This window comes from Adiantum capillus-veneris, chromosome 17, assembly GCF_014529385.1.
Source record: "Adiantum capillus-veneris isolate H3 chromosome 17, ASM1452938v2, whole genome shotgun sequence".
NCBI lineage: Eukaryota > Viridiplantae > Streptophyta > Polypodiopsida > Polypodiales > Pteridaceae > Adiantum > Adiantum capillus-veneris.
In genome coordinates this window covers 41,665,503-41,731,497 of record NC_140947.1, presented here as the reverse complement: position 1 = coordinate 41,731,497, position 65,995 = coordinate 41,665,503, and the positions used below count along the sequence as shown (strand labels likewise).

The 65,995-nt window shown below is 41.8% G+C and overlaps 1 protein-coding gene across 1 annotated transcript; it reads right to left on the bottom strand.

Annotated features, from left to right (window-relative positions):
• Positions 1-5,982: 5,982 nt before the first annotated feature.
• LOC147437114 (uncharacterized) lies at positions 5,983-43,066 on the bottom strand. Its single transcript, XM_086486517.1, has 3 exons — positions 42,688-43,066; positions 40,843-40,938; positions 5,983-6,986 (listed from the first exon to the last, which is right to left on the bottom strand). The coding sequence occupies exons 1-3, from the start codon at positions 43,064-43,066 to the stop codon at positions 5,986-5,988; spliced, it is 1,476 nt and encodes a 491-aa protein (XP_086342643.1). The 3' UTR covers positions 5,983-5,985.
• Positions 43,067-65,995: the final 22,929 nt, after the last annotated feature.

The window sequence follows — 65,995 nt, the reverse complement described above, 5'->3', positions numbered from 1 at the left end:
TAAAGTGAGTTCCCTGATCTGAAATAATATCGATTGGGCATCCATATCTACATATAAGTTTTTTATACAAAAAGGTGGTTTTTGATTTGGTAGTGTTGTTTGGTAAGGCCTTGCCTTTAACCTATTTGCTGACATAATATATGCCGTAACAATATGCCTGTTCCTTTTGGAAGTGACTTTCTTGAATGGCCCTATGATTTCTAGATCCCATTTCATAAATATTCCTAGGGGATTTACTAGAGTTAATGGTGTCATATAAGTTGTTGTTGGCCTTCCCATCCTTTGGCAAATATCAAAAGTCTTACAAAAAGCTCTCACATTGGCCATCATAGTCTTCCACCATAATCCTACCTGGAGGATCTTCTTACAAAAAGCTCTCACATTGGCCATCATAGTCAGTCACCACAATACTACCTGGAGGATCTTCTTATATGTAATGTCACTTGAGAAGTGTCCTATTGCATCCCCATTGTGAGCTTCAGTAATTACTAGCATTCATCCTCTCATTGGCACACATCTATGAGGTACACCATTAGTTTCTAATCTGTAAAGTGCTCCAGTAAATGATGGTAAACTTCAAACTTCTTTTGATTAGTGCCTTCTTCTTATTCTAAGACCGGTATTGTGGAAAAATTCCCAGCTGAAGGAAGTCATATACACCTTGCCACTTTGAGTCTGGTTCCTCCTCAGCTATATTTTGAAATAACTTAGCATCTACTGGCTTGTCTCTTAACGATGTTTCTGAACAACCCTCTGTGCTTCTGGAAAGGAAGTCTGCTCCATAGTGTGTTTTCCCTAGCTTATGGAAAATCTTAAATTAAAAATCCATTAAGAATATCATCCATCTGATTAACCTTCCTTAGATAATGACCTTATTGATCAGAAACGACAGAGCCTGGTGATCAACATAAAAGAGAAATGATTAGTTATCCTATAGCTATAAGAGGTACCACCTAACATAAGTGCAGCTAGGACGCAGACATAGATGACCTAATTTGGTAGGAATGAGATGCCATCTAGGTAATCAACATAAAATGATGATATAGCAAATGTCAGGATATAAATTTTTTTTTCCTAGTCAACAGTCAGGAGTGTGTGTACGAGAGAGTTATGTGACAAGGTCATAATGCAGCATGACTGACTAGTGAAGGCACACATGATGAAACACAAGCCGAGTGATATACAAGAGGAGGATCATTCCATGGATATGGGGAGAACAAAGCTAAAGATAGGAGAGAGAATGGACTCAAAGATCATGACAAAATTGCACACTTTTATTGATGATGATGATACTTACAAAATAGTGGTCTTGGGTGTTACCAACCTTGCTCCTGGAACTAGGGATGAATGATGGAATGCGAGCGCCGTATGGTGGATTTACCCAGTAGATAGTTTTTGAAATTTTGTTAACTCAGATGAAGTCAATTAACAGAAGCTACTAAAGGCCCGAGCCTTATGAAGCACGTCGAAGATGAATACGAAGAAGTAGTGAAGATTGGGCTATACATTTTTTACATTTTCCAAAATAGCTATGTATTGTAATTTTTTGATTTATTTCAAGCCATTGTAATATTTGTAACGTGTTACGAGCTCAATGGGAGTTCTAAGCTATAAAAAACAACTTAATTAATGTGCTTAGGTTGAAGATTCAGTAAGTTGTGGATCCCTAAAGGCCTTGGGTGCTTGAACATTGCATATTTTTACACTAGGTATATAAGGCAATGTGTAAAGGAAATGAGGGTCCTTAGTCTCATTTGTTGAGACTACGCTTTTGTGAGAGCTCATGAGGTGTGTGGCTATGGAGTCCTCAAGATTTTCCTTGCTCATGTGACTTGATTAACACTAATCAATGCTTAATTATTTTTCACTATGCCTCTCTTTTACTTTCTATGATTGCTAATGCCGACTTGATTAGCTATATCGTGACTAATTAGTGGTTAATCTTGCTCTAATCTTGTGTGATTGTCCTTTATTCTTTGTGTGTGTATGTAGGTTTGATTGGAGTGTGGATTCTCAATAGATCTATATGTGTGCACTTGTGATTTGTGTGTTGCATGATAAGATTATGATGTGTGTGTCTTTGAAATCATTAGTGTGTGTGATTGTGAAGCGTGGAGATTGCCAAACACCATGGCTTAGCTCCTCCATAGGCGGAGAAGATAAGTTCATAGAGTTTCTATTTGTGTTGCCATGATTAGCTCACTAATCGGTGAGTGTTTCCATGCCCTAGTCGGGTAGCTCATCACTCCGGATTGACAATTATTGTTGGTCATTGGAGCTATGCTACAATGGTACCCCAAACATTTGGTGCCGTTTTCGAGGAGAGATGGCCTATGCTAGTGTAATTATGGCATAATCAAATTGGTTTCCTCACTATTTCACTTGTGTGTTTATGGTTTTGTGGATTTTGGATGTGTGTGTATGAGGCATTGTGTTTAATTTTCCCTAATTTGTTATTAAATCTTACTAGTCGTGTGTCTACACACTCTAATTTCTCACTAACCCCTTGCTAATTTCAGTAATTTTTTATAGATTACACACTAATTTTCTACTAATTGGACTAAAATTTTGGGCTTATGCTTTGATATTTGCCTAATTAGAGGCTTGGATTGCATTCTAACAATGTTGGTTTGTGCTAATCATTTAAGGGTTTGTTGATTTTGGAATGCAAGATTATGGCTTTGGAGCATCGACAAAATTCGCCTACACATTGTGTCCTCGGCGGTTGGATAGGAACATTGGACTCAAATCTTGTGCGGTATGCTTAGCCGTTGTCAGTTTATGATTTTGGAACTTTTGATTTTGCACGTTTGCGTGCCATCGTAATACTGAATTTTTTCTAGAATCTAATGTGCAAATTGATAGTTTTATGTGCTAATTAGCATTGTGAATCTGCCTTATTTCTCTCTTGAATAGTCAATTGCAATTGTGTGCATCAAAATAAACTGTGTGTGCATTCTAATTGAGTGTGTATACGCTTAATTTTAGGTGTTGTACACTACTTTGCCCTTGTGTGTGCACCTAAAAATCAATGTTTGCATAATGATTTGGCAAATGTGATGATTCATTTGTGTTATGGACATGCCCAATTAGACATTTGTGAATTCAATTTGCAAATTCGACATGATTGATGCTTGTGTGTGTGCACCTAAAAGTTGGTTAAAAATACCAATTTTTAGCGTGCGCACGCGTGTGTGTGTACCTAAAAAGTGCTTAATGTGCATAATTAATTCAATGTTCGACTGCAAATTTGATGTGTGTAATGGTTACTTGTTGAAATTTTTAGCTCAAAACAGGGATTACAGACTCTGTTTGTGCCAATTTTTGACCTCATTTTGCCAGTTTAATTGCTTAGTTTTGGTTTTTATTGGCAAAATTAATTGGCAATTGAATCGATGTGCTAATTGAGTTTTGATTTGGCTGCACCATTCCTCTATGTGTGGAGAATTTTTAGAAAATTTTCGGATAATCTTTGTAAATTTTTGGCATTTTTGGGCTAAATTTAGCATTAATTTTCACTTAATTCGGTAAAAATTTGATATCTTGCGATCTTAAGGAGATTTTTTGTGTGTGTATTTATGGCATCATTTTGAGCGCTTATGTGTCCTCATTGGTCGAGTTTTGTGCGTTCCACTATTTCCGAGGGTTGGGTTGTTGATTTTGTCGTAATAGGCGTTTAAAAACAAATGCTATTTTTGGTATGTTTGTGTGTGTCAAAAGTGTTCAAGTGTGATTGCCAATGATTTTATAAGATTTATAGAATTTTCTAGGGATTTTTTGGATTTTTTTGAAAATATTTTGGATTTTCGGATGATTTTTAGTGTTTTTGACCAATTTTCGGGCAAATTTGGTATTTTCGGGTTTTTGAAAAATTAAAATAGAAAAAGCACTTGCTTCAACATGAGTGTCGAATTTTTTTTAGGAGTTCTTGGTGTGCGCTTTGACAAGGTGTCGACGTTCGTAGCGAATTCGATGGTGAAAGTTGGGTCTCGATGCGAAAAAATCAACTTTGATGTATTTTGGTGAGAATTCATTGTTGTGCCTATTAGGTCTCCCCAATCTTAGAAAAATAGAAATTCTTTCAAAACATATTTAGTGTATAAGTGAAGGGTGAGTTTAGGAAATGAAAAGATAGTTAAAAATTCGAGCTGAACCCTAGCTCGCTCTGTTCTCTGACAGCTATGGCACTCGCTGCATGAGCTTGAGGGGGCTCTGGGCAGGTCGTCCAGGGGATGGGGAGTCATTGGCGAGTCCGAGCGTGGCGGATCGACGCATGTGGGGTCGGGATCTGGGAAGCAGATGAGTCGGAGGCTGCCCCGAGTGGGGGTTCCTGCCGACTCTTGCCCGTCCTTGCAGGGTAGAGGCTCCCTTAACCTTTTTTTTGCTGCGGGGCTGGGTGGCGGCCCCCCTCATTAGTTCGAAGAGAAAAATGCTCGCCTAGTTTTATGGTTCGGTTGGTGCTGTGGCTCGGACCTCTGTTGGATGATGTGGGCACCTGCCTTGGGTGACAACAGAAGCAGGTGGTGGCTTCCCTTTTTTCTCCTGTTGGTCTGACGGTTTGTGAGTCTCTCGGTATGGGCATGGCCCCCTTCAACGGCCTGTGGTTTTGGTGGTGGATGATGGCTGTGGTTCAACTGGGTTTGGTTGCTTGTTCGGGATCTTTTCAAAGCATGCGGGTGGCAGTGTGACAGGGCCATTTCCATGGTGGCACCTCCGATCGAGCCCCTGGTGATGGGGACTATGGGCCCCGTCCGATCGGCAATTATGGTATGTACTGAGGGGTTGCTGGTATTTGGATTCCTTTTCTACAGGGTGGCTCCCTTAATAGCCGATGTTACTTTGTGGGTTATAGCTGTTTGCTAGTCTGTTGATGCCCTGTCTCGAGGGTGAGCAGGGTTTGTAATGTATTTTTTTTGGGATTATTATCAATATATCACTCACTATTGTGAGTTTTGCTATTTTAAAAAAAAAAGGAAATGAAAAGATAGATGAAAATGGAAAGTCCAAAGACATATGAAGGTGAAAAGTCAAAAGGCATATGAAGGTGGAAAGTCAAAAGACCTTTTGTGTCCATATAAAGAGGTGTTTCTCTTCTCCTTTATTTTCTTTTTAGCAATTTCTTCTCTTCAAAGTGTCCTCTCTCTCTCTCTCTCTCTCTCACACACACACACACACACACACACACACACACACACAATGTTGTATCTGTCCTCAATTAGTACTGTTGCAAATCTACGTGTTTTAACATTGCCCGTTGCTACGTGCTATAGACTAGGGCATCTGTTTTGTTGTTGTAGAGAGAATCTTTGAATTAGAAATGCCTATTAAGGTTTAAACTAAGTTTTAAAAAATTCTCCAAAATCACGATTAATAGCTCTCTCTCTCTCTCTCTCTCTCTCTCTCTCTCTCCCCTCTATCTCTCTCTCTCTCTCTCTCTCTCTCTCTCTAACCCCTTCTTTCTCTCTCTTCCTCTGAAAAAAACGCTTAATAGGTGGAGTCCACCTCCTCTCTCCCACATTCTCTCTCTCCCTTCTCCCCAGCGTGACCACACACACGCACGCCCTCTCTCTCTCTCTCTCACACACTTCATTCGATGGCAGCCATGTGATATAGTGATGAGGCTAGCCCATGGACGACGCTGACCATTCTAAACATCTCTCTCTCACTTCATTCGCTAGCATCCAATAGCCCACCGATGATGCCAACATTCTCTCTCTCTCTCTCTCTCTCTCAACGCGCTGGGCTAGCCTACCCCTGGATTGGCTTACTCTCACTTTCATGCCCGGCTGCCCGTTGCCCCGCTATCAATGCCACCACACACACATAACACTCTCTCACTCTCAGCCTACTGCCCTTTGTTGATGGCTCTTGACTCTCTTGACTCTCTCTCTCTCTCTCTCTCTCTCTCTCTCTCTCTCTCTCTCTCTTTTGGGAACCTTTGTATTTATATTACAATATCATGATACAATATGCTATGGTTTCTCCTCAAGCTATGAGCTTGTTGAGAATATACAACACCCTTTCTTTGACATCTGCCTCCTTCAGAACCATTGCATCCTCTATCATTCTGTCTTTGATAACCTTCAGTGGAACAATATGATTGAACAGTCGATGTTTCTCAAAAACCTCCAGATTTCTCATAGACCAGATAAACCAGTGAAACCAAATTCTAAATGATTGCAAGGCAAAGTGCATAGCAGTGTCATGCTGTGTGATCCCTTTATCAAATGTCACTCTATATTTAGTGATCTGAACCCCCCAAGCTGTGTACCACATGTATTCAACCCATTTCCACCATTCTGCTACAACTTTACAATGCCAGAAAACATGCCTCACTATTTCCAGTTTGTTACATCTTGCACAGGTTCCAGTTGTGAAGCCTTTTTTGTTCAAGTTCGTAGTAATGGCCAGAGTGCCAGTATAGACTCTCCACATAAAGAATTTGAACTTAAATTGATTAGGGACAATCCATATGTTGCTGAATACATTATTCCACCATAATACATTCCTATTTAGACCCCATTGTTTATTGCATCTCAGATACATATTATTTTCAGGTAAGAGCACATAGTAAAATACATTTGTAGGGGATTTCCACCAGTTAGCTGAATGTCTTGGCAAAGTCCAATCTTTGAATCTGTCATCTTCATTCACTGAGTTGAACACTGGCAAACTGTGTACATGAGCTCCAAGCTGATGCCAATCTCTCCTGCATCTGTATCCCAGTCCATATTGTCTCCTTGCCACTGCAAAAATTTTCAACTGCAGATTAGAGTCCAACAATTGCCTAATTTGAACAATTCCCTTCCTAGACATTGACAAAGCAGATGTTCCAAGTAGTTTAGCAGGGGGATTTTTAAAGACAAAGCTCCAGAATACATTTTCAGATCCTCGGGAGTTGCCAGTATATCTCATTCTCCCTTTCCAAATAAGAGCAGAGCAAACTTTTTTCCAGGATTTGACAAGCATTGAAGAGACTTCAAAACCTGTTTTCAATGGGGCAGCAGATGAGTGCCTGGGACAAATTGTTTACTGCTGCCCTCTCTCTCTCTCTCTCCCTCTCTCTCTCTCTCTCTCTCTCTCTCTCTCTCTCTCTCTCTCTCTCTCTCTCTCTCTCTCTCTCTCTCTCTCTCTCCCTCTCTCCTTTGCGGTAGGCCACGCCTTGCACGATCCCTTTCTCTGTCGTGCGCCATCCACGCTGCCAACTCCTCACAGGTCGTCGTCCCCGGGGAGGTCACCTAATAAAAATGTAACATATCACGTGAGTTCAACAAAAGGGTATTTAAAGTTCTTGAAACTTACAGAAATATATATACAGAAGGTCATTATTTTTTCAAATTTGAAAAAAAATTGCAGATTTTAAAAGAAAAGGGTACATTATATTCCTAACAAAACTCACAGATAAGGGGTTTTACAAACATGTTTTGAACGCACGTGATATGGTAGTTCTACACATAGTGAACCCCCCGAGCATCATCGCCATCAAAGTCAACGCACATAAGCCTAGGTTAAAGCTGTAGTATACTTTAGTTTAATTTCTACTTTTAATATTATTATTATTATTATTACTTTTATTTAATAAAACTCAAAAAAGAAAAAGAATATTCATTAAAATTAACCAAAAAATAAAAAATAGATAGAAAAATCCAAAGAAATGAAAAACCTAAAAAAAGAAAAACCAAGAAAAGCCACACACAAAATTTAGAAAAAGATACTTTTAAAATTCACAAAAAAATAAATAAATTTGTAAGAAAACACAAAAAACAATAAAAAAGACAAAAAATCCATTAAAAAATCAGAAAAAAGGTTTTAAAATTCACAAAAAATAGAAAAGTCGCCAAAAAAATCATAAAAGATCACAAAAGTTGCCAAAAAATCATAACAAAATTATAAAAAGTCACAAAAATTAATAAAAACACTCAAAAAAATCCATAAGATTTATAAAATTCATTAAAAAATCCTTAAAAATAAAAAATTCCCCAAAAAATTATTAAAGATTATAAAAATACCAAGCAATGTATAAAACTTAAATTTTTATTAAAAAATAAAAAATAACAAGGAGAAAAAGGTGCCAAAAAATCCAAAAAACCGCATGGAGGTGATTACAACACGAGAAGCCAAGCAGAAGAAGCCAGAACCACGTAAGAAAAAAAGCGAGAAAATAGTCGAATCGAGCAGAGACAATCCAAGCTATGAGTCAGTCGGAAAAAGATCAAAATTTATCGAAAAAGAGAAGGAAACGGAGCTACTTAAAATTTGAGCAACCGAAAACCGTTGAAAGCTGATCGATTAGGAAACGACCACACAAAAAAATGTTGGGAATGGGATCGAGCTAGCTATGGTGGATGAAAGAGAAACATAGCTTCAATGTGTGAGTGTGTGTGTAAGCAAGGTTATCACTCAAGTGAATTAGGTTCCAAGATAGAATTAGCTTGGACTCATAAACACAATCTTGAGTATTGACTTAGATTAGCACAAGCTCACCATAGACAAGCATGCAGTGCAAAATAGAGTTGTGTTTATTCATTCTTGAAATGAGCTTTAAGTAGCTCTACAACCTTGCTCCACAACATGTGGGATAATTCCACTCTTCTCTCCTGACTTACACTTTAGGACAAAGCTCACACTTTACAATCCTCCCCTTGAGGTTTGGACTATGAAAAAATACTGAAGATGCATGATCCACACAGGACGATAAGCTGGTATCCACACAGGATGGTAAAATCCACACAAGATGATAGAATCCACACAGGATGATAATATCCACAAAGGAAAATAAAAATCCTCCCCTACAAGTAGAGAGGTTGCATCTTCAAAGTACGTCGACAAGGTTGGTCTCTCCTTTGTCTTTTTCGTCTTCTACTATGTGAGCTGATCCTTTGTTAGGTCTCTTGCCTTCGTAGCTTCTACTGTTGCTTCTGCTACTGCTGCTTTCTCCACTTTTACTGCCTCCATTTGAGTAGCATCGAGAAGGTGGGTGTCCCTTCTTACCACATTTGTTGCAAGGATTGTTTGTGTAGCAATCTTTTGCTATGTGTCCCATTTTCCCACATTCATAACACTTTCTTCCGGTTGATGATGTTGATGGAGAATGTCTTCCCCTTGAAGATGTTTTGACATCCTCAAGAGCTCTAGTCAAGCTCACCTTCCCGCGGCCAACATCCAACTCCCTCAAGGGGGCAGTCTCGAGCTTGCTGCCTCAAGCCTTCGAGACCCCTTTAAGGGCTTGCTCCCACCAAAGCTACAGCAAGGCACCCTAAAGATTTCAAAGCCTCAAAGGCATCAAAGAACTCGACCCAAGGATGCCAAGATACACCATACAAAGCATTAAAGAGAAGGACGTGCATACTTTCCAAAGAGTCATTAAGCCCTCAAAAGGGAACCTTCCAAAAGGCATTCAAAGGCGGACCTCAAGATATCATCGAGCTTCAAAAGGACTTCTCCAAGCACAAATTTCAAACACCTCAAAGAGCACTACCTATTGTGAAGAGGGGCTTCACTCTAGTGAAGAGGAGCTTCACAAAAAGGGGATCTCTCTCTCTCTCTCTCTCTTTCTCTCTCTTACAATGAACCCTTAAAATTTGCATCCAAGCACACAAATTTACAAACAAATTTTCTATCATCAATTGTGCTAGTGTAAAGAGGTAGACATTGGCTAGGAGAGTCTCCTAAGGTAAGACCCCTCTATTAGTACAAATGGAGGACAAGGGAATAGAAAAATTCAACGGGGAAGGGTTTCACACCTGGCAAATGAAATTGAGAGGTTACCTTATGAAAAAATGTTTGTGGTCTGTCATCAACACTGCCTTAGAGAAACAAGCCGAACTCGATGGAGTGCACACTATGGCATCTACACTCATAGCAAGTGCACAAAATTTGGCCAAAGACGAACAAGCATTAGGAATCATCATCACCTCCTTGCATGACAATTATGTGCACTTCATAGACAAATGTACACATGCACATGATGCCTGGCATGTCCTAGAAAGTAATTTTGGAGCCAGGGCCAAAAGAAGCAAAGTTAGTCTTAAAAGACAACTTTACAAAATTACTATGATTGAAGGGGAGGACATTGCTAGCCTGGTAAATAGGCTTAAGAGAATTGTCACGTAGCTCACTTACATCAAGGTCGAAGTACCAGAAGAAGACAAAGTGGCCATACTATTAAGTGCACTTCCACCTTCTTATGACCACTTAGTCACAATTCTTGAAGAAAAAGAACCAGCTCCACCTTTTCAAGATGTCGTGGGGGGCAGGCGCTTGTGGCCGGTTGCTAGTGAGCAGTCAACAAGGACCGTCAGACGAACGCGTGTAGCCAATCGGGTTTAGGCTTTGCAGCCGGCCGATGGCGGACCTGCCTTCAAAAAGAAAATTGGAATTTACTGTCTGCCATTAGGAAAAAAATGGACTCTCCATGGGCCTTGTAAGAATCCCTAATTTAAAGGAAGCCTGCCAAGATTAAGGGGGACAAAGGCTTTGAATGGGGCTATTTTGGTAGGGTCTCCTCCACCTTTGACCCCTAAAAAGGTAGGGGGAAGGGGGGGGGGGGGGGGGGTAACCATTTAAAAAGTAGGGAAGGGGGGGGTAAACCATTTGAAAAGTAGGGGGTAGGGGGTCTTCTCTCTCTAGATTTTTGGCCAACTTGTAAGTGGCCTCTTAACTCTCCTATGCCACCTAAGCAAATCCGTGGGTCAAAGAGGTCAAAAAAATGACTTTTTTCAAAAACTTTCAAAAAAACTATATTCCCCCCTAAAAAGTACCCCCAACATATACACATAATACAAAAAAGATTTTTAAGTTAAATTACTCATAATTCAACATTTTTTGACTCCCTCCAAAACTTTTAGGAAATTCCCCCCAAAATTGAAAACTTTCCCTCTTAATCTAAGCTCCTCTCCTACACCCATCCCCCTTGCACCTGCACCTGCTGCTGCACCTACACACCCATCTCTCCATCCTTCAAGCTCCATCTCTCCATCCTACAAGCTCTATCTCTCCATCCTTCAAGCTCCATCTCTCCATCCTACAATGCCTCTTGACGACGTGACCAATGTCCCAGCAAGCTCTTCACGCGGTAGGTCTCTAGGGCTTTTCTTACGCCTACCTCAAGAGTATGTTCCGACAAAGAAAACATGCTTTGGTACATTACCTTCAGCCAACGAACGCCGTGCTCAAGGGGAGAAGAATGTGGATCTCTGGGCAGACGGATGCTTATATCCAAAGGATCCTTCTCTCAATGTTCATCCGTCTTTTACAAACATTCCATCACTATTGCAATACATTGGAAATGGAGAGCAAGGTTTGTTGGGCTACTGCAAGAGACTCAACAAACACGAGATTGCGTAGTCCGAGATCTACTTGCGTCATTGGCAGTTGCTCAATGGAAGTTTCCACAATCTTCAAGATCAGATGCAAACAGCTACTAGTACGCTTGAGGAGGCAAAGAGCACCATCACAACCAAGGAAAATGTAATTAAAAAGCTTGAGGATACTCTTTCACACATGAAGAAGACTGCCATGGGAGGTAGGGTGAGGAAACGAGAGTTGTTCGAAATTCAGACTCTTGCACCACGTGGAGGTGCAAGAAAATGATGGGTGACAGCTATGAGGTAACATGTTCTGTCCCTCATGTTGTTTAAGTCTAATATGGCTCATCATTGTTGTTTTGGGCAATAAGAACTTCGTCCAAGAAACGTGCGGCGGCGAGAATGCGTCAGCTAGGGCTACTTTACTTCGTTCTTGTTTCAACAAAGAGGATTTTATTGGGATGCTTGATGCTCCAAAGGCAAAACACTTGAAAGATGCAATCACTAAGAGAGTTCTTAGTGATTTTTCTAATATTGTCACCGATCTAGATGTTCAGGATATTTGTGATGCTGTTGGGATTAGTACCAAGGGCTATCAAGCAATACATCAAGTGTTAAAAGATGCATTAAGAAGTCGAGGAGTCACGGAAAACCTATTCCCACTTCCTCACAGAGTGCAGATTGCCAAGAAGGTGTCAAATGAAGATGTTGTTCACCGATTAGGGGACTACTTGTATATTGAAGACACGATGCCTCTTCAGCCGCTCCGTAGCAAATCACAAGGAAGGAAGGGCTGCGGGAAGGGAAGCGATGCTGTTTCTAACAGTGTGTTGCGGACCGAAGGGTTTGTTTACACCAAATTCAACAATATCTTTGTGGACTTGATACGATTGCAGCAATCCATGGCTGTTTTCTACAATTTGAGTGATGCAGGTTAGTTTAGAGTTGCCTACATGCTCTATGATGTGTCATAACATGCATTTTGAGGCTTTATATTGTTGGCAGTTCTTGAAGGCAAGCTTGTGTTCGTGCTGAAGTTGGATGAGTGTGTAATTGTTAAAGGGAGAAAGTTGGAGAGAATGAGTATCACGCTTATGAATGAAGCCCTAGCTTATGCCAAGCAATCTTGCAGTTCAAGTGAAGCAACAAAGCCCTCTTTTAGTGTGCAATCAGAGAAGGATATATGGTGGCTTGGTGCAATTGAAGTTTCGAAAGAGACACATGAAGTCCTTGCATGGATTTTCAGTAGAATCCCATGGGTCACACAGGTCATTAAAGCTCAAATAAACGGTGAGAAGCTCATGGTTCCAGGACGTGGGGAGTTTGATGTTGAATGGCATTTAGGTGGTGATCTAAAGACCATAAAGTGCATGCTTGGATGCAAACAAGGTGCAAATTCTTTACTTCCCTGTCCATTCTGTACGAAAGGGCAGAAGACAAGTCGAGCAACTCAAGTGGAAGGTTAGGACGAAGATAATGATGACCATATAAATATGGAGTGGCAAACTTCGGTTCTTTCATGTGATATGCTGCAGGTGCCCAATAGGGATAGCAAAGATCCTAGGTGGAACCCCGTAATTCCCTTCTCTCTCAACAATGTTCACTTTTGTACATTGCATGCGTTTATGCGAATAATTGATAGGATCCTAAAGCATCACATTGATTATGCTTTCACAATGAAGCCCCTTCAACGGTCAAAAGACTCCTTGCAGGGGGTGGAGACGCTCCTTAATGAGATTGGATGTCACCGATCAAGGGTGAACATTGTAGCAGAGACTTGTAGGGAGAAGACATATGAGGTGGCACAGAAGGTTTCCATGAATGGAGCCAAGGCACGTCGATTTTTCAAGAAGATGTCAAAGTCTCCAATGCAGGTATCCAAGGCAAGTGTCGATCTAGCAAGTGAGAAGCGGTGGGAGTTGTGGAAAGATTTGTGTTCATGCACGACGGACAAAGATCCCAATGTGGAGGTTGCTAACCAACGCAAGCTAGTATGGTCATCCTTTCAAAAGATTGTGCAATTGATGAATCTTTCAAGCACCACCGTTGAGCAGCGAGAGGAGTTCAAGAAGGTGCTTTATGAATTCACAAAGGCCGCTAAGGACGGATGGTCTGAAAGCAAGATTACACACTACATGGTCTGTTTTAACGGACTTAATACATATGCAATGTTTGAAAATGCAAGTTGTTTTAGCACATTCTCTATGCGCATGGTGCATACTTCATGGACTTCTATGGTTCGCTTGATATATGGAGTACACAAGGCATGGAGAAGTCCCACTATCGAGCAAAAGGAGTCTACTTCAAGAATACTCGGCATGGTGGTGGTAGTTCACACTCCAACTACCTCCAAGAGATGTTTAACTGGTTTTTTAGGCACACCTTTGGGAGAACTCGTACTATTGAGAAAGCAAGAGAGTCGATGTTAGCAAAGCAGTCATGCAACGCCTCCCGTACTGTAACATCCGAGAAGTGGAAACACTCGCGAGCGTCCCTGGACCATGAAGCTTGGCGTGCAACTAAATATCGAAAAGGCAGTGTTTGGGCGTCGCGTCAGCCGTCCGCATGATCCAAGTTTAGTTGTTAAATTCAATTGCTTTATTTGAGTTTCACTCAATTGGCCGCATAGTGTGAAAGGGTCCAAATCTCAAAAAAACCTATTTAAAGGTTGAAGGGGCTCATTTTGTCATTTTCCCTACTAGGTGCTACTATGGCAAGAACAAAACAAACGGCTAGGATTGCATATCCAGAGGGGCCGGATGGCCAACGACTCAAAGGTACAGCAACAGAAGCTGGAACTTCACAAGCTCAAGGTGAAGTCCACACAGAAGAAGCTGGAGCTTCAAATCAGCATGGCCAGTCCTCTACAGCAGCAAAAGAGAGACGGAAGCATCGACTTGTTGTCTATTCATCAGACTCCAACGATTCTGATGGCTACAGGGAGGATGATAGCGACCAGGGAAAAGAAACAAACAGCCAAAAGAAACCGTCAGAAGGCTCCGAAGAGATGCAAACGGATGAAGATGCCCCATGGGTTGGCGTCCAAATACAAACTTATCAGGCTCACATGTCTATTGGGGGTAAGACACTTCCTAAAGGGAGTGGACCTACACCATCACATCCGGTCAATAGTGAAGAGCACGAATCAGATGGAGAGTGGGTGGAATCAGATTATGAGGTGTTGGAAGTGCCTGTGCAGAAAAAAAAGAGAAAGAGCATTGTCTACAAGAAGAGGAAGCAAGCTGCCCCAACTCGTGCCAAAAATGCACCTCCACGTTGACCTCAGAAGGTACGAAAGCGCAGCCGTGCTTTTGCGGAGATTCGACACTATCAAAAGAGCACCGAGCTCTTGATTTGGAGGGCCCCTTTTGCAAGGCTATACAGGGAGGTTTTGCAATTGTACAACACTCAGTTTCGGATGGGCGTCGTGGCCATAGAGGCAGTCCAAGAGGCAGCAAAGCAATATTTAACTAGCATATTCAAGGATTCTAACCTCTGTGCCATCCATGTAAAGCGTGTAACCATTATGCCCAAGGATATGAAACTTGCTCGCCGTTTGCACCATGAGGAGTAGCTTGTAATTAGGCATCAAACCATTTTGTATTTACGGAACTCCAAGATTGGGAAGAATTTGAATACAAGCGTCTTTTGATTGTATACCCCACTCTGTGCATTGTATTGGGAAGAATTTGAATATAAGCGTATTTTATTGTATACCCCACTGCGCATTGTATTGTTTTAATTCTGTACCATGCAATGTAGCACTGGTTCAAGTTTTGTCTACCTTCTATTGTATGCATGTAGCCATTAGCTTGTTATTGTGAAAAATTGCCTACGTTTAGCACCTTGGCTAAGTGGGGCATGCACTTCCTGATGTATCCATGCTATGTGACTCACTACTGCATGGCAAAAGCATCTACAAAGTGTTGAAAATGGCTTGGAATTCCCCCAAACTGGCTGCCACAAGAGCGCGCATTTGGGGCTTCTAGAGGCCTATGGATGGACACAATGCGCGCCCTTGTGACAACCTTTCCTAGTGCTTTCTAAACACTTTCCAGTGGTTTCCAGACAATTTTGTGAAGCAATAAGTATGTTTTGTTTGCTTCAATGCTTCAATTAGCATAGATGCTTCTGGGAATCATCCCCCCTTAGTCCATGTCAGTCCTATACTCCAAAAAGGGCTAGATATTGCCATATAGTTTACTCTTGTGGTTTGTTAATACAACTTTAGGTATTTGGGGCAAGATGGGCTTAAGGTTACCTGGGTATCCATGTCTTTCTGTTTTGCAACTGGGTATTAATGTCTTGTCACTCTGTTTTGTACCTGGGTATGCTCCTAGATGTGTCCAAATTCATCTGCCACAAGGGCGCGCATTTGCACACTTCATCTACTGATGGAAAGCCCCAATGCGCGCCCTTGTGGCAACATATTTTAGGGACTTCCAAGCCCTTTACTAGGCACATCCATAACTTTGGAAGCCTAGATATAACAAAGTATGCATTTTTTAAATTTTAATGCCTGCCAAACACTTTAGTAGTCATAGCAGAAATTATGGTGCTTCTCATACACAATGGAAGCCCAACATATAAGAAATTCAAAACCTTGCAAGAAAGAGAGTCATAGACAGCAAAAAGTAGTTTCATTAAAGAAATCAATGCTTTACATGATATCCGGCTTTTGCTTTAGGATCTTTCTAATTACAATTTTTTGGCGCTTGGCCTTTTGGGGTGGCTCCCTGTTAAGTAAAGTGGCTGTGATTTCTTGGGTGTCATTAACCCCTACAGCTTGGTTCATGCCGACATGGGCAATAAGGCGCCCGTGAAAGTTTACACCGAAAGTGGATATTGCAAAATCTTTCTTTACAAGCACTACAAGGTTGACCGTTTGGGCAAGTGTTGTTAAACACAACGCCTTGGAGAGTGAACGGAGAGCAAAAGTGTTGTAGCGACCATTGGGAGAGTAGTCGGCATGGACAAACACCACGACACCAGTGGGAAGTGTGCCGAGGTATTGAGCAAGTGCCGCTTGAGGTCCGAATGGGGTCCTCCTCCTCCCTGACCATTGCGCCCAGGCGTCAACCTCCAGAACATCCTGTAGAACATAGGTTTTCTGAGATATGGCACAGAATTATGATATAACATTAACAAAATCATTTGTAACAATCAAATGTAAGTGAGCATCTATACCTCTTGTCTACGATCCTCCTCATCGGCATCCGGGTGCAAGTAAAGATCCACGCTTGACTTCCCCTTTGGATCAAGAAAAACATGTGTTGCAGTAGGTGGTGGTGAATCCACTCTTGCGCGTTTAGCCAAACACATGGCTTGCACGACCACAAAATCCTCCTCAGAGACCTTGGCCTGCTCGGCCGCTGCCACCTTGGCTTGTGCGATCGCCACTGTGTCCGCCAAAGTATTCCCCATGGGCAGTAGGAGATCATCGTCATGGGAGGTGGTGGTATCAAGCTCAAAATTTCCATGGGCATCGAGGATGGCGAAACACTCATCCATGCGAAGCTCAAAGGATTTCTCCAGATCGTGCATAAACACAAACTCCTCCCCACCCACCACAATGGAGGAGAAGCGAGTAATCTGTACCTCAGGGATGGCATCCCGAGTGGTGGTTCCTTCTGGCGGTCCCGAGGATGAATTGACTGATGGAGAGGCCTCCAAGAGGCCTTGAATCCCTACAGGGTAGGTCAAGGCAAGCGTCCTCTCCTCTGCGGATGAGTCAATGGCCGCGGGCTTGGGGTCCTTCACATCATCCAATACCCCGCCGATTTGCAAGTGAGGTAGCACTACGTCAGGGCCTGTTGGGCACTCGTGAAGGAGGAAGATCATTATGGATTGAAGAGAGAAAAAAGTGTTTCCGATCCTTCCCTTACGTATTGCTCGCACATCATCAGCTTCAAGCCGCACATATTGTCCGGCGGCTTGTGCTATGGTGGCAAAGCGTGCAAGCCGCTGATGAAATGGCCTGTCCCCTTGGTAGATGTGGTGGAGAAGGCCTTCAGGGACCCATTGCCCTGGCCGGTTTGGTAACTCAACAATGAATCTCCCCATGCACGTGGAAATGTATGAAGTAATGTGCTCAAGAGATTGAGAGTGGAGGGTCAAGGTGGTATCCAAATCGGGTTGGGTTGTGAAAAATGCTTGAAGCTCACGGCGATTTGCATGCCCAATCTCAGTAAGGAATGCATCTAAAGCACTAGTAGCAGCCATGTCTTCTCTTTGCGTGATTGGGTATGCTAAGTCTCTCTGCAATGCTGGGATGAAAATGGTGAAATGAGGAGGTGGTCCTCCTTATATAGACATATTCCATCTCGAAAAAAATAAAAAATATGCATTTAAAAAATAAATTTACACCACCTTAAAACTCAATTACAAAATCAAGTACAACACCTTAAAACTTTTCAAAATCTTTAATAAAATATCCAATATATAAACGATTAAAGTTACAAGCCAATTCACTTAGATAAGATGATTTCATCTGTAGCCCAATCTTTGTAAACAAGCATAGTGGCCTCCATCCGCCTTCCAATCTATACAACCAAAAATGGGCAATCAAAATACAAAAACCCACAAAAAATAAGAAAAGGTAGCTAAGCAAGAACAAAGCAGACCTTGCGTTGTTCTAGTTTGAAACTTGCATTACCGACATCCTCGAATCCCATTATGACAAAGTGTTCCCGAAGATTGGCAAGAGTCCAATGCGGATTCACTGCAACCACCTCCACCTCGTTATTGGGCATGCGGACACGAATTTCAAAGGATTGAATCTCTTCGGCTGTCAGCTGCAAGGGTATCCATTTGCCACATTTGTGCATCCACCTCTCATAGCTAAACCGTGCATACAAGGTGCACCTTGCTTTCAAATACCGAAGGCAAAGCTGTGTGGGGGACACATTGCGCTTATAACGGTCACCATCATGCAAACCGTCAACATAGCCCCAATTGACACCTAGAATGGTGTCCATTGCATCTATGTCAACTTCTTTGCAAACAAACATTGTTGGTATTTCTACAATCGGTAGAGAGCGGAATGCATGCACAAACAAATGAATGGGACTATGCCAACTGAGACCCACCGATTTGGTTGCCTTAACAAACTTTAGGGACCCTTGGAAATCTTGCAGCACCTTGCGCTTGAAAGAAAGCAAAGCCCAATGGTCTGGAGTTGGCCATTCTGCACTCTGCAATGAGGGTGTCTCCACGGCTTCTAACCTACCATAGCTTTGGCTTGACTTCGGCACCACGTACTTGTGGGAGTACATGAATATTCGCTGCTCAGTAAGTTTTTTCGATGAAACATTAGGAAACATAAGCTCCCCAATGTGAGCATGCACAACCATGAACGTGCATGAGAGGCACTCAAGCGGCTGCTTCTCAACTAAGCTGGATGGAAAAACATCTTTACAAATGCCCTTAGTTAAACATAATGATCACATAAACGTAAACATGACATATGGATGGGATATCTAAACCATGAAAACTTACAATGAGGTGCAAATTGAGTTGAAGCTCTCTTCAGGTGGAGCTCAGCTGCATTGTAGACGTGTTGCATGATGGCCACCATTCCGGACTTTGTTTCTTTGAATGCCAATAGCCGGCCCTTCCAATGACATTCCAATACGCCTTGACACCGTACGCGATGAGGTCCAGCACATGATGGTTGCATGTAGACCCATGCACCCTTCTTGAATACTTGTGGGATCCATACCCCCTCTGAGTCTTTTGTGTTGTGCAACACAATCTCCTCTATCTCTGGTTTGGGCCGTCTATGCGTGGATATGCTTGGGAAGTTGGGCTTAGGAAGGGATTTGAAAGAGTTGAGTACTGTGGAGAGAGAATGAAGAGCTGAGGGGAGGGTGAGGTGAGCTGCCTATGGTGGCTATGGTGGCTTTGACAGTGGAGATAGAGAAAGAGGGGAGGAGTGAGAGGTAGAGAGGATAGTGGAGCTGTGGGCTATGGAGTGTGGGACTGTAGAGGGTTGATGGAGGTGTGAGAGAAGGGGGATCTATGGAGAGAGAGGAAGAGAGTGGTGGAAATATTTTGGCTATGGCTGCCTTGACTGTAGAGAGAGAATGGGAGGAGGGAGAAGAGAGAGAGTGTGGGAGAGAAAAGTAATGAGGGAGAGAGAGAAAAGTGGATTTTGGAGGAAAAAATTGACTTTTTAAAGTTAGTTTATGTTTTGGGGCGGTTTTGGAGGCAAATGGGTCAACTTTGGAACTTTTAAAAATTTTTCAATTTTTAGGGTTTTTAAGCATGCGCGTTTTTTTTGGGGGGTCCCTCCCTCTTTTATGACACCTCTCTCCTCCTATTTACCCCCCCCCCCCCCCCCTAGCCTACCTCCCACCTCTCTCTAAGAACCAAGCATTGAAGAGGGAGACAATTAGGCTGCACCCCTACCATTCCTCCCCCTCTAGGTGATATCCCAAGAGCCTTCTCATTGGTTCTCCCTTAAGCCTTTACTAATCAAAAAGGCTCAAGGAGAGTCCATATTTTTCCTAATGCCAAGAATCCGCCGGCCTTGCTCATTTGAAGAAGCCCTCGTTGAACCCACAACCCTCAAAGCCACACCAAATATGGTGTTTAAGCTAAGCCAAGGGGACCATTGGGCTCCACGTGAGTAATAGGCCAAAAGTAGGATATTTTGAGCTTGGTTCTGCAGGGCTTCTCCCACAAAACACACACACACACACACACACACACACACACACACACACACACACACCTTATTTTAGTAAGTTTTTAGGGGATGAGGCTTAGGGGGTTCTCGAGCTCGGATTTGAGTGCTTGAAAGATCTATGAAAAGCCTGAAATGAGCACATGCTAATCCTCTCCCTAATCAAGTCTACCTAGCCATGGAGGGTAGTGGCCACTTGCGTGTGCCAAGGACATGCCCACACATAGCTAGATTAATGCTTAATTAGTGAGAGATGCAACTAGTTATGAAAAAATCAATGGGCCGTAACAATGATTATGAAATGCTAATCGATCTAATGGAGATGCTAATAATTAACACACACTAATGCATAATGACAAATCTAGATAGCATAACCTAAAGCTCTGATACCAAATGTTGGGAATGGGATCGAGCTAGCTATGGTGGATGAAAGAGAAACATAGCTTCAATGTGTGAGTGTGTGTGTAAGCAAGGTTATCACTCAAGTGAATTAGGTTCCAAGATAGAATTAGCTTGGACACATAAAAAAAATCTCGAGTATTGACTTAACTTAGCACAAGCTCACCATAGACAAGCATGTAGTGCAAAATAGAGTTGTGTTTATTCATTCATGAATGAGCTTTAAGTAGCTCTACAGCCTTGCTCCACAGCATGTGGGATAATTCCACTCTTCTCTCCTTGAATCACACTTTAGGACAAAGCTCACACTTTACAAAAAACCTTTTCAAAATTGAATTTCAGCAAAATTCGATCGTTTGGGTGGTGTTCACAAATTAGGGCCGAGAGCTTTGACCTTGCCTTGGAGAAAACTGACAAAATCTGAGTTGTAAAACTCGCAAGGGATTCAAAGCTGGCCTAGAAAGTTGAAAAACCTCTCAACTGGATCCAACATCATTGGTCTAGCCCAATTTTAAAAAGTGATCCCACAACTTAGTCAAAGAACATCATAAGCTAGACAACGATCGTGCCGAGCATAAATTGGTGAGTGCAAGTAATTGCATTGAAGATTGGGCCTAGAATTTGCTGACCAGGGGCATAATTCACGAGTGAGTGCATAATAAGATTCCAAGTGTTCATTATTTCAAAGGCTATAGTCGAGATTGACATTTTCAAGCTAGAGTTACCTAATCTTATGAGTCTAAAAAGCAGTCAACTGCAAGAATTGCTTTAGCTCAAGCAGTATTGTCAACTTGAGCACGAGAAATTTGATCGTGCAATATTAGAATATGCTAAAGGGTAACTTCAGAAACCAAGCCATCATGGACTCAAATCAAGCTGAGAATTCAAGTGAACCAAAGCTAGTCAATGGCAGCAGCGTGAACAAAGAAAATTTTATAGCTCTATGGCTACTAGGGAGACAAAGTTTTATATGTAGATTCATAAGTCCATAGATACCTTATGAGTAGCAAAAGCAGCACATGAGCCAAGATCCTATTGATCAGCGTAAAGCCAAATCTAGAGAACTCCCATATGTTCACAGATTTTAGTGGAGCTAGGTATTGCAAGCTTAAAGATGAAGTGCAAATAGAAGTTCAACATATAGATCCAAGTGTTTATCCAAGAATCTGCACAAGCCAACAAACCATACAGTTGGTGCATATGCAATTAGGATCATTATACATGGATTACAGTGGTTGCGAATCTATAGCTGAGAGCCAAAAATGGGAGACCTAATAGATCAGCCCATAGAAGCCAGTTTTATCGGAGAACCACGTCAAAGGTAGTACAAAGGTCAAGATGGAGCAGTCTATAGCTTGATGATTAGTGTTCTAAAAGAAGGTGTGGAGAACAAGGAAAACACCGAGGCAGAAAATCCTCAATAAGAGATTGAGATGGACGAATCATTTGAAATACCACCAATCATGGTGTATTGCTCAGGTTGTGGAAGAAAAGGTGGACATTTTCCAGAGGATTGTCTAGAAATCCGGACAATAGGGACATAGGAACTGCAAAGAAAATCATAGAGCAAATTGAAAATGCAAATCCTGACGTAAGCGCATCTAGCTCGTCATTTTTGGTGCAATCAGATGATTCTATGTCATCATTAGAAGCACTAGTAAAAGCACTACAAAGTCAGAATTTGCATGAAGATGCACAACATGTGAAAAGCTTAAAATTGATCCCAAATTCCTACGTGAATTTGGTCAAAGCGTCCAATTATCACTGAATTTACGAGTGATTCTGCATCCATTGCCACTAGTGTGCAATCATTCACGAGTCTAAGGACACATCAGAGTGAATGATGCTAGCATTGAATGGTCCATGGCACACATAATCATATGCACACTATGTAAACAAAGAAGGGAAACTATACACAAAGGATTGACCAATGTTTGAAAGGCCCACATACCAACTCATAGAATTGTGCCTAGTGATAGATCATGAAGGATGTTCATTTAAGAGGAAAGAATTTATTATAGCCCATCCTCTCTAGAGTTGAATGACATTACCCAAGTAAACCCAAAAATATGTCTAGAGCCAAACTCTCACCCATTGAAAGTCAAGCTTCAACGTTATGATCCGATAAGCACATATTATGATCGAAATGGACGTAGATATAGACAAGAGTCTAAAATCTATGATGCCTTGGGTCCTAAAACCACAAAAGCTCATATCACAGGAGACCCATGGGATAGAGAATATCATGGTGAAGATAATGCTATCTACAACTTGACTTGGGGAATCATATGTCATGTTTCATGAAGGTACATAGAAAAAGGTTTACAAATGCAAAACACTGACAATGCTACACATAGTGCGCCTTCATAGTTCCAGTAGGTTAGATCAAAACAAAGAAAAATATTTTTGAACTCTCATCATGGAGAAATATTTAGTGACCACCCTAGGAAGGGGGAGCTGCAAACCCATCAAACCTAGCTCTTGTACCAGGAAATGCTTTAGCAGTTATAGAAGCCCTCGAACTTCTAGCCAACCCTCTTCAAAGCAGAAACCATTGAAAGACCATATGGTAGGTGGAAGTTTCTAGGTGACCCACATCAAAATCTGCAGATAAATTCCTGTATGAAGATCATCAAGGACAACAATTTCAGTTGACTTCCATAAGTCAAAGTCAAAAGACAACATACGCAATAGTGTTCAAGCAGTTCCATGTGACCAAGCTCACATATTCATATCGATATGCAGATGGCAATGAATACCAACAAGTCCAAGACCTTGTACATACCCATATGGATGGTAAACCTAAACTCAAAGATTATCTCAAGATGATGCAAAGCCTCAAGCTCCCAGAACAGGTGACAGATAGATCAAAATCAACAAAAGCTAAAGCTCAGCAAGCTACACAAAGATCACCACCAAAATCTCCTCCAAAGAGACATATTCAACTAGAAAGTAAAGTGGATCTTCTAAGATCAAAATTTACTCCCTATAGGTAGATAATGCTCAACATTTGCAATCAAAAGGTGTAGTATTACAGCCAAACAAGTCAACATCGACCAAATCACATGGTCAAAGCAAAGAAGATGCAACAAAAGTTTAATTTAGGGACACCACCACAACAAAACCAATTAATTCAAAAAGAAATCCTGAGAAGATTAAATGCAACATTACCGGTGAACATGAAGAAAATCTCTCAAGAAAATTAAAGCTAGACAAGAACCTCATGTCTTTTTGCACTTGGAAAAAATGTGGCCACCCACAGCTGAAAGATGCTCCAGAATTCATTAGCATCTTTGGAAAAACGAGGAGAATGCTGGGGAATCATTTCCACCACCATTCAAATAGGTTCACAGACCATCATAACCCAATTCTATGTGATCACAGCAAAAGATATAACATATAACATCATATTGGGAATGCCAATGACTTAGAAGATGTTAGAGATACAAACTTCAAACAAGATGCAATCTTCAAAGACAACAAAAAATGGGAACCATGGCTGGTCATGGACGGAAGACAACACAAAGTCCACAAGTACATTTCAAATGGAGATAGATGCCAAAGTAGAGTTTATTGAATATGTTTCATCTCCGCTCAACAAAACTTCTAAAGATCTTAAAGAAGACCATGCAAAACAAGTGCAGTTAAAACAGAGAAAACAACAACCATGAAAGCTATTGAGCAGAAAAAGCCACTAAGGCAAGAAGTAAAGAAGAATGAGGTTTCAGACAACCAAGAAGGAATAAGTTCAAAGATCCAAAATTTCCATTTGAATCAATAGATAGAAGTCATAGTGGAACTCAAAGTCTCAAGTCACCTTCCATAGAGACTCGACTACCACAACAGAAGAAGGGCAAGGATCTTCAATAGAACCGCCAATGAGGATAGCTATAGCCCTCAACAGTGCAAATGGAGCAAGTGTCAGATGCAATGCTCTACTGGATAAAGAAGAAACATGCAATATGATTTGAGAGAACATCAAAAGAATACTCGAGATCACTCCAGGTATACAGGACAATAAAGCAATTTTAGGTATGTGTGCAAGTCAAGAAGAAATGGTTGCTACTCTTAGTATCCAGAAGCATGAAGAGCAGGTAAAGTTTCAGGTAAAGCCTTCAAAAGAAATGCATGCAAATGTCATCCTTGGACATCACTGGTTAGATCAACACAAGGCATATAGAGAAGACAGAATGCTATCACTCTCTTTTCCAAGTGGTAGCAAGCAACAATTACAGGTACTGTTATTGCTAGATCCAAATTTGCAAAAGTTACAAGAATCAAGGACAAATCTTTCAAACAAAGGTAAAGCTAAAGTGGACCTACAACCGACTAGCACAAAAGGTGTGACATCATATGCCTCTACATCAAAGAACCCTCACAGATCATCTTCTTCAAGCAAGTGGGGCCTTCAAAACTTCAAGTCAATTGCCGACCCAAATGAAACCTCTAGGAGGACACCCAAAAAATCAAAGGTAGATCAGCCCAAGTACTCAAGAAAGCAAAAAAAAGGTCCAACAAGTGTTTGTTCTAAGCAATTTAGTAAAAGTCAGTGATCTAGTGTGGATTGAAGACGGAAGATCAACACAAAAAGACAAACACATGGGATGGATACCATCATAATGGAGTTTAAAAGAACAGGAGTACTACACCGAGGATTCACTAATACTGGGGAGAAGATTCCACCTACGTGCATTCTGTTAGGAAACCCCCCTATATACGGAGCGCTAATATAACCCCCTACATAGGATCTCTATAGTATTAACACAACCTCTCTGCCTTATATGTACAAACAATCAATAGCTTAAAGAAATTTCCAAGAACTCCATGAAAAAACTTTACCAAAGTTTCCCATGTATAGAGACTAAATTTTAAAGTTTACATGTGCCACCTACTTTGTAGAAATCCTACTTTGTAGGATTTCCACACGGGTCATTCTACTTTGCGAGCACAGGATAAAAGATGAGAATCTAAATGCATTATTTATTTTTCACAAACTTATGATCTATGAAAGACTTTGTTATGACCGGAATTTATGTTGGCTGTGGGTTTTGGGCCCATCAAATGAGACTGATGTCTCTAGGACATGATATGAAGATGCTATCAAAATGCAATTTTTAAGGCCAAGAGTTTAGTGCTTAACACACTCTCCATGCTTGTCTTTAGGGCTCATCAAATGGATGAGAAAGATATGGGCAGTACAAGACTTTTTGGGGGTCGATTATGCTATTCTTAGATCCACCTTGGGATGTGTGATGGGGAAGTTGGACCAAAATTAACACATGTTCGGTTGCTAGTGCTTGGAATGGGCTAAAACATGTGCTTTGTAGTGCTCAAATCGAGCATTCAAAGCTCATCTTATGGCCAGTTTAATTCTCTTCGCAGTTTTGGACATCCATGAACAGGTGCAATTAAATTTGAGCTCAACACTTGTTTGGTTCGTATGTGGGTCCGGAGTTGTGTTTTGGAAATGCCTTGGTTGATTTGTATGACAAATGCAGTGCATTTGTTAAAGTAAATGTTGTGTTGGACAATGCTTGTCATAATAACTAATATCTAATTCTCCTAAATGATTTTCTCATGTTAAACTGATCATTTAATATGGGGAAGTACAAGGGAAGAAAAATCTAGAATATTGGTTAAGTTGGCAGACCGGCCACAATAGGGATACAAAGGAGGGAAAATAGGGATCCAAAGGGGGGGCCATCTTCAAAAGAGCAATGTGAAACAATGGGCTTAAAAGACCCTAAGGTTCAACCCATTAAGACTTCCAAAATGCTAAGGCTCCAAAATTCAAAGGTTGTGTCCAATGGTCAAAGCTTACAAAAAATTGGATGCTTTGTGTGTGTGTACAAAAAGTCTTCACAACTCCTACATAGGAGGGGGTGAGCCCACACACACACTCACAAGCTTCCTTTACACAAGGGGAAAGAGGGACACGTGTCAGATTCCTAGCCCAAATATCCACAAGGTGTACTCAAATCCTATTGGATGGCCATGGAGGTGGACCAATAAGAATTAGGCTACAGTAAATCTAGTTTAATTAATTTAAAAACACTTAATAAAGGAACCAATAGGAATTAAGCTCTCTAGAAGACTATGGCACAGTCTCCCAAGGGGTCCAATGAGCGTTCGACAGCCCAATGGCTTGCCTGATTCCTATTGGCCAAGAGACAAAGGGTCCAATGAGAGTTTAGTTGCATTAATTAATTACCTAAATCTCTCACAAAAGGGGAAAGGGGGACACATGTCAGAAGGCTATCACTTATGTTGCTTAAATTTCATTGGCTTAGCTAGGAAAGGTCCAATAGGGTGTGAGCATGAGCAAATAGCAAGAGGGGTAGACCAAGAGAGAGAGGGGGCTGATTTTCTCAAGGTATTATTGCATACACACTCACACTAGTCCATGTGTGGAGTAAGAAGACTCTCTCTCTTTCTCTCCTTCTCAAGATTTAATGGAAAGTTTATCACCTACTCCAAGGTTGTGAGAAGGGAGGCCTACACCAACAACTCTTGGATTTGTGATACAAATCCAGCCAAGAGCCAAGCTTCAATGCATTCTCATCTCCTCTACCATGCTAATTACTAAGCTAAGCTATGCTAATATGAGTGATTATGTGAGGAGATGTACATCTTTCTCGTAAGACTACTCCTTCCTCTCAATCTACTCTCATACCCCGCTAGCTCTCACCATCTTTGAAGGTGTCTGAGACTGTGAGGGAATTGATTTTGTGTTTTATAAGTGTTTTCCTTAGTGCTTGAAGCTTCCATCTTTATTTCACTAGCTAGTATTGAAGGAGCACAAAGAATTGTATTGTAAAACGTCTCTCTTGATGGGAGAAACCTATAATACAAAGCCTTTTGGAGGGGGGACCGGATCCATGTAAATCCGGTCCTCAACTTTTGTCAATAGCTTAATTTCTCTCACTGTTGAAGTATTGTTCATGCTATCTAGCTAGGTGTTATGATTTTTGTTGTTCTCTCCACCCAAGAACCCTTGTTATGCTCATTAGGAATCTATTCTAATGAAATGCTTACTATGTTCATGCTAATTTCCGCTACACACAAGTTACTAGGCCATTAAATGTTACATTGGTATCAGAGCACAAGGTTTCTCTTTTCTTGCTCAAGAAGGGAGGTCCTCAAGATAGCTATAAATGGTTGGTATTATTAATTGTATTTGAGTAAGTAGAATAGGGATTTTTTAGCCTTTGTTTGCGCCTGCCTTCGTGCAGATAACGGGGCATCACTCTTGAGAGCTATGGTCTTAATAGTGGAGTCCTATGGGGTTTGCCTATGGCTAAACCACTATTGAGCTATTAGAATCTTGATAGGATCCGGTGTTGTTTTGGTGTTGAACAACCCTCTCTTCTATTCCTTGCAATTAATGGTATTCGCGCCATAGGTTCAATAGCTTGAGTGCTATTTCTAAAGGGGTAAAGAGGAGTAGCAACTAGTGTTTGAAGGGCCAAAGTACACCTAAAAAGTTTACACCTAAAAGTTTTTAGAATGGCTGACAATAGTAAAGAGAGTGAAATTAATGTTGATAACTTTGATTTTGCTAATGAGCAGGCTACTAATGATGCCCCTATGCTCGTTAACTATCTTGTTTCTAGGCTTCAACAAGCCATGTTCAATCCATCCCTCCAAAGTGAAGTGCAACAATAGCTTCGTGCTCATGGGATTCTCTAAGCTCCCTACCATGACGAGAGAGTACCTAGGAAGCCTCCTTGTGAGACTCCCAAAAGAGGCCTCTCTCCGATTCGAGAAGAAGAAGAGGATCCATACGAAGGGCTCAAAACATTTCTCCTTGATGACGCATCTCCTTATCAAAGGAGAACTCAAGAGCCCCCACCAAAGGAACGAGAAAGAAGTGAGTCCCCTACCACCTCGACGAAGATGGCTCCATGAAGACGGCGGGCTAAACTCTTTCCATCACCTCCAAAACGGAGAAGACCATCACACACTTCTCCACACCATAATTCAAAGAGGGATGATAAAAAGCAAGAGAGGAAAAAGGCAAGAAAGAGGACACCCTCTTCTCCATCTTCTTCATCCTCTTCCTCTTATGAAAGTGATGGTGTAGACAAAGAAGATCAAGGCAAGAAAAAGATGAGAAAGAGGTCACCCTCTTCTCCATCTTCCTCAAATTCTTCATCTTCTGAAGAAAGTGATGGTGCAAATTTTGAACCATAAAAAAGAAGAGGCCATAGGAAATCCTATGCCGTGTGGAAGAGGTCGTCCAAGCTCAAGAAGTTCAAAGAGGGAGGGAAGAGCATCTCTTTCCTTACCTACAATGGCACCTTTGGTGCTACAGACAAAGTCTTGGCCTTTATCCAACAATTCAATGCGGCATTTGGAGATGAGGGCTTCATGGAGTCCTCTAAGCTATGCCATGTAGCTATGCACTTTCAAAAGTCAGGCAATGGTGGTCTAGCCTACGGGCCAACGATGAAGCTCCACAAACATGGAAAGCTTTAAGAGCTTCCATTATGAAGCATTTTTTGGCCACCAATGATGCCAAAGACAAAGTACTCACCAAATGGCGAATCTTGAAGCTCTCTCCCTACGAACCCATTCACAAATATGTAGAAAAGTTTTGGGACTTACATCTCAAAGACACTACCTTCAAAAAGATGGATTTTGGAGAGCAAAAGCAACAATTTTGTGCGGGCTTAACTGAAGAAATGGCAGAGTATGTCAATTCGCAAAGGCCACGTAGCATATCGGTGGTTATACATCATACTATGGTGGCTTCTCGAATCAATTTCCAAACAGGGGCTAAGAGAAACTCTAAGCCTACGAAAAACAAGGGTTCCAATGAGCCTAAGGGGAAGGACAATTTCCAAAAGTCTCCTAAGGGAAATTCCAACAAAGATAAGGAGAAGGGAGTATACAAAGGTAAAAAAAAATCTCTCCTGAAGAGCTTGAGCGTTACTGCAAGGATAACCGTTGTTTCAAGTGCGGCGAGCAAGGGCATGCGTACCGCGTTGGTCCCAAAAGAACATCTTCCATGAGCCTCCTAGACCTACCTTGGTCGAAATCCAAGAGGAGGAAAGTCACCACAAAGGATCTCCTCTATGCCATGCTTGGGGAAAGGTAAGAGAACATGATGCTTTTATTCTCTTTGACCCTAGTTCTACTCACAATTTCATATCCACAAAGTTGGACACCAAGCTAGGCATACAAGCCTACGAGATGGGAGATGTCCTACCCACAGATGGTGATTTCAAGGGGCAAGAAGCTTCAGTCACTCCCTTAATTGGGAAAATGAGGCCTCATGTCCACAGCTATGTGGACAAAGAGGACTTCTTTATCTCTCCTCTCAGGCATGAGGATGTAATCCTAGGGGCACCATGGTTTGATCGCATGGCTACCAATGTTAAATTCCCTGAAAGAAGAATCTACTTTAGATTTAGGGAAAAAGATATGTACATAGATGCTAAGGAAATGGGTAACACCATACCCATTGTACATACACAAGCTTTCAATAAGTCAATAAAAAGCTCTATTTTTGTGTACATGATTTTTGTTAAAGATTCTCAAAATGAACCTAATGCTTTAGCAAAAGAAAATACAAGCAACCACAAGGAATTAGAGTTATCCAATTTTCTCAAGGGGTTTCAAGATGTCTTTATTGATGAGATCCCTTGTGAACTACCTCCTAAACAAGGTAATGATTACCATGCAATTGAACTTCTTCCAGGAAGTTCACCGCCTAATAAACCTCCTTATAGAGTTTCTCAAGCTCAACCAGAGGATATTATGAGGCAAGTGCATGAGTTAGTTGAAAAGGGCATGTTTAGGCCTAGCTCATCTCCATTTTGCTCACCTGTGCTATTAGTGCAAAATAAAGACGGCACATATTGTATGTGTTTCAACTATAGAGCACTAAATAGGATCACCATCAAAAATAGGTTTCTCATTCCATAGGTAGAAGACCTATTTGATAAGCTACAAGGGTCCACCTACTTCAGTAGGATTGACCTAAAAAGTGGCTATCATCAAATAAGGATAGTTGATCAAGACATTGTAAAGACCGCATTTCGCACTACGTTTGGTCTTTACAAATACATTGTCATGCCTTTTGGCTTGACCAATGCACCAGCCACATTCAACCGCTTGATGGAGAAGCTATTCAAGCCTCACCGAACCTTCTCTGGAGTGTTCTTTGATGATATTATCATCTACTCTAATTCCCTACACGAACACAAGCAACACCTCTAGGTAATATTTCAAGTTCTAAGAGAGAATAAACTTTATGTTAATCGAAAGAAAAGTGAATTTTTCTTGCAAGAGATTCAGTTTTAGGTCACATTATCTCTCAAGATGGCATCCAAATGGATCCATCAAAGTTAGAGGTAATAAAAGCATGGCCTAAACCAAGGAATCTTCATGAACTAAGAAGCTTTAAAGGTATGTGTGCATACTATAGACGCTTCATAGAAAATTTCTCACAAATTACAGTACCATTACATGACCTAACAAAGAAAAATGTTAGGTATACATGGTCTACCAAGGAGAACAATGCTTTCGAAAAGCTTATCTCTCAACTTGTGCTTACACTGTCGGATCTCTCAAAGCCATTTGAGGTCCAATGTGATGCTTGTGGTGATTGCCTTGGAGCTGTCTTTCTCCAAGAAGGGCATGCCATAGCCTATGAAATTCAAAGGCTCGACCCTGTTGAGCAAGCTCTAGGCATATATGAAAAGGAAATCCTTGTAATTCTGCATGCCTTAGACTCATGGAAGGACTATTTATCGGGGACTCCTTTCATTCTGTGAACGGATCACCAAAGTCTTAAGTACTTCATGATGCAGACCAAGCTCTCCGATAAACAAATGAGGTGGGAAAATTTATTTTCACAATTTCATTTTCATATTGCTCACATTGCTGGCAAGCATAATCAAGTAGCCGACGCACTCTCAAGACGGCCGAGAGTGAATGCGGTTTCCATAGCAACTCACAATGATCTATCTTCTATGATAGATGAGTATGCTATTGATCCCGATTTTAGAGATGTAATTTCAGACCTTGTGCTAGGGAAGGAAGAGGAATCATTTAATTTACAACATGATTATCTTCTCTATGGCAATAGACTATGTGTTACTAACTCACTCCATGAGAAAGTAATATATGAATCTCATGCTCCTCCTTATGCGGGGCATAGAGGGATTCAGTCTACCCTAAAAGGGATTGAAACATATTTCTATTGGCCTACCATGAAAGAAAACATACAAGAGTATGTTTCTAGATGTGTGTATGCCAAAAGGCGAAGTTTGATAGAGGGAAGCAACCTGGATTGCTTCAACCATTGCCAATCCCTAATTCACCATGGGAGAGCATATCCATGGATTTCCTAAGTCTATCCATGGGAATATAGGAATATGGATAATAGTAGATAGGTTTAGCAAACAAGCTCATTTTGTACCTGTCAAAAAGACTATCAAATCCCATCAAATGGAAACCCTCTTCATTTCACAAATCTTCAAGCACCATGGCTTGCCAATGTCCATAGTGTCGGATAGAGAAGGTCTCTTTGAGAATTTAGGGACAAGGTTAAATTTCTTTTCGGCCTATCGCCCGCAAACGGATGGCCAAAGTGAAATAGCTAACCTAACAATTCTTGATCTACTAAAAGCCTATGTAACGGAAGTAGATCAAAGGTCCCAATGGGAGAAGTACTTGCCCTTAGTGGAGTATGATTACAATAACATTGTACATACTTCCACGGGAAAAGCACCTTTTGAGGTAATTGAGGAAAGATCAAAAAGTCTCCTGCTACTCAAAGTACACGGGAAGATCTTCGCTGCAGATGAGTCTTACCATACACCGAGAAAACTTTACCGAGAAAATAGAAAAACTGAGGGAAACTGTGTGTGTGTGTGTGTGTGTGTGTGTGTGTTTGCTGCGAACGTGTTAACAGAGAAATCTCTGACACCTTTGTAGCATCAATTTTTGTTAATGGTGTACGTTTCTTTGATGACTACTTGCCAAGCCATAGTTCTACGATTCCCCTCCTAAAGGAACATCTTTTGAGAAAGGAACTCCAACTAAGGGTGTGCAACAAGCTCTTCTTGATACTCATGGTAAATCCCACTCCTCCATAATGGCGTTTTAATATAAAAAAAGAAATAAGCTACTATTGTATTGAGCAAAGAGAGCAGTGATATTGAAAGACTATTTAGGGTATCTGCCACTTGTGCTTTCTCTTTGACATGTGCTCAAAGAAACAATGAATGCTCCCTACCCTTTGATATATCCTTCACTAGCAAATGTAGACTTTTTAAAGCACTGACTACATCATATCTCAAGCCCCAAACTCTCGCATGTGGAATGAGCCTTCATAGTGGCACATGATGATACTTGAGGCAAGTAAAAACTCTAGTTTTGGACAATATATCCTCCCCTTTCTCCATATGTAATGCGCTATCATCCCCATCAACAACACTTGGTCACATTTCTAGTCTTGTTTCAAAGGGATCATCTATCTTAAATGAGAATTTAATTGGTGTTTCCTCCTATTTTAACTCATATAGAGACCCTAAACCTATATCTTGACTATCATTTTCATCTTGAATCTCTGTCTCTGCGACCAAACTAACCCGTTGTGTGATCAAACTATCATGCTCACTCCACATAGACAAAGAATTTGATGCATTCTCACCACATATTCTTGAATAAACTTTAGATAAATATAGCTTGGTACGTAAAATGTAATATATAATTGAGTTGTGCAATTATTTTGCATGAGATAGACACACGTCAATGTTATCAAATTGAGTGATTGTAATGATGCAGTTACAAAAAGACAATTAAATATGATCTCTAGATGCTATCTTGTTTTATGCTTGAAATACACCGCATAAGCACACACCGTGTTTACGCGGTATGCATAAGGGATGAGAGCGCAAAGGATTCCTAATGAGGATCAAGATAGGAGTGCATCCCCCTCATCCCCCATTTGGTGCCCAAAACCTTACTACACCAATGTGACATGCTTTCAAACATTGTATGAGCAAAGAACACATGATAAGAGGAGGTGTGGAATGAAGCCCTCTCGTTTGGTGCTCGATTTACCGTATCCCACCAATGCGGGATGCATAAAGGCACTTTGGTTGACACAATTAGATACTGAAAGCTAGCACCATAGAAAATTTGGATGCTTAATGACGGTGGTGCTTGAAACCTTGTTGCACCAATGCGACAAGCATAATGGCACATTGGTTGGCACAATCAGATATTGATGTAGCTGCCATTGTTGGATTTCTCGTCGCACTTAGATCTGGCCAGTAGAGCGAGCATTTGCAGTGAGCTACACACATGTTGACTAGCAAGGTAGAGAAGACAAGTGCCATTATCATCATCATCACGATCTCTCTCTCTCTCTCTCTCTCTCTCTCTCTCTCTCTCTCTCTCTCTCTCCGCCCCCCACCCACTTTGTGTGTGCTAGCTAGCTTGTTTCTCTCAATAGATGAGGCCAGATTGGTGAATGTAAGCTTCACTTGCTTGACTTACGCTATCTATAAAAGAGTCATGCCATTGCAACAAATTATGCAAATTTCGGCACTCGGTAGGTCTCTTGGGATTGATCCTACGACGTTAAAAAACCTCCTCTCTCTCTCTCTCTCTCTCTCTCTCTCACACACACACACACACACACACACACACACACACACACACACACACACACACACACACACACACACACACACACACACACACACACACACACACACACACACACACACACACACACACACACACACACACGCACACACGAGACACACAGTGACACACACGCACATATGAGAGCTTTATTTACGTGGACAATATGGGGATCGATTCGAGGCATAATCAAAATTATGCAAAGAACCCTGGTGAACAGAGGATCACGAGGCATCGAGGTCGCTCAGAGGCTGAGCTTCGTACAACTCCTCGCTATAGTTTCTCCCATTTTCTCTTAGAGTAAGTCTCTAGGCCTCCTTCCAAGCGTTCGAAAACTACAGACAAACCAGGAAACGAGAAGAGAAGAGTAGCAGCAGAGCTGGTATAACAGTTTATGAAACCTCTCCGCTCGCCCGCTCTCTAGGCCTGGTATTTGTCGACCATTCAAGGGCTAAGGCAAAGCGAGAAACTTGCAGGGGCCAAATTAGAGAGTATGAGTGTTGAAGTCGACGGAGGAGCCATCACCAGTACTGCTACTACTGAAGCTTATTCAACATGGCCCCGAAAAGCCCTATCTTGACCTGGTCAGGCCTAGTTTCGCTCTATCTTCACACCCCCCCCCCCCCCCCCCCCCCCCCCCCATCCCAATCTCTCTCACCATGCTCTCATGAATAGGTTTGAAGGATCACTCTCTGCTCTCCAACCCTTGCGTAGTGGTCCTGAGCCGACGGTGATCATGAGTTGCAGCCACTATTGATGACAAACGGAAAATGGTGATAAAAAATTGTAGCTATCGACAGGCAGGTTGAGGCGCAGGGGTTTGATGTGTGAAGCAGTGCACACGGCCCGATATGCTAGGGACAAGAGTTGTGGCTGAGGCAAGTTCAACGTAGAAAACGTCAGAGATGGCAAGGCCGAGATCACTCAAGGACATGCAAAAGTAGAGGGATTGTACTTGCACCCCAACCTGCTCATCTACTTTCATACTAAGTTCTTTGGAGGAGTTCTGAGATGCCTGCATTGATGGTTCCACGCCGGCGCCGAGCTGAGATGAAGTCTCTCTCTCTCTATCTCTCTCTCTCTCTCTTTAAAGACAAAAATGATCATGTATTGTATTAAACATGTTGTTTCTGATGCAGAATTGTTCACATCGGACTTGTTGATTCTGACAAATCATACTCTGCCAGATCTGCTTCTGATGCACATCACTACACCAAAGCAGTTATCAAAAATTAGGAGAAAAGATTCCTGACAGCTAGCTAACCTGAAGAGTTCCATGAGGAGAGAGGAGCTAAGCAGATCGAGAGGCATAGATCTTGCCAACGACATGGAGGAGTCCCACAAACAAAATAAAGTAGACGTGCATGCCAAGGACGAAGGTGGGATTCATCTTGAAGCGGGGGGCATCATGGGTGTAGAATCGCAGCATGTTGGCACCGTTGGCGTTGCCATTTCCGACTGCTCCGCTACCTCCACCGCTTCCTCCCACCCTTCTCCTGCGTGTCCCGATGGTTCCTCGTGGTCCTGGTGTCGACATGGCGGACTTTTGAAGAGAACGGAATGAGACTGCCTTCTCCTCTCTCTCTCTCTCTCTCTCTCTCTCTCTCTCTCTCTCTCTCGGGAGAAAGACCTATTGTATGCACCATGGCTGATGAGGTAAAGAGAAATATCATCCTTGACAATGGTTGGATCTACCTCAAAGGAACGGGTTGTAATGTATATGAGTATCGCACTCTTATGCAACAAAATGTACGCCGCAAAGCATATGAGGAAAGAAGCAAGAAGGTTAATGTATCATCTCAAGAAGAAAAGGCACTTGAGGAGGATGCAAGTCCACCCAACAAATAGGGACACATGATCTATGAGACCAACTCACGCTTGCGAATAAGCTTTTGGAATTGTAACGGGTATCCATGGAGTGCGGGAATTGGCATTGATGAGCTTACCAAAGACTCCGATGTGATACTTCTTGTCGAAACATGGGAGCATGATGCGCAACGAATTCTTGGATTTGACAAATACGATGTGCATTCTTTGATGTGGGCCAAAAATGCAAAGCAACGAAGAGGCCAAGGAGGCGTAGCATGTATGACCAAAAAGGGTTTGAAAGATGTTTCCATTGTCAAAGAAGATACGTATAAACGCTACTTATGGCTGAAAATCAGCCCACCAAATGGTCAAGTCATGTTTGTGGCCGGTTGCTACATTCCTCACTATGACTCCAACTTTTATGCTCGCTTGAATATGGATAGAGATCAGCCCTTAGTTGAACTAGAGGAAGACATTGCTCATTACAAGGATCAAGGTGAAGTCATTGTTTTTGGAGACATGAATGCTCACACAAATATGTTACAACATGACACACAACAAGTCGACATGCCGTATGTCTCAAGAAGAATGGATGACTCATACATGTATAATCAAAGTTCTAATGATGCAAAACGACTGGATCACTATGGAAAGTCACTTCTACATATGTGCAATAGTACCGGAATGCTCATTGCAAATGGTGTATCTCTATGGAAAGGCACCAATGACTTTACATGTAGAAAGCACAATGGTGATAGTGTGATTGACTATATGTTGTTCTCGGAAGCCACTCTAGAATGCATACAAAGCTTTACACTTGGTGAATGGAATCCGGAATCGGATTATAGGATGCTATGTATTGACCTCAAGTGTGGTAAACGGCGCGAGCATGTAGCCTCCAATCATGATGTGAATCATTTGTACCTACGTCTAGACTTCAAACGAGCACTTATATATGCTGATATGGTGGACCAAATGTTAAGCATGATAGAGCATCAAGAGAGCCCAACATTAGAATGCAAGTGGAAAGTTTTCAAAGAAGTAATTTGCTCTTGTGTGAAGGAATGCTTTTAGGTGAAACACATGTCTTGCAAAAGGTCTAAGAAGGGTATCGCCAAGAAGAAATGGTTTGACATGGAATGTAGTCAAGCCCGAAAACACTTGCTAGGATTGGATGCAATCAAAGACAAGGAACTTTACTTGGAATGTTCACATATATACAAAGCACTTGTTCAAAAGAAGAGGAGAAGGTGGGAAGTCAAAAAACAACTTCTTTTAGCGCAAGAGAAAGCACATGCATGTGGCAAGTTTTGGCAAAATCTAAAAGGCAAGCGCTTTGAGAGCTTTGGTGACTTGACTCTTGAGGATATGTATATGCATTGCAAGAACCTCTATGAGCAACCCAATGTTGATAAGATGGAGGGTTGTAGCTCCCTTCCGTTTATGTCTCCCTTCTTTACCATTGAGGATGTATGCCACGCGCTTGAGAAGCTTGCCACTCGCAAGGCAGGTGACCTTCAAGGTGTCAAGGCTGAAATGATTAAATGGACAATCAAGAAAACATGATATTGGATATGCGATATGTTTAACCTTGCACTTCAGTATGGCATGCCTCATGATTGGAGTGAAAATTGGATCAAACCTTTGCACAAAGGAGGAGATGTAAACAATGTGAACAACTATCGCACTATAATGGTTGGCTCTTTGATGGCAAAGTTATTTGGATGTATCATGGAGATGAAGATAAATGAATGGGCTGAAAAGAATGGCAAACGTGCGCTTGGCCAAGCAGGTTTTCGAAAGCATCATAGCACTATTGATCACCTTGTCACTCTTCGAGTTCTTATGGAAGCATCTCGATTGAAAGGAAAAAAGTTGTATTGTTGCTTTGTGGATTTCAAGAAAGCTTTTGACATGGTACCGCGAGGAAATCTTTGGAGACGTATGCAAAGCCTTCGAGTGCTGAGAGAATTTATGCATGCAGTCTTTCACATCTACCAAAAAGTGATATGTAGATTACGTATGGGAGATGGAATTTCAGAATTTTTTGCAAGCACCATTGGTGTCAAACAAGGATGCCCACTTTCCCCAACCCTCTTTGGGCTACTCATTGATGAATTGGAATGCATGGTTCTTGATTTTATGCAGCAAGAAGGCATAGAAGAGGTTAAGATCGGAAATGCGGTGATCATGCTTTTGCTTTATGCCGATGATGTAGTGCTCTTGGCACATACCTTAGAAGATGCACAAAAGATTATGAGTGTCTTGGAACGCTTTTGCCTACATAGCGGGCTGATCGTGAATGGATCCAAAACCAAGTTTATGCTTGTAAAGACTCTCAATGACGAGAATCCATGCATTGTATACAACAATGAGCAACTTGAAGTGGTAGATCACTTCAAGTACCTCGGCCTTGAGGTTCCATCCAATCATAAATGGAAGGATTGTGCAATGCGTCGCTTGGAAGCCGAAAAGAGGGCTTATTATGCATTTGAGAACATGTGCAATGCTGGAGAGATCAAGTGTTGGGCTCTCAAAAAGTACCTCTTTGACACATTGGTGACACCGGCGCTTCTTTATGGAGTGGAGGTGTGGGGTGGAAGCATCGGGAAGTCTTGGAAAGAGTTTGAAAATGTCCAAAAGCGTTTTATCACCAACTTTCTCCAAATCAAGACACAAACACCCTACATGCTCTTACTTCTTGAGTCCGGATCGCTTCCCATTGAGGTCTTGGGCATGCAAAGGGTTGTGGAGTACATGCGTAAGACACAACGTAGCCCTTTGCATCGACTTCCTAGAATTGCATATGAAGCAAGTCAAAAGGTTCAAAAGACATGTAAGAGCAAAATACTAAGTTCGGGGTGGATGCTTGACATCAAGAAATGGTTTGGAAGATGGGATGCATGTCACTTGGTCAAGGATGCATCGATCGACTCCCAAGTTAATGAGGCCTTCTTACAACGCCAATGTATCACGGCTTGGGAGAAATCCGGAGGTTCTCGCTTCAGCCATTACACCACACACGTTGCCCCAAACTACAAATCTCTCTTCTTCTCCGAACGAGGTAACCGAACCCATTCCTACATCCTTGAGCCCATCCCGTTGAGTGCGATCCGCACCATTGCCTCCATTCGTCTTAGCTCCCATTCTCTACGCTGCGAGACAGGACGTTGGGGCACTGACGAGGAGTGTCATCGACTTTGCACCTTATGCCCTTGTCAAGTGCGAGAGAGTGAGTACCACACACTACTTGAGTGCTCAGCTTTTGACCACATTAGGTCCTCTTTTCCCCATATATTCAGCCATGAGCTCTCCCTACATACCTTCCTCTCCCAACCACGATGTGGACTCTCTATTGGGACGCTCATTTCAGCCATTTTTGAGCATCGAGAGTCACTTATGACCTCCACTCACACCACGTGACATGTTCATTTGGTCCCATAGGTCATATTTGACCTCCGAGGACGATAATAGAACTATCTCTCTCTCTCTCTCTCTCTCTCTCTCTCTCTCTCTCTCTCTCTCTCTCTCTCTCTCTCTCTCTCTCTCTCTCTCTCTAAGTCTCAGAAAGAGCGCACGCCGGCGCGCGCTCCTTCAGAGACGTTATTTTTGGAGACTCCCTCCCAGTGTTCGGGAAAAATCATTTTCACAAACATACAAAAATCCCTCCAAGACAAATCTGAACTGGAAATTTTACAATACTAGCTAGTGTTTTTGTAAAATTACACTATTTTTCATGTATTTTAAGCGGAATTTTCTCCTTTCTACCCTCCCCTCAACCGGCACATTTGATTTTGCAACCCGGCTCAAGGCTAAGCTGAGGCACACTTTTCCCAAACACTGCTCCCTCCCCCCCTCTCCCTCTCTCTCTACCGACATGGCAAGGACTTGATATACACTAAAACAAAAAAAGGCACCCATACACATTGACTCTTCTACTTGTTTGAAGCCAAGTAAGCTACGTCAGCTTATTTTGTGCATGACTTATGTGACTTGCGTGGTACATTTTTGCATCCATCAACGCGTCTCAAGCAGACGATTGGCCCCGTTGGTGCTATCGGCTTCGTCAAGCACCCAATTATTCCAATAATCACCGTAATGTTTCACACGGGGTCCCCATCCATGCACACCCACACCAAAGGTAAATACCACTTGCCTCTTTTTATATGAAATGGGGGACGTTTCTTCTTGCTTCAATACTCCTCTAAAAATAACCTCTCTGAAGGAGTACGTCGGCGCGCACTTTTTCAGAGACTTTGAGAGAGAGAGAGAGAGAGAGAGAGAGAGAGAGAGAGAGAGAGAGAGAGAGAGAGAGAGAGAGAGAGAGAGAGAGAGAGAGAGAGCTGGAGCTTTGAGGGCTATGAAAATTCAAAATCAAATTGAGGACTTCAAAAGAGGCCTGAGAGAGAGAGAGAGAGAGAGAGAGAGAGAGAGAGAGAGAGAGAGAGAGAGAGAGAGAGAGAGAGAGCTCATGACAGACAATGCCAATCCAAGAGAGATAATAGAGAGACTGCATTGACGAAGAGGCGTGTGGGTAAGTGGTAGGCAGTAGGTAGTACTCGTCCATCGAAAAAACTCATCGAACTTTGAGCGCCTCCTCATTTACTCAAAAGAAGTCTCAGAGCCATTTCTCTCTCTCTCTCTCTCTCTCTCTCTCTCTCTCTCTCTATATATATATATATATATATATATATATATATATATATATATATATATATATATATAAATAACCTTTCTGATAGAGCGTATGCCGGCGCACACTCTTTTGACAGTTTTGAGAGAGAGAGAGAGAGAGAGAGAGAGAGAGAGAGAGAGAGAGAGAGAGAGAGAGAGAGAGAGAGAGAGAGAGAGAGAGAGAGAGAGAGAGAGAGAGAGAGAGAGAGAGAGAGAGAGAGAGAGAGAGAGACTTCATCTCTGTTCTAGCCGAGTCCCTTCTTCCATGCAATGCTTTTGCAATTAGCTTGACACCATCTTTACCTTTCATGTCAGCTGCAGTACCCCCATGATCTTCATCACCTCCCCCTCCCTTGCCCACGAAGCCTTTGTTGAGAAGGGTCCTCTTTGCAGCTCGCCCTGAAAACTAACTCCAAAAGCTCTCAGAAAGAGTATGCGCTAACGTAGCCTCATTTGGAGAGCTTTGTGAACACTAGATGCGCTTTTTTTAATATGTGGTAGCTCGTCGAAGGTTATTTTTCTCGCTATGTAGACGGCTCGTACACCCTGCAGCCTCTTGCACTCTGTGCTTTCCCGAGCATGCTACTTGTCTCTCTTTCCTCCATGCACGCGATGCTCTGTCTCCCACAACCTGCAGACATGCTCTAAAGGTTTCTCTTTATATTTGGTGAAAATGATTAAGAGGGTTGAACTTCTTGCCTCATCTAGTGTGCCTCAAACATCCAGTAGGCTTCTATGAATAGGGAGTCCTAATGTTTGGAATCAATTTTACGAACGTACAAAATTCCCTTTAGGATGAATTGAAAGAGGATTTTTTTCTAAAATAATCGGCATTTTTAACAATTTAACTCTATTTTTTAACATTTCTAAAGTAGATTTTCTCCTTCTTCACTTCCCTTCAATCCTCTGTTGTTTTGAGTTTTCAACCGATTTAAGGCAAAGCTTAGGCACACTTTTCCCTAACACTAATAGGGACCTCATACTTGCGTTTCCTAGCCAACACCGTCGTGTCAAAGTTACTGGTTGTAGTCACCAACAATCCAGCCACCAGGCTTTGGAGGGAGGTACCCTATGGGGTGCTCAGGTAGGTGCGCAATGGGATTTCAATTTGTTCAGAATTTGCAAAACAGAGCACCGCCTAATAGGGGTGGGACAGGTCCACAAGGTAGTGTCGGAGACGCTCCAGCATGAGGACAACATACAAGTTAAAGGAAGCTAGAGGAGCGGATTCAAGTTGTTGCTTATGCTAGGGTCACGATCTTGTAAGAGCCTCATCTAGAGATGGCAGATTATCCTATGGTCAAGAATGTAGAGATGTTAACGATGGTGAATTAGTTGATCGAATTACCACGGATGTTGTGGTATCCAACTCATTGAACCTATTGATTGCACACATTGGGTTTGTGTCACTGTTGGTGCAGGGCCTCTTCGTTCGCTTTTGCAGTTTATCAAAACCTTCCTGTGGAATTCACATTAAATGTAGCTCTCTTCCATTTCTTCAGGTAGGGCCGTTGACAACCAGGTGCATTGGTATATGGAATGATGCAATAGACACCTTACATAAGGGTAATTTATTTTTAAATTAATCAAAGCATCATTGAGAGAGAGAGAGAGAGAGAGAGAGAGAGAGAGAGAGAATTATCATCCGCGGAGGTCAAATATGACCTATGGGACCGAAAAGCAAAACATTACATCTCAGTTAAGGACTGAGGGTCCAGCGAGAGGTGAACAAAAGGGGAAGATAGGATAAACACAATCAAAATCAAAAACCCTAAGGGGGAGAGAGAGAGGGGGAAGCCATTTTGGGAGTTCGAAACTCCTGGATAATGGCTTTACCTCCTCAATAGACTACCCATTTTCCTGCCACGCGCGCTTCTCGTACCTTTTGTAGTTCTACCTTCTTGTGTTTGAGTTGGGTGGGTGTGAGTTCTTCTGCAAACCAGATTTTAGTGTCCTTGAGGAGCCTTGATTGCTCAAGGATTTTGATTCGGTCCGCCTTGGTCTTGAAAGTGAAGATCGCATGGTTGGTGCGTTGCTCATGTGTAAGGAAGGTGATTGTGGCTAGGTCCCACTCTATCATGGGGGTTGTTGCTTGGATGCGAGTAAAGCACTCCTGGAACTTGAGGTCTCCCTCTCTTTTCCAATCACTTGGAAGCCCACCAATGCGAACATTGAGGGTGAGGTTCTCTTGCCGTTGTTGTTCGCGTAGCGTGGATGCCACGCGATCGTCAACTTTGTGGAGAATGACCTCCTGTACTTGATTTTTGACCGCCTTGGTGAGGGTGGTTTCTACTTCTTCTTTTGTTTTGTTGAGCTTGGCTTCCAGCTGTTCCATTTCTTCCTTCTTGTAGTTCTCCATTGCAGTGAGCCGAGTCTCGATCGCTACGAGCCTTTGTTTCAGCTCGTCATTTTCCTTGCGGAGTCTTTCGACTTCATTCTGAAGTGGGATGGTGCTGTCCATTTTGGGAGGCGTTGCCACAATCCCTGCAAAGGTGGCCTTGCTGCAGGATGAAGCTCGGGTAGCCATGACTATTGTTCAGGGTTGCACTGGTGGAAATGGGGCCAACCGACAAAAGCTTACTGTCGTGGGTGGGGCTTCGGCTAGGGGTAACCGACAAAAAGCGAGCTTCCTGTCATGGGTGGGCTTCAGCTAGGAGATAACAGACAGTGAAACCATGGCTGAATGTCGCCGCGAGCTTTTGCAGTGGTGGGAAACCACCACTCTCTCAGGTTGCAACTTAACACTCAGATGGGGCTACTCACCGAGGAACACCAGTCCGCGAGGGCAAGAAGTCGGGGTCAAGGCGGTGTTGTGCAGAGAAGGCAAGAGCTGTGCGGGCTCTGCAGGGAATGTCGAGTTGTGCAAGGGTGACGATGAGAACTCTCTGGGAGGTGAGATGCAACGCGAGCAGACAGGTTGTGGAGCTTGTTTGCAGGCGGGCTTGGAGGCTTGACGCCCCTCCACAAGCCGCCCTTGATTCTGGGAGGGACACAGGGGTGTGTTGAGCTTAGGGTTTCATTGTGTTGAGCCGACGAGAGAGAGAGAGAGAGAGAGAGAGAGAGAGAGAGAGAGAGAGAGAGAGAGAGAGAGAGAGAGAGAGAGAGAGGTATAAGATTTCTTTACCATGGAGAATAAGTTTGCACAAATAGAGTTTTGGAATATGCTCAACAAGATGGTTCAGAAGCAAGGATATGACTGTGTATCAATGTGTGTGTGAACACATTAAAGGAGGAGTATGGCTTTTTTGTTTGAGACTATTTGAGATGCAACATGGTTACTTTGCTACGCTATACTCTATAGAGTAACTATTGAGATCTTGATCTAATCTTTTTCACTGCTTATGCTCGCTCGGTTTCTTGTTTGCTCGGAAGTACTCGCTCGAGGATTGGGATTCCTCACTGCAGATGAGTATAGCCGAGACTTACAAGAATCTTTCCAAAATATTAAGGATGCTATCTCTATATCATAGCAAAGGCAAAAGGTTGTTGCTGATAAGCACAGAAGAGCCGAAGTCTTTAAAGAAAATGATTGGGTCTTACTTAAATTTCCCAAGGCACACGATGGGCAAGAATCCTACGGGACACCAAAAGTGTTAAGTTAGCAAACAGGTACTATGGTCCCTTCCAGATTCTTAGACCAATCAAATTTCAATGAGATGGCCTATCAACTCAAGTTTCCCAGTCATTGGCTCATACACAATGCTTTCCATGTGAGCCTACTAAAGCCTTACAAAGGAGAGCCACCTCAAGAACCAACTATTGAAGACCCATCGGAGATCGCGGACCAAGAAGAGGTGTTGCAGCCCGAGTCCATTCTCCGACATGAAGACAAGGTATTAAGAGATGGTAAGACTATTTGACAATATCTTATTAATTTTAAGAATTATCCTTTTGAAGATGCTAGATGGATGCAAGGCATACAATTAAAGGATAACCTAAGTGCAACAATGGGCTTAAAAGACCGTTAGGTTCATCCCATTAAGACTTCCAAAATGCTAAGGTTCCAAAATTCAAAGGTTGTGTCCAATGGTCAAAGCTTATAAAAAAGTGGATGCTTTGTGTGTGTGTGTACAAAAAGTCTTCACAACTCCTACATAGGAGGGGGCGAGCCTTGGAAGTAGGGGATGAGAGAGAAATACACACACACACACACACACTCACAAGCTTCCTTTACACAAGGGGAAAGAGGGACACATGCCAGCTCCCTAGCCCAAATTCCCACTAGGTGTACTCAAATCTTATTGGATGGCCATGGAGCTGGACCAATGAGAATTAGGCTAGAGTAAATCTAGTTTAATTAATTTAAAAACACTTAATAAAAGAACCAATAGGAATTAAGCTCTCTAGAAGACTATTGGATAGTCTCCCAAGGGGTCAATGAGAATTCAACAGCCCAATGGCTTGCTTGATTCCTAATTCCTTTGGCCAGGAGACAAAGGGGTCCAATGAGAGTTTAGTTGCATTAATTGATTACCTAAATCTCTCACAAATGGGGAAAGGGGGACACATGTTAGAAGGCTATCACTTATGTTGCTTAAATTTCATTGGCTAAGCTGGGAAAGGTCCAATAGGGTGTGAGCATAAAAAATAGCAAGAGGGGTCGACCATGAGAGAGAGAGGGGGCTGATTTTCTCAAGGAATTATTGCATACGCACTCATACTAGTTCATGTGTGGAGTAAGAAGACTCTCTCTCTCTCCTTCTCAAGCTTTAATCGAAAGTTTATCACCTACTCCAATCTTGTGAGAGGGGAGGCCTACACCAGCAACTCTTGGCTTTGTGATGAAAATCCAACCAAGATCCAAGCTTCAATGCATGCTTATCTCCTCTACCATGCTAATTACTAAGCTAAGCTTTGCTAATATGAGTGGTTATGTGAGGAGATGTACATCTTTCTCCTAAGACTACTCCTTCTTCCTCTCAATCTACTCTCATACCCCGCTAGCTCTCATCATCTTCGAAGGTGTGTGAGGTCTTGGGTCTGAGACCGTGAGGGAATTGATGTTGTGTTTTATAAGTGTTTTGCTTAGTGCTTGAAGCTTCCATCTTCATTGCACTAGCTAGTATTGAAGGAACACAAAGAATTGTATTGTAAAATGTCTCTCTTGATGGGAGAACCCTATAATACAAATCCTTTTGGAGGGGGGACCGGCTCCATGTAAATCCGGTCCTCAATTGTTGTCAACAGCTTAATTTCTCTCTCTTTAGAAGTATTGTTCATGCTATCTAACTAGGCGTTATGCTTTTTGTTGCTCTCTCCACCCAAGCACTCTTGTTATGCTCATTAGGACTCTATTCTAATAAAATGCTCACTATGTTCATGCTAATTTCCACTACACACAAGTTATTAGGCCATTAAATGTTACAATGCTTTAGTCAATATCTTTACCAAATGTGATGCTCTTACAAAAGCACGAACATTCCTACACCCATGCACACACCTACTTCTATCATTGACCAACCATCTTGATCCTCTGTCTGTTATAGCTCATTTTCCACCCATCCATTGGCATGCCCTTCCACTTCTCAGCTATCCTATGGGGGTATGCACCCTTGCATTGTTCTTCCCAGAGAGAGAATGCATGAGAAATATAAAACAATGGGCCTCTCACCTTGCTTGTCAACAGGGACAGAGAGAGACACTAAATTTTTCTACATAGGTTTTCCCACCCATAAATTGAAAATTTAGAGGTAAATTTTGAAATTTATAAGTGTAATTACACTAAAACTAAGTTTTTTTCCAAGCACTGCGATTTGAGAGAGAGAGAGAGAGAGAGAGAGAGAGAGAGAGAGAGAGAGAGAGAGAGAGAGAGAGAGATTAGATATATTGTATTATCAACCGCGGAGGTCAGATATGACCTATGGGACCTGATGATGACAAAACATTACAACGTTTGCTTTCCAATGAAGCATAGATGCATATTAGTTAAGGAATGAGGGTCCGTCAAAGGGTAATGAAAATGAAAAGGAAGATGAGGGATGAAACCTAGGGGGGCTCCAATGGAAGGGGGGCCGGTTTAGGAGTTTGAAACTCCTGGATGATGGCTTTACCACCTCGGTACACTGCCCATTTTTCCTTGTTTGCGAGCTTTGTGCATCTTCTTGAGTTCACTTTCTTTGACCTTGAGTTGATTTGGGGTCAACTCTTTGGAGATCCAAAGCTTTGTTCCCTTCAAGAGGTAAGGCTGTCATAGTAGCTTCCGTCGCTCTTCTCTGTCCTTGAAAGTAAGGATACAATGCTTGGGTGGCACAATTCTATGTGTGTTGTTGATCCAAGAGATGGTTTCTGGCTTGATAGTTATTGGTTGGAGAATGTCGTTAAGCTTGGTGATTGCATCTTCAAGAGTATCCTCGTCTGTGCACCATGGTGGATGAAGTCCGCCAATCCGAACCTTCATGCCAATGGATTCTTGTAATCAAATTTCTCGTAATGCTGTCTATACTTCAGTGACAATCTTTTTATGTGTTTCTTCATGAGCTTCTTCCTGGGCTGCTTTGATTTCCACCTCATGTGCTTTTGCAATTGGAGCTTGGCTCCCAATGTCCTTCATTTCCTCAAGATTTCTCAAATGCTCCTTGAGCTGAGCATTTTCCTCAATGAGCTCTCGGACTTGGGCCTCTAGAGTTGCGATTCTTGTGTCTTGACGAGCAGTTGGATCCTTCTTTGGTGTTGCTACGACCGCAATAAAAGTTTTGCGAGTGCGAGCGATTGGCGTCGAGGTCATCGTACTCCGAGGGTGGGAACAAACCCCTATTTTTAAAACTTAGGTTTATCCTTGTTTTTTTTGTGTGGTGCTGCCTCATTCTCCTGCAGACCTTGGATGTCAAGCAACACGGGATGCAGTAGCAAAACGGGGACAGGGCGAGGATGCGGGGACAGGGCGAGGACGCAACAATTAGCCAGAGCGGGAGCAGGGCGAAGTTGGCCAGAGCGGGAGCAGGGCAATACAAATGCAGAATGGGGACAGGGCTAACACAACTGAGAGAGGGGCTGGGGGAGTCTTTCATTGTGTGGCAGGTAGCATTGAGGCTAATGCCTCCCCGCAGGCCGCCCTCTCCCAGGGGGAGACGAGCAGGGGTCGAGGCTGAAGCTTAGGGTTCGACGAGCAGTAACGCAGCCGAGAGAGAGAGAGAGAGAGAGAGAGAGAGAGAGAGAGAGAGAGAGAGAGAGAGAGAGAGAGAGAGAGAGAGAGAGAGAGAGAGAGAGAGAGAGAGAGAGAGAGAGAGAGAGAGAGCGAGAGCGAGAGAAGTGGGTTCCAAAACCTGAAGCAATCAGCTGCTCCATTAAAACTATCAAAGAATCTCTCTTGATCACCTCTTGCTCTCTTCTTGGCATGCAATCCACTTACAATTTGTTAGTGACTATGAGACATTTGCATCAAACCAAGCCCTCTTCCCTCTCTATTCTCAATGTCCATTTCTTGTTCTTCTTCTTGAGGTCCTTCCATGAGAGAGAGAGAGAGAGAGAGAGAGAGAGAGAGAGAGAGTAATTACTCATAGACTAAAAAAGGATACCACCTATGCACCCTATAGTATTCTCTACCCCTCCCTCTTCCCCACCTCCCCTCCCTTAAATGTACGGTATGTCTATGCAAGGTTTGGGGGGACTACCCCTATCGTATACGCTTATGCACACTTTCCAAAAACCCCCCTATTGTACACTCATGTGGTACCATACGATATAGACTAGTGAATCCCCCATGGAGTACTATAGAGGCAACAGATAGATATGGGTACCAAAACCACAAGTCAAGGCATATGAAGTACAATCAAGACCCTCCCATGGTAGAAGGCCCACTAGGTATCAACCTCGACAATATCCCAGGATGCCTAAGAAGCAAATGTACAAAAGGACAACATCGAATGTTGCTAAAGTCTACCACAACCCTAGAGAGGATACAGAACAAAGATGGCCTTCAAAGAATCTTCCTCTTGGACAAGGATTCTACACAGGCTATACAAAGGTTTGGCAACCAGTCAACCAAAGAGCAACCACACTTACAGACAAGATGCATGAAGATCTCAAGATTTCAACAAGACCTAGAGCTAAGAAAAGTCGACAAGGAAGTTACAAAGGTCATCAACATATTTGAATTCCTAAGTCTTCCAATGCTTCGAGTCAAAATCCAGATGCTGACACTGAACAAAGGCCTATAACAACATCAAAGGCTCCTTAAAATATGCCTAACTAGAAAATCAAACAAACAATGGAGTCTTTGTAGTCAAAGAAGGACAACCCAACCAACACAACTACAAATACAAATATGATCAAATAGGTATGGAAAAAGAAACCTTCAATGCTAACTTGGTCCTTCAATAATCCTCTTTTTGAGGATTCAAGCCTACTTTTACCTGACAAAATGTTTGTAGTAAGCACCATAATGTGAAAATTCAATTCGTCAGAGTGCAAAAAACACTGTTTGGCATAGTCAAAGTTGGGCCGCTGAGCCACAAATTGAGCAAAGCGTCAATACCAAAGCTTCAAGTTATTAGCAAAGCCACAAATTAGCAAAGTGTTGTAGTTATTAGGCTTACTCTCAAGCTAGAAGAGTTGAGCATATCTAAGTTGTGTTGCTCATGATGGACAAGATGAACATAAGAGTCAAAGTCTTTTAACTTAGTCATGGTGGAGTGATGTAGAGTCCAACACTCACGCACAGTGCATAGTAAGATGAGAGCATGCATCCTCAACAACAAAAACCCTTCCTAAAGGGGTGCTAGTTTGTAAAGATAGGACATATGCTTTTATAGCTACACCTTCTTTCTAAAGGACCCCTCAAAAATCTTTCTTGCAAAGCATACTTTTTCCATGAATTTTTGTGTATGCGTATATAGGACGTCCCATCATTGGACATATGCATTAGAGACTCTTTTTTTCTTCCACCCATGCACCTTGAGTGGACTACAACATGCAAACCAATGATCCATCATGCTACCCTTTTATTCTTCGGTCTTTTATTTCCATATCCATCAACAAATAATCCCTTTAGTAATTTATTAATACTTCCCATGCTAATAAGTACTCCAATAATGCGTGTATCCCAAAGGCACTTTTTTTTCACTAGCTCTTTCCCCTTTGGTCATCCTGGTATTTGATCCTAATTTAGAACCTCACCGTTCTACTTTCCTTGTACATACTCCTAGTAAATAAATAAACAGAAGCCTCACCATATGCTACTACAATGCAAAAATGCAACATCATCTTTCACATCAGAGACAAATTCGGACCAATGAAGATGCTATAGTGGAATGGACCTCATCAACAAATTCAGTGACAATTGAAGAAAATTTAGCCCATCAAAAACCTTCTATCCTCCATTGAGACTTCTCAATAGTGCTCGAGGATGAGCACTAAAATCGAGAGGAGGGAATGTTAATTGAGCCAATGTTAGTTAACAAAAGTTGTTAAAGGTCCAATCCTTATGAAGCACATCAAAGATGAATACGAATAAGGGTGAAGATTGGGTTACAAATTTTTCACATTTTCCAAAATGGTGAGTGCTACATTAAATTTGATCCTAAAAGTGAAAGATCTATGATTTTTCTAGCCAGAAGGATGTCATGAGGCTAGGCGTGCACCTCACACACACACACACACGCACGCATAGAGAGAGAGAGAGAGAGAGAGAGAGAGAGAGAGAGAGAGAGAGAGAGTGCGTGTGTGAGAGTATATCATGCAAGGAAGCCCCCTCCTTGCTTGGGTTGACCCCCTCTTCTAGCTCAAGGTGAAAGCTCATTGGCCTTCCCAAGCCTAGCCAATCACAAGCTTGTTCACTACTTAGCAATAGAGGTAGTCCTTGGACAAGTGTCATCCTTTCCTCTTAGAGAGTGAGAGGGCTTGGTAAATGCTTAAACAATTAATTTAATTAACTAATTTATCATTGGATCTCTCTAAGGGTCAACCAATAGGCTTTAGGCACACCTTGAGAGCAACCTAGCTAGGGGCTTGACATTTTTCCATTATGCCTCTTTGAGCAAGGGGTGCCCCTTGGGTGAGGGAAAAACCATTCATGTATATACCCTCCCCCCCTTCTTTGTAGGGGTAGGATTTGACTTTCTATCCCTAAGCACCTTGGCACCCTAGTTGCTTAATCACCTCAAGCACCTTAGTCATCATGCATGCAAATAGCAAGAGCATGGCCTCTCTCTCTACCATCCCCCTAGCCTCAAGGGCTCGCCCCCTCCTTGTAGGGATTGATTTGACTTTTCAAGCTCATGCCTAGCTTAAGCATGCACCTTAGTTATCAAGCATCTCATGCACTTTAATCATCAAGCACCTTAAGCATAGGCCTAAATTAACCTTAGGTCTAAGTACTTTTACACAAAACTTTGGAGGTCTTTTTAATGAAGCTAACCCTAAGGTCTTTTAAGCCCCATTAATTGGCATTGCTTGTTGATAGACCATTTCTCATTCGCACCCATTACCATTGGTCCCGTGTTGAGATAGATCCATAAGCACATGTCTATATTCTAACCCGTGTTCCTATTTATTCTCCTACATTAAATGATCAGTTTAATATGAGAAAATCATTTGGGTTGGTTAGATATTAGATTTTATGACACGTGGTGGGATGTCCCGGTATTGGACAGGCACTTTACTACAAGTGGGCTAGTCCTAGTCTTGGATTGGTCGTCGACTCCAATTTACACCTAGCATGTGGTAGGAAGACAATTGTGTGGTAGCCAGACCTCCTTTCACTTGGATGGCTCTCCTCAATAGTAGTCTACTCAGCTTATCCCATCTAGATATATATTTTACTTTTGCAAATGTTTAGAGGATCTATTTTATTAGATTTCATGTTTTCCTGTGCTCAGTATTCATATGAGTCTACCTCTCTATGTCCTCATGAATATTGATTCACAATCACACACACATAGATTGAGCCTCTACACCCCCATCATGTTGTGCCAATCCTTAGACTAGAGCTAATAGTGGTGCCCACCAAGTCCTTATTGTTGCTACATTGGGAATAGTAATCTTGTGCAATGCTAGTTGTACTAGTGCTACTCCATTTGTTGCTTTTCTAATTTTGTGTGTGTGTGTGTGTGTGTGTGTGTGTGTGTGTGTGTGTGTGTGTGTGAGAGAGAGAGAGAGAGAGAGAGAGAGAGAGAGAGAGAGTCAATATCGTGCACATTGCACTAAGAGATAGTCACTCAGAGCAGGTGCACATGACACTTCTCCGTTTACAAAATTTATAGTTGCAATTTTGGTCATACACGCCTTGCTGTCAAAAATTCATCATGGTCTTGGGTTTTCTTGGTGCTCCTTGGATGCTTGTATGCAAATTATGATGCATGATTTTGGTAAAGAGTTCATGGATCACATTAAAGAAACTGTTGTTGTCAAGGATTGTTTTAAATACACTAAAACTAATTATCTTAATGCCTTTGTGGATGCTAAATCATGTATCACGACTAATGATTCTTGGAAGCTTAGTATAGGGTCTATCCCTTTTTCTTTTCCAAAAAACCACAACACATGCACGTATTAAATTGCCAAAAAGAACATGAAACACTAACAAGCAAGATGTGGCTCATTTTTTTTAATTTTCAAGATGTATATACTTCTCCTTCACCACTTAGACCAAATGTATAATTTGCATCTAATTCTTTCTAGTAAGTCAGCCCTGATTTTTTATGGCATTTGACCTTAACACTTTAGATTATTCATTTACTAAAATGGAATGTCAAGTTGCACTTAGGATAATTTTTTATGGCATTTGACCTTAAAACTTTAGATTATTCATTTACTAAAATGAAATTGAGGAAGTCTCGTTGCTGAATAGTTTCATGAATGTTGGAAGATCTGAAAACTCCATACTTTATTCATCGTTGGCACTTAGGATAATTTGTGCTTCATGGAAAGGATTGTTGAAATTTTGGCCTTCATAGAAATTTTGCAAAACCTTGCTTCTGTAATTTCTACAAATTTTTTGTAAAAATAAAATATTCGTCAATGTATGTGGAGATTACCTTCATTTGGGTTTTGTAGCAAGATGGTGTTTACACACATTTCATAAAAATTGCAAAGATAGACATGATATAGAGTGATCCTAAGGTGTATGTGATTTCTTGTTGTGGACTTCAAGCTTGTTTTAGGAAGCACATTTTTATGCAAGGCAAGTTGTTTGTGGAGTCCCAACTTGTGATTTACTCTATGGGGATGTATGTATGTTGTTTGAGGTGCTTCGTATAAATTTAACAAAATATAAAGTTTTATAAAACATGCATATTTAGCTTGTTTTAGGAAGCACATGTGTATGCAAGGCAAGTTGCTTATGAAGTGCCAACTTGCAGGTTACCTTATAGGATGTATGCATGTTGTTTGAGGGCCTTTTTATAATTATGTTAAAAAAAACAAAATTTATCAAATATAAAAAATATTAAGGTCTTGCATTGATCAACCTTTCCCCTCCTTTCATCTCTATATTTGCACTCTTTGATGAGGAGAAAGCATGTACATCTCAAGGAGAAGAGAATAGGGATTCCTCTAAGCTTGCAAAGCCAAGTATATCAAGTGGTGATACTTCAAACGCATCAATGATGCTTTTGCTTTTAAGATCTCAATTATAAAAACGCATTCATATTAGGGTTAGAGAGTTATTAAGTAGCAATTAGAGTGGTGTACTTAATGAGATGAGAGATAAAATACACGAGAGAGAGAGAGAGAGAGAGAGCATACACAAGATAAAGATGGTTCTCCAAAGTGCGTGCTACATCCAAGAGAAAGCAGCCATACATTTCAAAACTACAATCTCTCTACCTTGCACTTCTTTCTACTTCTTCATGTGTAGAAGAGGCCTCCTTTTGTAGATACAAAGGAGCCTCTATGGGCTGCCCTCTCACATGAGAGGCAGCTGCCTATATGTAGATTCTTCCACCCTCAATCAGTCACCGGCCATAGAGACCACTGGCCACCGGTCTTCTCTGGCCATTGGTCATGTAGATGTTGGCCGTTGGCCATAATATTCCAATAAAAAGAAATATCACGCTCAAGCAAAGCTCAAAATTGGGTATTGATTTTTGGTTTTTTAGCAAGAGATTTTTCTCATTCACGATGGCTTCTCCTTATAACAAGGGGCCTTACAAATGTGCTTTCCTAGAATAAAAATTATAAGGATAAATCACGGTCCATACTTAAGAATCTTCCAATTGGAGACTGGTCTCTAAGAAATTTGTGATTACTTTTTGTTTTGGCTTCCTATATTGGAATACTAATTGAAGATGAGCAAAAGCCAACTTCTCCTTTTGAACCACTTTTGTCAACATGTCTTGTAAGATTTTAGCTTGTGTACACATTTTCAAGATTTAGTTATCCCTATCCTAAAAGAATATATATGAAGTGATACCTAACTTCTATATTCTTTGTCCTTTAGTGAAAGGCTACATTCTTTGCAATATGAATGGCACTCTGATTGTCACTATACAAAACAAAATTGTCTTGCTTGTATCCAAGCTTCTCAAAAAAAAATCCAAACGAGTTGGGAAAATTTCCTAAATTTGTGGGAAAATCCAATTAGACTCAAATTTCATATTGAACCTCATTTCCCCACTTGGAAAACACTTTGGAAATGTCTTTTATGCCCATGCATGAAACCTGCTATTTTTTGCCAAGATCGCCCACATTGAGCTTTCTAGGCAAAACGAGCGTGCATTTTCCATTTCCTTCAGGATTTTATGTAGTGATGAGAGCAAGTTTAATGCCCAACCTAGAGAAGAATTTCCTAGCTTTTTCGGCATCCAACTCACCCCTCTCTGCTGTTATCTTCCTAACACAATCATAATGGCTAATTACATCATCCAAGAGGAACTTAGATATCCCTTTGGTGCTTTCTTGTCTTAAAGCATGGTCTTCAACCTGGTTAGTAAAGTCTTCTCATGTAATCACTATGTATCTCATTTTCCATTAGCTGAATGACATTGTAACCAAATCTACTACCCACTTATAATGCATGACCAATGGGTAAGTAGGGTGTAACCCATCACAATGGCGCACAATTGAATACATTTGACAGGTTTCACAAGACTCCACAAAGTGAGATACATCTCTATACATTACTTTCCACCAATAACTCTCTTTCATTTTGGTAAAGTGACCCACACACCTCTGTGCCTAGCATAAATACTCTCATGAAACATTTTCAGAAGCTCATTTTGAGTGTTCTTTTATCATTCACGACTCTTACCAGCATTCCATTTCTTTGTTTTGGATGCTTCCATAAGTACCCATCTTTCAAAAATTATCCATAAACCTTTATTCATATTCTTTTGAACTCTTGATCGGAATATTCCACCCTTCTTGCCTTGTCAAAGTGCTCAGATAGAAACCAATGAGCAACTAGTCACCTTGATATAGGTCCTCTATAAATGACTCAAGTGCATTTGATAGGCAAACATGATCACCCTTGGCATGTGAGCTACTATAAAACCTTGTGCCTACATCATCGCCTTCAACAACCATGTCTTCTTCATTTTTATACCTTGATCTTGAAAGCATATCCGCAACTGGATTATCTTTCCCTGCAATATGCTTAAATTCTAGATTTAAGGACTTTATGTAGGCAATCCATCTCAACATAGCAATGTCGAGAGTTGAGCAGCTTGTGATCATTCCAAGAAGGGGTAGACAATCAGTCTCCACTATTACATTTGCTCCTATAGAATACTCTTTGTCACACTTCAATGATGTGACTACTCCCCATAAATCTCTTTTTACCTGTGGATAGTTACATTGATAAGCACTTAGGACCTTTGATCCAAATCTCACCACATATCGCTTGTCGTTGTCATGAGTCTTGCCTAGCTTTCCATCCAATTCTTGTGGGGCTAATATCCACTGTCACAATTACATGTCTTCCACATTCATAGTTTCCTTTCCTCAAAGTTAAAGACATAAGAAACAACTTCTTTAATTTTCTCATGGCATGTGTATGCATTTCTTCCCACTGAAATTTTTGGTTCTTTCTCAAAAGTTGGTACAAAGGTTTTACCACATGCGGGATCCAAATAACATAAAACACATGTGCATCCAAGAACCTTCAAACCTCTCTCACATTAATACATGTCTCTTTCATTCTTTGAATCACATCAATCTTTGCTAGACAAGGGCTTCTACCATATGGCCCGCACATATGTTCCACAATAAGAAATTCATTCACACCAAACACTATCTTTTGCCCAGACAAGGTGAGGTTAACTTCTTCCACCCTTGATAAAATCTTATCACAATCATTGATATGATTTTACACATACCTACGACACCCCCTCAAGTCTAGAGCCACATCTATATCATTTACATCACACCCTTCGATTGGCACATCATCAAGAAAGGGCATCCTAGATTGAGGTATGAAGCCACGTAGGACTTTGTTCATACCATTCATCATATTATGTGCAAGTGAATCAGTTGCTCCCTGAGGTAAGGTGCACATCCTTACCAAACCCAAAGATGTTCTCATGGTAGTCAGGTCCCTACTTTTGATAGCTAGTTGGAATTGATCATACCATAAGTACAGATCCCCTATAGATTATATCGCCCTTCCTGCAAATGCCTCTACAACCTCATCTACAAATGGCCTTGTACCCACAGCTCTAACTGTAACCTTGTTCACAGATTGCATATCCTGAATAAAGTGTAAAGAGCCATTTTTCTTTGGAATTGTGAACCACTTTTTTGGGTATGGAGCACTTTTCATAAAGCAACTCAATAAGTTTTGGCAAATGAGCCTTTGGAACCAGAATAGGCCGCAAGTTCCATTGTACATGAGGGATAGTGAAGATCACCATAGGAGTGACAATGGAAGGATCAACACACCTTATCTCATGCATCTCAAATCCAAAATCCGTTCCATGTTTGGTAAGCATTTCTTCAAAGTATATTCTTTCAACCTCTATCAAACTATCCTCGCAACTAGCCTTTAACTCCTTTAAATAATCCTTTGTAAACTTATGCCCAATCTTGCTCGAGTCACGAAGACTAGGTTGCGAAGCAGCTTACTCCATCTTATCCATGCAGTCCTTTGGTAGAGGTAATGTTGTAGGTTTCACTTTATTTTCCATAGACGTATACTTGGTCTCCACTCGCGTACATCAACACCTTGAGAATTTTTTAAATCCTTAATGACTTTGTACATTTCTATTGAGCATACTTTCACAACCTCACTTCCCATATGAAAATTCCAACACTGAGACTCCAAGTCTTGCATAGTATCCACAAATGAATACTCATCAAACACACCATCAATGCATTAATCATCTTCTAGCAAACCTCTTTGCACACTATTTACATGTTGTCTTTCACCCCTCTTCAATTCCTCACACTTTGTAAAGTGATAGATCCATATATAGTCCATTAATGCTACAAATCCTGTAGAAAAAACCTCCTTTGCATATACATCATGTGAGAACCTTTCTCTTCTTATACCACTGCAATCCCGGTTCTACAATGGTTCACGGCCAAAACCCCTCAGATCCCTATAGTCCTTGAATTGTTTTTTTGTCTTTGGCAAGGGTTTCTCTCCAAGACTTTCACAGTTCCTTTCATGGTCCACATAAATAGTGAGGAATTAGACCGCACGCTTCCCATCCCTACTCCTTGTCCGAGCATAAGTTGAACCGTCATCCATCACCTTTTTTTCCATACAAGTAGCAGTGATATATGGCTGCCCAAGGATAAGAGGGTATGTAGACATCTCATGTACAAAGAAATTTTGGTCATCTTTCACATCCCATATAGTCAACCTTACATATAGTCAAGATCCGTATAGCTCCCCTGATGAATTGTTTGTTGCACAAATCATCCATCCATGATTTATATCAATTGACAATTTTCCTTTTGGATATAAACTCTTTGACATGAGGTTAATCTCACTGACCCATGATCTATTAGTGCAATATATGGCTCTTCTAAGTCTCCCACCTTTACCACAATCTCAGTAGTCTCTCTTTCCCAATGACACTTGGAGTAATAACTCTTGTGAGTTGTCTCAACTTCATCTTCATCATCCAAGAAGAGAACTTCTTTTACTCCTTCACTAGACTTATAGAATCCAACAATAGTTTCATCACCTTGCTTTCTATGGACCTATATTCCGTGTGCATTTAAAGTCTCTCCTTCACCCTATACATGGATAGATTCAGTAAGAGACTATCACTTTCTCTTTATAATATTAACTATTTCTTCATGGAACTCCCCCTTCACTATGGAAAGGACCTCATCCAAGGTAAGTTCCACCTTATTGTTCAAAATACTTTCTTCCAAAACCTTTTTGATATTTGTTGGTGCCTCTATATCAGAATGGAGTTTGTAGGTTGGACCCTTTAATTTATATTTTTTTGTTTCCTTCTTATTTTCTTTAGAGGCTTCCTGCATAAGCACTTCAGGGATAGGCATGTGTTGTGGAGACGCTAATCTAGGAGGCAATGTGTCATGTTTTCCTCCACTCCTCGTGGCCCTCTTTGAAGTCACTTCATCCCCATTCTTACATCTACGTTTCTTCTCAAATATGGCCTCGTTGGCTTGATATTTGGAAATGTATGCATGCACTGACAAAGAGTCTATGGGGTCGTTCCAACGTGTTTCTAGTCGAATGCAGTCTCCAGCTTCATGAAAAACCTCCTTAGTCATTTTACCCTTCATAGAAGATTCTATTGCACATAGTCACAAGTCTCCAATGTCATCAAATGATGCTTCTTCTTCAAAATTGACATGTTTCTTGTTAATAGGCTCCACCTTTAACCCATAGATGGCTGCCTCAATCATCGAGATGGCATGGCTAGTAGCCATGTCCTCAACTAGCTTCTTCATACCGCCTTTTCCAAAGTTTTTCCCCAAGAGCTTACCTATTTCACTTAAGTGAATCTTACCATTTTTAAAGAAAACAAGCTCCTTCATCAAGTCATCCTTGAAACTTTCACAATCCCTCTTTGCATAGTCTGTACAATCACACCATATGCATCTATTTACAAATCCTTCTCTGTTTTGAGGTTGTTGCCCTATAGATTGACCCGATGATTGCCCCTTTTCTTCTAGCCTTGTAAGGTTTAACTTTAGCTCTTGCATTCCTTTAACAATATAATCTAGGATGGACTTTTCACTCTTTGGAACCACAATAACAGGATTTATGGGACTCTTAGGAACGCTTCGGGCTGGAGTATGGTTAATTGTCATCTTGTCTCTCCATCATTGTTGCTTGGCTACTATTGAAATTGCATCTTTGAACTCATTCAAATCAGTCTTTAAGCCCTGTTCAGCATCCTTATCCTCAAATAGTAACTCTAACTTCTCTTGAATCTCTTTACCTACAACCTACAAAAAGATCTTTGTCTTCACTGAGTTTAGGGTAGCCATTTTAGTCCTTGACAATTGATCATAGTGGCGTTCAAATTCCCTTAGCAGTTTGGTAGGCAAAAGACCCTCTTTTGGTCTCGGGGGATTCACCATGGAAAACTTACCGCACCACGTAAGTGCAGGGGAGGGGGTTTTTTTTACAAGTTACATAAGAGTATAAGTTAGGGGTAGGCCCCCATTAATTTATCTCCCAAGCTTAAAAATAAGGGAGGGGGTATCATATTTATTGGGGGGGGGGGGGGGGGGTTGTGGTGGGAGACGTGAGAAAAGGGAAACATGAGAGGTTTGTGTTTCAAAATCATGGCTTCCCAAAAGATTCTTCCCTCAAACTTGTGAGTCAATAGCTACAAAGCTACATGCAAGAACTAACACTGCTTTGTATATAGTTTATTTTTTAGGGAAGCTATAAAGAGTTTGTATAGATGCAAATTTACACTTAGAACCTAATAAAACTTTATAACCATGGTTTTTGAGTAATTTAGATGGGTCAGAATTGGACCCGGGGAATTCACTATGTAGTTCCGTATGGTATCATGTGAGTGTAAGCAAGAGGGATTTTGAATAGGGGTGCCATAAGCGTATACAATAGAGGTAACCCCCTACTTATTTCTTGATGTCTACCGTAGGTAGAGAGGGACGGGTGGGTGGGTTTTTTTTTTTTTTGGGGGGGGGGGGGGGGGGGGGGGGGGGGGGGGAGGGTAATTGGAGGGGGACTCAGAAATATGTAAAACTTTATCAAAAACCTCTCAAAATTATCAAATTTTGGCCTTGACATACATGAACTAATGTGGACTCCATGTAGAGCATTTGTCCATAATTTTTGGATGACCCTTCTTTCTCGCCCTCCAAAAGAGCAATTTCCATGTGGTTGGAGTCACGAGCCCCTTTACTATAGTCCAATGTGTCAGCCAATAGGGTCGAATACTGAGCTGATTAGTGGGCCAAGGTCTAGTGTTCAACAGAAGTGTGTCTCAGCTTACACTCATGCCTCTTCAAAAATAAAAAATGCCACTACACTCATGCCGCTTTGAAAACAAAAATTGCTAGTTGAGAGGAAAAGGAAAATGATAGTTTCAATCTATATTTTAAGAAAATTAATGTAACAATGTGAAAACTCATGGTGGCCTGCATAATGATTTGAAAATGCAATGTCTACTGCATCATTAGCAAGTCTAGGCTAGCAACAAAGAAGTATCTTATAATGTAAGCATAGTATTATGATTGTACAACAGTTATGCAGGGTGCCAAAAGTAGAGCAATGTGCTAACCATAAGAGAGAGTAGAGCACGGATAGTAAGACACATAGTGCATCCATATTAAGGATTTTTTTTTTGAAAAGTCATAATCCCGTCATAATACATTAGTAGTTTCCTTAAAAGATCATGAATTGCTTTAGCTACATGGGAAAACGACATGGAATTCCTTTCCATGAGAATATTTTTACACTAAATTATTCAATATTTTACCCCTGTGAATTCATCCTCTCTTGCATTTCTATTCGTCTTTCATACCTTCTCTCATGTCAATCATGTAAACCCTTATCTCCATCTCATCATGTTGACCATGTTTACTACAATCTCCATCATCATCTCTTCAATGATTTATGCCTTCTACTTTCACACCTTCTCTCATGTCAATCATGTCTACTACAACCTCCATCATTACCTCTTCAGTGACTTCTGCCCTTGAATTGATTGTCGTGTTTACTTTTGCTATCATCTCTACGACCACCACCACTTTTGTGTTGTTCCTCTTATTTCAACTTAGCTCATGCTCAAGCTTTTATAGGTAAATTGCCTTGATTTGAAGGTTTTTGCACCTTGAGCAAGAGTCCACTTTTTCCCACCTTCAAATTTTAGAGGTAAATTTCAAATTTTGATTTTAGAGGTAAATCTCAAAATTTGTTTTGAGTGGTAGGGTTTTAGTTATGCGTGAGACTATTGAGGTAAGCATGGCAATGGCAGGTACTATGCCTAGATTAGCGAAGAAGGCTCACCGAGTTAAATGACGCAGCAGACAGGAACGTGTGCACGTCCAACATATGGGCGCAGGGAGTTGCAGACGCACATGCATGCAAGTCTTGCAATTGTCCATGCAAATGGGCATAGGAGGATGAACACAGGGCATCACGATGACGTTGGTGCTGTCAGGACACAGTTCCTACGGGGCAAGGCCCAACCTAGGGGGTCAGGGACCTAGGCCAAGGGACGGCTGGACCAGTGCGGACTAGGGATCTGCTTAGGGCAAGTGCTAGGAGCTAGCCTATATAAGGGGCGGTAGGGAGGAGGATCCTAGGTCCAGTTACCCTAGGCTTTACATTGGTATCAGAGCTCAGGGGAGAAGGGGGAGGAAGAAAGAGGCATGGAGGCCATGGATCTTTGTTCTCTCTCTCTCTTTGCGGTTCATGGAAGCTCGCCCTCCTTTCGGCAAAGAAGGAGCAGCATGGTAGAGTCCTTTTATGGATGCATGGAAAGGTCGTGCTGCAAGAAGGCCATGGCAGAGAGGGAAAGCAAAGGAAGGCATGGCTCTTTGGCTTTTATCTCTCTCTCATCTTCAACCGGGCATGGCGAGATTTCTCGGCACAGAGAACGGTGGGCAACTACCCTAGCATGGACGAGGGTGTGTCGGCGACCTGAACCAAATCGATAGCATGGTCTCTAGAGAATCGACCTGGACCAAGGAAGCGATGTCGACACAGTCTCTTGGCCAGCCAGCGCCTGTAGCGCGTCCCCATGCAAGGTTTTTGGCCTGCGCAGGTGGCAATTGCTACCATCGCCCAAAAACATCTTCTTTTTACTTTCTTTTTACATTGGTGGGCGCCCTAGGGTGCCCACAGGCCACCCCAGGGGCCCCGCCACACCAACCAGGGCCAGGACACTGTCTCCTTCTCGAAATCGGCCAGGGCTGCGACTAAGACACGACATCGGCAAGGCTGTATGGGCCGTTTTTCACACAAATTTTTTTGCATATATCTGCTGACAGTTGTATTCGACCTCGGCATTCCACCCTCGGCGTTTTTCTCAGGAAAGCACACACCGTTTATACGACGGGCATTCTTTACAGTTGAGGCAACAGACTCCTGGGGCTTGTCGCCATGGCAATCGAAAGGGCTACCCGTCAACGCAAAATCGAGGTTAGGTGATTATGGTTGCATGCAACCAACCAATCAAGCAAGTGCGACGACGACTGATGTAGCTCTTTGACCTTCAAAGGCAAGGTATGCATAGATTTGGTTTTTGTTTGCCAAAGTTTTTCAGACATGCTGTGTAATTCTCGCATGCACTAGACGAGTAAGTGTTTTGGCCTCGCATCCACAAGCAAGGCTAGTAACAACTATTTTGACACACATGCCAAGCACAAGGTGCTTCTGTGGTTACCTGCAACATATATGAGTGCAATTTAGACACTCCCAGCACAAGCACGGCTTGTGACAGTTGTTTTAAGCATTACCATTTTGTTGGCATCGAATCAACGTTTCACATGCCAACATGGCTCAAGCATGGCTTGAGTACTTGCAGCCCTGATCTGCTGCACGGATCATCAATAGTTCACTTTTGATGCCTATGGAATCTCAAGGAGATCGGCACACCCTATGGCTCGGCTTCATGAAGGGTGCACAGAGCTTGGCATGGCCGACCTCTTGTCACTGCTTTCAGAAGCCGACAAAGATGCTAGCCCAGAGCTAACCACTTTCAGTTGAAATTGCTTGACAAGGTCAATTTTTTGTACATGATCGACAAGGTTGATTCTCTTTGCTAGGGCATATGTCGTCAATAGCATTTGTTGGCAACGAGGCCCGACATAGTTATATGAAGCAAGGCTTCAATTTCTACATCTTGCATTGAGCTTCCCCACGTTTGGTATATGCTAGGAGCATACAAAATTGGGAAGGATTCGGCAATATGCTTGCAAGTTATTTCATTTCATGCCCGACGGGCATATATGGCACAAGAGAGAGTAGTTGTGTACACGCCAACTCCCACTTGCACAGCAAATATGGCTACCAACCATCTATGAGACAACAGATATGGCTATGAGCCATCTGTTCGACAGCTAAATATGGCTATGAGCCATCTGTGAGCAAGTTTTCTCGTACGAAATCTCGGGACCACTGGTTGCAGCAACAACTACCAGGTTAGCCAAGTTTAAGTTTTTCTTGTTTTTTCCATGTTTACACTTTACTTGGCAATTACTGTCATTGTGCAAATCAAAGTTCTTTGGCAATTTTACATGAAGCAAGGCTTCTCCCTTGTGCCAAGGTACTGCCCAATGACTTGGAGTCAAGGGCATTGGCACACAAGTTTGGGGTACTGGAAAAATCGGGAATATTAGCTCCCACAATCCCTACCAGTTCAAAAGTGCAAGGCACTTATAGTTTTGGCTCTCATGTTTGGGGCCATCACTCTCGGCAAGGCATGCTAGCGAGGTGGATCCAATTCTACCGCTTAATGCATTATGCTTCCGCTATCACACTCGCAACTCTGTCAAGGACAGACTAAGTGATGAATTGCTTAACGTGTTTTTTGGTTGCTATTAACACAACAACACTAAAAGGAACCAAAATTTGGACTTGATTTCCAGGCAAAGTGCCAATGCCAAGTCATTCTCATACAATCACGACCCCTCCAAGGTAGATGGGTCGGAATGAGTTTTATGTTTTTCTATTACCTCTCTCGATGAGAGAGTCATACCAGAACATTGTGGACTGCTTATACGATAAGCTGCAAGTCAGGCATAAGATGCGTCAGGGCACACAACTAGGGTACACACTCTACAACTATAAGGAAAAATCCTCAGCCCAGCATGCTCTTCTACTCTTTCTCTCTCTCTCTTTCAGGAAATAATGAAAATTTTCTAACAAGTTTTTGATACATGTTATACTGGTGAGTCAGCCTCAGACAAGGTATTCTAACTCTCACCTCGAAATTGGGCAAGGCGCCATCGAAATTAGTCTTCATCGGTTCCTCGATTGAACACTAATTGCCAAGGGCTATGAGCCACACACACTTGCTAAGAGTCATTGTCAGATCTTGGGTAAGATCCAACTATTGGTATTCCTTGGGAGCTTGTTCTCCAGCTCGAACAGATCTACCCAGGTGAGTACACATCGACGTTAATGGACAAGCAAGAGTCTTGTCATTACGGATGTTTAGGGTGTCATTTTTGCACTGCATGTTTTCAGTGTGACACTCAAGTTGAGTTTTTGATAATCTTCACCTCACAGCAGCTGATCTCTACAAGGAAGTACAGACGCAGCAATCAGTTGCGACAACATGGCTATCCACAAGAGCTAAGCAGTTCACTGGTGTGGATTTCCTACTCTCTCCATGGCACTACGGAGTGTCTATGGACATATTGTTTTGGGGTACAACCCGGCGGGTGACTGCTACATCACCCCATAGACATTGTGGATCACAATTGATCTGCATTGAGGATCACAGTTTGATCTGTCCCAGTTAGACTTTCAAGGAAAGAATTCTGCAATCTACCACGCGGTAGCGGACAACTTCACCTTTCAAGTTGATTTCAATCATTACGTACACGATTAACTATGTTGGTTACTGTTACCTGCTAGTTGAGTAGTTTCTACAAAGGGTCTTACCAAAGGGTTTGACTATGTAGATTCTAACCAAAGGGATTGGATTGTGAGGGCAGTACCCAGGGTTTCCAGTGCAATGCTATTTTATTTTTTTCAAGTAGGGGACGTGCTCCTCTCCATTTGAATACAAGTAAGTGCACATTACGTTCGAATCTCCAGGTATGCATCTATTGATTTGGTGTTATTCCATTTTTAGTATGCTTCACTTGGTTTTTCAAGCCGTCTAAGTACACTTGAATGTTCCAGAGCCATGCCAAGGGCATGTCAGCACAAAGTATTTTGGGCCAAGTGTCCAATCTATCTTTCTGTCTTCTGCTGCTACGAACCTACTTGTAGGGTTCAATTTGGCACATGTTGTCACATGGGATACAACATGGTCTAGGAACTCAAGGAGTTCGGTTTAGCCAGTGTGGAGCAAGATAATGAGGGTCCCTCTCACTCTTGTCGCGGAGTGCTTTGCAGTTCCTCCACACACAAGCACATCTTGTACTTGAAGGATGTTCTTTTTTACACATCCTTACATGAGACATATTCCACATGTGGAGAATATGAGTCTCTGGACTGACACTGGCGCCATTATTTCAATTATGTGTCACAACAAAGTCCCTAGGTGCTGGTCACATCTGTTTTAGCAGACCATTTTTAGCACGATGTATCAGGAGCAATTTTGTGGCCAAAAATTATCGGATACTTAGAAGAACTTGTTAAGGTACAAGTACTGCTAAACAACATTACAGATGGTTGTTTATACATATACCAAGGCTATAAGTTGTTAATGAAAAAGTTTCATTGTCTGTACCTAGAAGTGATCAATGTTTCACCTTCTACTATGATTCAGACGTTTCAACAAGGCTTGCAAAAAGATTGCAACTGAAAGTATTTAGTTTCTTTCCGAACTATTTACATTCCTCTTTAATGTGTGCTATGCGCATCACATTTTCCATAAGTATTGGCAAGGATCATTATGGATATACAAGTTCGGGTTAGTTTTTGCTAAATGCATGCACACTAGGTGTTATGGGCCCTACTGTTTAGCAAATGCTGATTTGGAATGGCATGCATATTCCTCAGGTTGTTGCTTATGAAGCATTTTGCACTCCATGTGTACTATCTCTATGAGATTACTTTTGAGTCTACTAATCACCAATAGAGGTCATGGCTCGGTTTGAGTGGTTGTGGATTTTTTAAGTTATTCACGATGGTTATTTTGCACATTATTGATTCCTCAACAATGTTATCCGCTATTGTGATTTCCCGTTTACCAGTCGTCTGGGAAGACTATCTGTAAACGTGGGGGAAACACACCTTAGTACTGTCAGTATCCAAAGGGATTGACAGATTAAAAAGTGTAATCTTGGGCTAAAGGATATGCAAAGTGCGTACATTAGCACCAAGCAATCCAATTCATAAGCATTTATTGCTCTTTTTGGAGTTTACTTACTATTAGTTAACGCATGTTGCAACTAGGTAGTCTCTTCATGTATAACTCGGGTTCTCAACCTTGAACAC

What these genes read in the sequence shown, in the direction of transcription:
- LOC147437114 (XM_086486517.1), bottom strand. Translation starts at nt 43,066, where the DNA reads ATGGCTACCCGAGCTTCATCCTGCAGCAAGGCCACCTTTGCAGGGATT. An exon ending in TCGCATTGGTGGGCTTCCAA is followed by an intron (nt 40,939 to 42,687) that starts GTGATTGGAAAA and finishes GTTAGTTTTCAG; the next exon opens with GGCGAGCTGCAAAGAGGACC. An exon ending in TACTGCAGCTGACATGAAAG is followed by an intron (nt 6,987 to 40,842) that starts GTAAAGATGGTG and finishes CATTGAAAACAG; the next exon opens with GTTTTGAAGTCTCTTCAATG.